This window comes from Chiloscyllium plagiosum, unplaced genomic scaffold (assembly GCF_037043375.1).
Source record: "Chiloscyllium plagiosum isolate Xiang-an unplaced genomic scaffold, Cpla_swu_hap1 HiC_scaffold_47, whole genome shotgun sequence".
NCBI lineage: Eukaryota > Metazoa > Chordata > Chondrichthyes > Orectolobiformes > Hemiscylliidae > Chiloscyllium > Chiloscyllium plagiosum.
The window spans coordinates 44,134,041-44,197,116 of NW_028270185.1; the positions used below are offsets into that span (position 1 = coordinate 44,134,041).

Genomic DNA, 63,076 nt, shown 5'->3' on the forward strand with positions numbered 1-63,076 from the left:
AAGGCAAATGTGATGTGGGGTTCATAGGAAGCTGTGAACCCATAAGGATAGCCCGGAAGTCTGAGTATCGCCCATGCAGAGCACGAGACCCGTTAAAACACGAGACTGCCAAAGGATACTACTTTGCATCCATTCTGAAAGCTTGAGTGATAATCGCCTGTGGATAATCACCGATGAGAGCCCCCATTTTTCTGGTGAAAAAGGCAAACATTCCAGGTGAATCGGGGAAACGGAGCTTTGTTCAAGACCTGCAGGTAGTCAATTATGCTGTTGTTCCGCCCGCCCCAAATGTTCCTAACCCTTGTACTATTTGAGTTCGAATTCCACCTGACAGTAAATGGTTCTCTGCTATGGAATTATCAAATATCTTCTTTAGTGCACCGGTACACCCAGAAAGTCAATTCTGGTTCACTTTTCCACTCAAAGGAAAATCATATGCACTCAAGCGACTTTGTCAAGGTGACTGTGAGTCCCCCACCATAATTAATGAGGCTCGATGCTGGAGTCGGGAGATTTTTGTTTTAACCAAGGGGTCAGGGCTTCTGCAGTATGTAGACGAATGCGTAATAGCAGCACCAATAGAGGAACAATGTGAGAAAGATATGCTTGTGTCGCTCTGCCATCTCGCCAGGAATGGGCACAAAGCTTGTGTCGCAAATCTACAATTTGTGCAACAACAGGTGAAGTTCTTTGGTCATTTCTTGTCTGAACCAGGGAAGGGCATTGGTCAAGACAAAGTTCAAGCAATTTGCAAATTCCAAAGCCTCACACGAAGTAACAAGTGCTATTCTTTTGGGTCTTGCACTCCTACTGTCGATTTTTTATCCCACATTACACAACCCTTGAGGCGCCTCTAAATGAAATTTCCAATGGCTTAGAGTTTCAGAACCAGAGATCGTTGCAGTTGAATTAAACAGGCGCTCCAAACCACACCTACACTGGGGGTCCGAATCGAAACAAGCCTTTTGTACAAACGGTAGATGCATGACATCTCAGCTGATGCAGGAGAATGTGGGTAAATTGAGGCCGGTAGCTTACATTTTGGCTAAACCTAGACCCCGTAGCGGCAGGATTGCCTATATGCCTGCAAGCCGTGTTTGCAGCTTCAAAAGTTTGTTGTAGCGTCCAGGGACACAGTCGGATTTGGAGAATTCACCCTCCTGGTCCCACATGCATCCTTACTATTTTCCGAGCAAAACACAGCACACATGTCTGCAGCACGTTGGCTCAGAAACAATACTGTACTATTGGAGATGCCTAACATTACAATAACGAGATGTAACGTCCGTAATACTGATAGCCTTCTCGCCACAACAGGAGACAGAGACCCACATGACTGTGTCACTGTAACTCACCAAGACCAGGCGTGCAGGCTTCACAAACCCAGTATCAGGATATTGCCTTTTTTTGTGAATGGGTCCGCATTCAGGGGCAAACGGACAGGCCAGAACTGTGTTTGGTACGCTGTAGTAACTACCCACGAGGTAGTCAAAGCGAAATCACTCACTTGTCATCTGTCAGCTCAAGCAGCAGAGCTGATTGCCTTGACTGAGGCATGTCAATTGGCTGAGTGAATGATAGTAAATATTTACACAGACGGCAGATATGCATTTGGGGTTGTACACAATTGTGGAACTCTGTGGAACCACAGGGGCTTCTTGACATTCACTGGAAAGCCCAAAATACACCGTGGACTGACTTCTGACCTCCTGGAAGCGGTCCTACCGCCTAACTCATTCGTTGTCTGTAAATGTGAAACACACACGAAAAAGTACGATTCCCTTTCTCAAGGCAATGCGAATGCAAACTCTTCACGAATGACAGCAGCCCAGCAGCCGCCAAGTGATCAGTTGACATGTGTATGTCAATTATTTGTAATCTAAAGCAGACTTACGGTTGGTCGAGTCGCAGGCCACGCCAAAGGACAAGCGTGAATGGACAATGGCAGGGTGCAGAATGAGGGAATGGGTGTGGTCTGGCCCCATTGGTAAACCCTGTCAACGCGATCATTATTCCCATTCCATGCCAATTAACACACAGTGAGGAGCATGTGTCAAAAGGGGGGATGTAGCAAATAACGGGTTATGATTTGATCTTGATATTTAATTTGGTTTCCGTGGTCGAATCTGTAAGTCCTCTTCGGATATTGTGCAAAATAATTTTCCAAAGGTCATCTTAGTCAGTCCGGGACTGAGGTTCAGAAAAGAACAAATGTTTCTGTTTTTTTTTTGGAGCTGGCTGTGTTTACATTCTCCCCACCTCAAGTTTATAAGGACTTATAAACTTCATTTCTGTCAGTCCAGGTGAGACACTTTGTGATGCGGATACTTTCATTGGCAAAGAAAATACATTTATCCCCATGAAGCTTCCTTTCATCCTCTGTCTCCCCTTTCATTCAATTTGATCACTGCTGTTCTGATAAATTTCACCTCTGCTGTCCTGTTGTTCATCCGTAATTCGAGGGAACGTCGAAACGAATCCCAAAATAATATTAATGTTCGGTTGTTCATGTTACATTAATGACCAGACCAGAACAAGCTAGCAGGAAATTGAATAACAGAAAAAATATTTTTAAAATTCCTTCCAGAAAATTAACCGACTGCAAAGTGAGAATATGAGAAATGTCAGAGTGCACTGATATTTAGCTCATTTCCCAATGCACAAATACACCTAGATGAGTTCACTCTTTGCTAAATGTTTATTTATAATTGTGACAATTTTCTGGGGCAGATCCTCCCTCAATCCACAAAAATGTATGCTGTCAAAACCTATTTCAGTTCAGATTAAAATGGCTCAAGATACTTTCCATCAATCCAAGGTTACTGCGCCATGTCAATTGAAGTGTATCCAGATAAGGTTAGAACTCCCAGCCTTTTCTCCCACAGCTCTCTATTCCAGTTGCTCCAGCCTCGTTTGGAGCTCCCATCTTGGGCGTTTCACGCGCATCTCTGCCTTCATAGAAGAACTGCATGCTCACGGACTTGGTCACTGGCAGAAAGAGTAAAGATTCACGCGTTCATTCCGCTCTCAAATTCCGATCGGATCTTCACCACTGCGTCGCTAAATTTCTGTTATTCTAGACCTGGAAGCCAGTGTGATTGAAGTGTGTAACCGTAGTTACAACCTTGGTAATGATGAGAAACTTCGTTGTTATTTAAACCAACATTTCAACAATTTGTTTGCTAAGCCTGTAAATTTCATCTTTTCTCGAAATCTATCGAAATCAGTCTTCAACATTCTCAATGATGGACTCTCCACAGCCACTGAGGACATCGAAGATGACAATACAACCCAATCTCAGTAGGTTATCCTCTTGTGAATGTGGTTCCTCGTCAATCTCAGTCATTGCATTTTTGCGTTTACTGTTGGTTATTTTTTCATGTGATTGTATAGTGGCTCATCCTCTGCATTGTGGCCGAAGCAACCTACATTCAAATCCGAGTATCAGTAATGCGCATTTTTTCCATGTTACTCCACATAACCCTTGCAAAACAAACGCAGAAAGGAAGAAATCAATTTTTTAGGGTAAAATGCTCTCGAAGGCGATGATTTTCTGGCTTCAAACTTTATCTGTACCTAATCTCGGAGAAGTTTCTCCCTTTCCCAATCACCATTCTTCCATTCTATCCTTCCTCACATGCCACTGGGACATTGCACAAAGTAGCATTCACTTTCACATTGACACCGTTAAGTTAGTGCTGCAGCTGTCACTCTTGTTAGGTGAACTTTCACCAATACCACCATGAGGAGCTTTAAGCCACTTAATGCAATCAGATAATGTGGTTGGGTTATTAATCCTCATGTAAAGTGTTTGATTTGCATGGACCAGATATCATTGGAGCACTGGATTCATGAAAAGGACGCAGAACAGTATCGAGGAAAAGGGAATTTATTGGAAAAGACCAATGTTTGCGAATTCCCCACATTTATTTCTAGTCTTTATTCGTCTCTCGCTAAAGTGTTATGTATAATTCTGCAATTCACATAAAAGAAGCGATATGACAGCTGTGGAAATGGTGCAGAAGTGATTTGCCAATATATTGTCTGGTCTGAAGAACTTCAGCTATGAAAAGAGTTTCGACAGACTGGCTTTGCTTTTGTGAGAGCAGGAGAGATTGAGAGGAGACAGTATTGAGATGTAGGAAATAATAAGGGGCATGGATAGGGTACAACTAACGAAATATTTCTCGATGATGGATGGATCAATCAATCATAGATTTAAGATAAGAGTCATAAACGTTCGAGTAGCTCTACATTAAAAAAATCTTTATCAGCTTGCGAGTCATTGGAATCTGGACATCATTGTCCCTATGAGTCAGAGCGGCAGAAATTCTAATAATCTTCAGAGATACTTAACTGTGATTTTGTAATGCTTAAGGCATACAACGGTAAATGATGGAAAATGGGATGAGGATAATCAAGCAGGTTGTTATTGACAAGGGCATGCACAAGTAGCGTGCAGCCTCAGTTAGTTCTGACATCCAACTGGTGGCGTTTCGTAACCTCAGTTGTCACGTTGGATGCCAGTTTTCATTTTCCCGCTGGGGCGGCTCTGACTGTTTCAGGGTTTCAAGGTTTGTGTAAAAATCTGTTGTTCAGGTGAAGGATGCAGATGGTGTGAGAAAGTTCGATGGTTTTGGGAAGTTGGTTTGCGACCGTTTCCTCCCCTTTCTCGGTGATATCTTCAAGGCAGAAGAAACTCATGTGAAGCTCTGCTGTCCTGCAGCGTTTCGAATTAATTTGATTTATTTCCCACTGCATTCAATTGCTGTTTCTTGTCGTTAATTTGCATGTCCCAATATGTTGGGTCCAGATCAACTTGTTTTTTTAATGGAGTAATTGGATGAGTCTCGTCATTCCAGAAATTCTCTGGCTTCACTCTATTTAGCTGGCCCCAATGTATTTGTGTTGTCACAGTCGAATTTGTTGTCCTCGTCATCGCTATGCATTGCTACTTGGAACAGCAGGTTGTGTTGTTCAGTGGATCTTCCAGAAATATTTTGCAACAATAAATATTCCCGCAGATTCTTGTCAAAACCAACGTCAGGAGGACATGCCATTACCCAACAAACCAAGCTCTCTAAATTATAGATAAAAGTATGTCTCAGCACGTACATCCAGACTCCTCTGACCACTCAGAGTTATGAGACAGCATAGACCGAAAGACATATTTGAAACAATTCACCAAAAAATGGACCAAATACCCATCATATGCAAGACAAATTTGGAAAAAAAATATTGCATGTCGTGACTGCAGGAAACATTATACAGGACAGGCAACTCACGATCCGCATTTTTGAAGAGCAACTTGACATGAAACACCACTGGCAGGTGTCCGCAGTAGGTTGACTCATGACACTGAGTGTCGCTGATTCAGTGCCTGGAATCTCGGATTGTGTGATAGTCTGCAGCAATGGAGAATGTGTTGCTGGAAAAGTACAGCAGGTTATGCAGCATCCAAGAAGCAGGAGAATGGATGTTTCTGACATGAATACTTCATCAGCCATTCGGCCAAAACGTCGATTCTGCTACTCCTCAGATGCTGCCTGATCTGCTGTGTTTTCCAGCACCACACTCTTGACTCTGATCTCCAGTATCTACAGTCCACACTTTATCCTCCGTCTGCAGCATTAGGTAGTTCCTTGTGTGAGGGAACTGTTGACATTACCAATATAAAATTCGATTGCTGATTGAGAAAGAGCCCAAAAGAGTGTTTCTGTTGTTTTGAGTTTCCTGGCTGTACAATGTCTGCTTCTGTGATCGCACAGTTTGCAGTACTCTGGGGAGCGGCTGCAGTTATCTGCGTTTACATCCTAGATGCTATTGGTGCTGTTTGATTTGTTCTTGATTTGTGCAACAGTAACACAGTGACAAATCAATTAATATTTCAAGAAGGCAGACCGACGTGGAAAATGTCGATGTGCTGGTAACATTTGATCAGAGATTACCGAGATTCAGGAGAAACGAATGTTGATTTCTTTCGGGTTGTGATGAAGAACAACCAGGGAAATAAGTCACCAGCGTGTACAGTTTACAAGGGCACTCATAGGAAGCAAAATGCGAAATAAAACGTACAAAATGACGAAGACAGATGAAGGATGAGAGTAATCATGGATAATCTGACTTCAACTCCGCAGCTCCCCTAATTCCTACACCGAGCCCCTTTGTAAACAGATGTTAGAGAACCATAAACATTACCATCGTCCATTGGAACAATACAGTATTTTCTAAATTTTCGATTCAGATATTAGTTTCAGTTATTTTTTTCTTTCTTTCCTGGGAAATCATCTCTTACATTGTTAGCAATCGTAAAGGGAGCCATCCTTTTTGTCAAGGAAATAATATGATACTAAACTTTTTTTGTGGCGTGTATAACAGTCCACTGTGTCACACGTTTCTTCTACTTTCTCTCGATTTTAATTGTACTCTGTATTTTTAATCTTCCAACCAACGTGCATGACCTCCTAATCCTGACATGCAACTGCATCTGACAAGTTTTTGCCCAATCACCCAATCTATCTATATGCGTATTCATATTGCCACGATCTCATCATAATATGCTCTCCCACGCGTGTGTATTGTCAGCAAATTTGGACACATTTCACACTGACCCTTTCTCCATGCTATTAACAGACAGATAATTGAAGCCTTGAATACACCCAGACTTGAAAGGCCTCTGCTGTAAATGTTTCTACATACTTGCTACCCTGTGAATGTGAGAACATCCTCCTCATTTATTTCTTATGTGGGTAACCCCTTCCCCTGAGATTGGGATCTCTGGTCCTTACTATTCTGGATATAAAGTAGGACAGAACAGACTTTTAAAGTAAAACACAATCTCACTGCTGTCTCCAGTGCCAGTTCTGAGTTTTCTTTTTTAACCTCTGAACAAACTGCCCTGATTGGCACATTATTACTGACAATGACACATCTGCTTCACAGGTGCTTCAGTGCCTGTGATTGGAGAGGAGATGAAAGGCGCAATAAAAGTGCATCTTTTTTTTCACTCGACCATTGCCATATTATTAATCTCTCTGCACATGAAAATGGATCATTTATATGCATTCAATCTTTCATGATTACCGAGCATGTTTCACTCACAGTTGATTGTAAATGATTGCTTGTTGGATGAATTACCTCTGCAACTCCAGAAAAACCGTCTCAACAACTCGATATGTTCTCAGGTCTGCTCATTTCTTGACATACAGGAAACTTGCTCCAAAGAAAACATTTCCAGAGTCGTGAATCTCTCCACAAAATGAGTTTTATTTATCTCTCTACATGGTGCAAAGCAGAGGATTGTGAAAAGATTCTGGGAAAATGTTGCCAATTGTCAAATGGGAAACCTTTCAGCAAGCAAAACACAAATCCCAGCGTCGGGCTTTGTGAATCTTTAGATATTCCTTGGGGCGCGGATTCAGTGGAAAATGAAGGGTGAACTGGCCGGCTGGGTAGAGACAGTTTAGAAATCGTTCTGTTCTTTCGGAGGCCGGTGTTTTGACTCTGGTGTACTCCGGACTTGAATTGATTTGTGACATTGAAGGATTCTGTACTTGCACTTCAGGAAGTCAAAGCTCATCTCAGCTCCTGGGCAATTAGAAAATGCGGGAACAGATAGGACACTGAAAGGCTGGAAATGAGGAGATCTCTGTAGGAGGATAACTGATTTCCGGTGTCATGCATGTGACTGTAAAGGGTGGGATCAACCTATTCCCATGTCTTCACCGTGAATTGCCCAGGATTTTCACTGACAGGTTGTTGTTCTCCCACGACCCAGGAACAGAGCGACAGCTGTTCTCACACAATCTGTTTTTTTTTTGTCCGCATAGTTCCGGGATTTTACCGAGTTCAGAAAAATATTCCTCAAAAGGCTCGATGGGGGAAGGTTCCGCTTTTAGGAGAGCTGGTTCCCGGTGACATGTATGTATCTGCAAAGTGTGAGATCAAACTTTTCCCATTGTCCACAATGAATGCTCCAGGATTCATTTTGGAAACGTCAGACCAATTGAAGACAATTTTCATTCTGCGAAGGACAGGCAAAAGCTTGAATTCACTAACAGTCTGCTTTAGGAGATCCTGCAAGGGGCCTGCTACAAGGGTCTCGCCAGCCTCTGTGGAGCAATTAGTCCTCTCGTTTGGCTGTTAACCGAGAGGGTGTGCCCATGTAGCCAAACGTAAACCAAATCAGTGAGGAAATACAAATGCGTGTCTGTATTGTTGAATGGCTCGTGAAGGGTTGTGGACACTCGGACTCTCAAACAAGAACCGAAACTGCTCAAGGAACTCGGCAGGTATGACATTACCTGTGAGAGAAAATGAAGTTCTGAAAAACTCCTGGAGAAGCTCCGAATTGTTGTCTCTGTTTATCTATCCACAGATGCAGACAGATCTGTTTGGGGTTTCCTGCAATTTCTCCCTTTCTTTTTAAATGAATGACCATTTCAACCATAGAGATTGTTTACACAGTCCAAACATGTCCTGACATTTAACCCTATCGAAACTGTGGTGATTCAATTCAAACAAATAAACTTGAAACAAGTTTAGTAGCGCGCTTCTGCAGTTGTGGCCAAGTGGTTGACGCGATGGGCGTTAATTCCACTGTGGATTCCTCATTGCAGTTAAGTATTTTCTAACTGTAATTTAGAGCTGAGAGTGAACTTGAAGAGTGCTTGTTCTCTGCTTTCTTGTTTCAAATTCAAATCGCAGGATAAGGTGAATTGCGTATAACTCAGGCAAGGATCGTTAGTAATCTGCAACCAACCGCCTGTCAGGATGGAAAAGGAAGAAAACACCAAAGCAGGTAAGATCCATTTAGTTGTACACTTCCATTACTGAATACGTTTGCCCCTCAGACAAAAGTGACGCCAAATGGGATAAGAACCGTTCAAGGGATTGTGTTGGACTGGCGCAGACTTAGTGGGCCAAAGGGCATTTTTGTGCTAGACACTTCCATGGCCAGCTGCGAGGTGGTCAGTTTGTGAAGTAACAGGACATCCTTTGCAAAATGACCCTCGGAGAGGAAGAGGTCGAAGCTACTCTCCCCAATAGTTCTGACAGTCACGGTATTCATTGGCACATTTCAATTGGTAATAACTATTACGGTGCATATTTGTGGAATCAGTCTATCTGATAATCAGGACGATGAGACCGTAATTAATCAGCCGAGAGCAAGCCCTTGCAGCTTACATTCCCTGGCTCTGCTTTTGAGATAAAGAATACTTTCTCGATGTGCCTGTGTTTATATCAAACAGCTCATTGACATCGGGACTGGACGTTCAGGAGTAAGTGGAGGTGTGACAGAAGCAGAAATAGAACAAGATGAGACCTGCAAGTGTTTAGATTTTGCCGTGGGTCCGTTGTTTATTTCGGAGGAATGTCTGCTGGGCGCTATCCTGTCAGGCCCCAGGAGCCAGACGGCTTGTTTTGCTGGGATTTGTGTTATTGAAAGTTACACATGAGAACCGTGTTCGATTATTTCAGCTCAGTCTCCATTTTATATCGCGGCTCACCACAACGGTGCACATTTTCTGGTGAAGTGCCTTGTATTCCATTTGAAGCAGCTTTTATTTGGAGAAACTTACAGACGTAAAGCACATGGAGTGTGGAGAATCCTGAGGACACTGTGACTGTCGGGGAATGTGTGTGTGTGACTGCCTCTGTATGTGAACATGAGAATACGCTTTCAAAGGGGTTATAACAGTGTGACCGGGTCAACCTTCAGTACCATTGTTATGTCATTTAAGATCACAGGGAGAATGTAACTGCTGCAAACCGGGACGAGAATAGATGTATGCCTGATATCGTACGCTTCACGATGGACGAATGACACTTCTCCACTCCTCTCCCACGCGCTTTTTAAACTCGAGGCCAGAGAGAAACTGACCTGACGAGAAAATCGCTTCACAACCTTCTACTACCAATTTTGCAAATTTATTTCTATCTTGCCACCTAAAACATTTATTTAAATGTAAAGAAAATGAATGTGTGCTCAGCCAATGGGACACCTTTGGTAACAGTCCTTCAGCCTGAAAACGACCCTGCACCACCATTCTGAGCATACTGCTGTTAAACTAATTTTATACCTAAATGAAAGACTTACATTTAACTCCATGCGATCTAACTTTATGAATTAGTCAACCATGTGGAACCGTGTAAAATATTTTATTAAAGTCCAAGTAATCAAAGTCTATTATTTTGTCCTCATTGATCTCCTTGGTTACGCCCTTAAAAAACTCAATCAATTCTGTGCAAAACCATGCTGATTATCCCGATTCATTCCTTGTATCTAAAAATTCATATAAATCTTATCATTTAGAATTGCACCAAACAACTTACCCACGACCATAACCAGACACAATCACCTATCGCTCCCAGGCTTCTCCGTGAATTCCTTTCTAAACAAAGGCACAATAGCCATCCCCTGCTCATTCAGCGCCCCACTCGTCATAATAGATGATAAAAGTATTTCTACGAAAATTCCAAATGTTTCTTTCCCGAACTTCCCCACAAGTTTCTGAGATAAAGGAGATCAGATCACAGAGAAATATCCAACTTTATATTTTCCAGGTCCTCCAGCCCTTCCCCTTTTCAATGTGAACGACTTTCAAAACATCAATGTTTAATTGTACCCGTTATGTCGTTGTCCATGGTGTAAACTGATGCGAAGTGAACATTATATGTTTCTCCATCTGCTGAGATTCAAGACAAAGTTGAGCTCTTTCATCTTAAAGTCATATTTGGTCTCTCATTCTTAATTATTATAGATTCTCTTTAGACTATACTTAGCTTTATGTTCTGATAACATCTCATATCCTCGATTGACCTTTATAATATCCTCCTTAAGAATGCCCCTCCACTCCTTATATCGTTCAAGAGATTCACTTGAAACCATGTGTTTATATGGAAGCTGTCCCCTTTTTTTAAAAAAAGTCTTATGACAAGGCGTAAATCTCAGCAACCAACATTGTTCTAACGGAATACAAACAGTGTGGAACCCGGCCATTCGGATAAAGAAACCCCCACTAATCCTGCGAAGGGAATCACACCCAAACTTACACCTCTACTCAATTCCTGAAACTCTGCATTTCCCATGACCAAAGAACGTCCGCCGCACATCTTTGGTCTGGGGAGGAATGTGCAAACTCCAAATACACAGTCATCCAAAGTAGATATTGAACCAACATCGCTGAGCCAGCAAGACATGGTACTCACCACTGAGGCAGCCATTATAAACCTCCGATCCACCACTCAAAACATATCATCACCAATACCTACTCTTAATGTTCCAAATGCATCTGCCCAGAGCCTCCTATTGATTGAGGTTTAAACCTCTGCCCGTGCTTTCCTATTCGCTTGAACTGAACGCCTGATTTGTATTTGCCTTCCTAAACCCCAACTGAAACTGCATGTGAAACATAAGTGAAAATTGAACTTTGGATTCTTTCTACTTTCATAAAATTGTTTGTGCCTCTACACTTACCACCAAACATATGGCCGCACACTTTTCTACAAAGTACCGCAACTGCAACAATTTTTTCAAAACACTCAGTTTGTTCAAGTCATTCTGCCGCATGCCAGCTTCAACAATAAGATCTGACCTTACGCCGATCATTTTGTCCTCTTCAAGTGGAGCAACAACACCCTCAATTCCTTTGAATGGATCCTTCATACATAATGTGAATAGATGTGTTGCCAACACTGACTCCTGCAGAATTCCACTAGTCACGGGCTGCCATCCTGGAGAAGACCCATTTACCCAACTGTCTGCCTTCTTCCAATCAGCCAAGCCTCAATCCATGTCCTCTTCTTAAGCAGGAGAAAGTGAGGTCTGCAGATGCTGGAGATCAGAGATGGAAATGTGTTGCTGGAAGAAGGGCTAATGCCCGAAACGTCGATTCTCCTGCTCCCTAGATGCTGCCTCACCTGCTGCGCTTTTCCAGCAACACATTTCCACCTCTTCTTGAGCAGGTTGCCGTACTGCACTTTGACATATGCCTGGGGAAATTCAAGCTGGTCACCTCCACCGGCTTGACTCCGTCTAACTTGCTCATTACCGACTCAAATCATTTAACACAAAGATGATTTATTTGATTGTTATTTAGAATATTCCAACTTTGATTCCATGCCTGCATATGAAGAACAACAATGTTCAATTGCTGCTGCGATATGTAAACACTACGCTGCCTTAGTAGTGTCGATGAGTGAGTGAATTCCTTCCCTCGGTGGATTCTCTATTCTCTCAACAGGGTCGACGAGTGACCTAACTGTTTTGCTCACATGGAGAAGTTAAATGCTTGCGGCCAAATGCAAACCAGATGGTGTACTGAGAGTTGAGATGATCGCTTAAACCTATTCCCGGAATAGGTTCCTTGAAACGTCTCTCACAATTCGAAAATATCGATGGGAAATCAGTTCTACAGAGACGAGAGAACACATTCCACAGGCTACATATTTGATGACGTTCATGATGAACTGTCCCCAGGAACATTGATAATGATTAATGTCTTTATTCAGTGTGAACACGTTGAACACACGCAAGTATTTAGCACCTTCTGCAGCACTTCTCGTAGTCATGGCATTTAGAAAGACCTGTTAATATGGCGAGAAAGGTGATGATCTATCCGGTCGCTCGGACTTTGCAGCAGGGTCCCACAGATTTGGAATTGGAAAGGTCTCTATTCCGGGTGAGCACGTGGGTCAGACGTCAGGTCTCCATTAATCTTAATGGACTCTTATTTATGTGGACATATTTCTCAGAGACGAAACACATAGAGGTCTGATAACATTTTCCAAAGGTCGGAGAGAGCAAAGGTTTCTCATTAGTTTGAACATCATGTTCAGTTCTACAATCGCTGAACGTTTTAAAGCATTTTCCGCAGTTCAGACACTGAAAATGTTTCTCATCATTTTGAACGAGTAGGTGTCGCAGCACGTCAGAGACAGAGTGAATCCCTTCCCACACTCTGAGCAGGTGAATGGCTTGTTCCTGGTATCATTGCGTCCATGGGAATTCAGCTCAGACAAGGAAATGAGTCCCTACATTTCCTCAGTCATTCCTCACTATGACTGCAATTGAGGTTTGTAAGTCTGATGACAGGTACAAACCTGGTCCACACGCACAATAAGTGAACGACTTATCTCACACTATTACCAGAGCTTTTTCCTTTCATGTTCGAAATCTGATCAAGTTGTATTTGGGATACGATTCGTGGCTTCATCAGATTATGGTGGAGAGGTTGACTTCTAAATCTTCCCCTTCTAATATCCTGCGAAATTGATGTGATCCCAAAATAAAAGTGCGAAATCGTCTTTCAAAAGACTCTAGAATCTGACTGAAGATATTGGCTGAAGGTAAGGGATTTTCGACACTAAGATTTGACCAGAATTTTGTCAGAATCTTTCATGCACACAACATCCACCACAGAGAACGAGCAGGTAAGCAAGTGGATAGGAACACAATCGCCTCCGTGTTCCCTCCAGGTCAAACATTGTCCTGACATGTCTGACATACAGTCCTGTTGGAACAGACATTTCGTACAATTCAATCATTGCAAAATTGTGGCCTCTGACCTCAGTCCCAAACTCAAAATTCATTGCCTCGCCACTGAGTCGAACGTGTGATGCTGGAAAAGCGCAGCAGGGCAGGCAGCAACGAATGAGCTGGAGAATCGATATTTTGGACACGAGACTTCATCAGGAAAGAGGCTTGTGAACCGAGGGGGTACAGAGACAAATAGAAGCGGGTAGGGTGGGACAAGGTAGCGGAGAGTGTGATAGATTGATGGAGGTGTGGACAATGATGGAAGGTCGCAACGCAGGCTGGAGCAGATAGGTGGGAAAAAGATGTACAGATCGGACAGTTCGTGAGAGCGGCGGAGGCTCTGGACCTGAATGAACTTGGCTGTGTGGGAGGGAGAGTTGACTGTTCAGCCAGAGGCCAGTGGTGTTGTTTGGTGCGGGTGTCCCGGGGTTTGTTTTCCGAAGTGGTCTGTAATTAGGCATCCAATTTCCTCAATGTCGAGGAGACAGCAAAGGGAACAATTGTTACAGTAAATGACATGCGTGGAAATGCAGGTAAAAATCTGATGGACATGCAAGTGTCTTTTGGGCCTTTTACAGAGTGGAGGACGGATGTGTGGGTGGATGTTTTGCAAATCCCGTGTAGGAATGAGAAGGTGTTGGGAGGGGAGGGTGGTTTTGTTGAAGTGTGCACTTTGTAAGGATGTGGAAGAGGGAATGAACTTTATCGAAAATGGATAGGGGTGGGGAGGGAAGCACATCTTAATTGTTGGGGTTCATTTGCAGCTGACGAAAATACCGGAGGATGACATGATGTCTACAGAGGCTGCTAGATTTTAAAGTATTGAAGAAGGAAGTTCTGTCCTCGTCATATTTGGGGGGATAGGTTTTGGGAGTGGGGTTGGGGAAAGTGGATGAGATGAGCTGGAACGCATCATCGACGACGTGACAAGAGAAGATGCCTCGCCACTGATTCAAATTTCTCCCTGGCATTGGTTTGAGTCTGAACAGACACGTCATTACCATGGTGACACCCTTCAACTCATGATGTGTTTTTAACCACATATCCCAATCATCACCATGTCGGCCGACTTGCACCTCATTAACATCATTAACTCTTCCACGTCTCTGCCCTTCTGCAGGTCAAACGCTAAACCATTCGTTTGGACGACACGGTCATAATGCACTTCGATCCGTTCTTTCAAATTCTCTCCCTGCTCTGGTGCTCGTGGAGCAATGGATATAGAGAGAGAGGAGTTGAGCACGTGGCTAAATGGATGGTGCAGGAGGGAGGGTTTTGGATTCTTGGATAATTGGGGCTCGTTCTGGGGTCGGTGGGACCTGTACAAGCAGGATGATCTTCATCTGAACCAGAGGGGTACCAATAGCTTTGGGTGGGAGCGGGTAATTCGCTAAGGCTATTGGGGTAGGTTTAAACTAATCCAGCAGGGGGATGTGAACCAAAATTGCAGTTCAAGTGTAGAAAGTTTTGAGAGTAGGGAGGTCCAGAATCAAGCTTCAGGGGCGCAAGATGGCACCAGCAAGCAGGAATAAGGTTTGGAGTGTGGCTGCTTCAATGTCAGGAGCATCCAGAATAAGGTGGATGAACTTGCAGCTTGCATTGGTACTTGGGAATTCGATGTTGTGGCCATTTCGTAGACATGAACAGAGCAGGGACAGGAATGGTTGTTGCAGATTCCAGGACTACAATAAGCACAGAGAAGAAGGTAAAAGAGGGAGACGTGTGGCTGTGTTGTTCAAGTACAGTATTACAGTTACAGAAAGGATGCTTGGGTCTCGTCAACTGACGTAATATGGGCTGAGGTTAGAAACAGGAAAGGAGAGGTTACGCTTTTGGGAGTTTTCTACAGGCCTCCGCATAGTTCCAGAGATGTAGACGAAAGGATAGTAAATATGATTTTCGATAGGAGTGAGGGTGAGAGGTGTGTTGTCATGGGGGACTACAACTTTCCAAATATTGGCAGAAAACACTATAGTAGGATTACTATAGATGGATCAGTTTTTATCCACTGTGTGCAGGAGGGGTTCCTGACACATCATGTAGACAGGCCAACAAGGAGCGTTGTCACATTAGATTTGGTAATGGATAATGAGCCCGATCAAGTGTTAGACTGGGAAGTAGGTGAGCACTTTGGTGATAGAGATCACCGTTCTGTTGAGTTTACTATTGTGATAGATATAGATAGGTGTATATCACTGGGCAAGAGTTACAGCTGGGGGAACGTCATATTTCATGCGATTAGGCAGAATTTAGGAAGCACAGGATGGAGAAGGAAACTGCAGTGTAGGCACGTTAGAAATGTGGAGCTAATTCAAGGAAATGCTACTGTGTGTACATGATAAGTATGAATCTGTCAGGCAGGGAGAAAGCTGTAGAGCCTGGGAGCCGTCGTTTACGAAGGGAGTAGATCTCTGGTCAAGAGGAAGAAGAAGGCTTATGTTAGGATGAGATGCAAAGGCTCATTTAGGGCGCTTAATGGTTACAAGGTAGCCAGGAAAGACCTAAAGAGAGAGTTCAGATGAGCCAAGAGGCGACGTGAGAAGTTGTTGGGCGATAGGATCAGGGTTAAACCGAAGGCTTTCGATAAATATTTAAGTAATAAAAGAATGACGAGAGTAAGAATAGTGCCAATCTGGGACATTAGTGGGAAGTTGTGTGCAGAGTCAGTGGAGTTAGGGGAAGCACCAACTGAATACGTTCCAACTGGACGAGGTGTGATTGAGGTTCACAAGGAGGAGGTATTAGAAATCCTGAAGAGTGTGAAAGTAGATATGTCCCCTTGGCCGGATAGAATTTATCCTAGGATCCTTTGGGAAGCCATTAGAGTGATGCCGAGCCTTTGGCATTGATCTTTAAGTCGTCATTGTCTACACGAATAGTTCCAGAAGACTGGAGGATAGCAAATGTGGTTCCCATGTTCAAGAATGGGGGTAGAGACAATCCTGTTTATTATAGACCAGTGAGCTTCAGTTCAGTTGTTGGTAAAGTGTTGGAAAAGGTTATAAAAGATAGGATTTATAATCATCTAGAAAAGAATATTTTGATTAGGGATAGTCAGAATAGTTTTGTGAAGGTTAGGTCGTGCCACAAAAATCTTATGGAGTTCTTTGAGAAGGTGACCAAGCAGGTAGATGAGATGATGTTGTGTATATGGATTTCAGCAAGGCGTTCGATAAGGTTCCCCACAGTAGGCTATTGTAAAAAGTCCGCAGGAATGGGATTGTTGGAGATAAAGAGGTTTGTGTCGGTAATTGGCTTGCTGAAAGAAGACACAGGGTGATAGTTGTTGGGAAATGTTGCTCCTGGAGTCCACTTAACAGTGCTGAGCCGCAAGGATCGCTTTTGGTCCACTGCTGTTCGTTTTATAAACGACGGGGATGAGGTTGTAGAAGGGTGTGTTAGTATGTTTGCAGAAGACACTTGGTGGAGTTGTGGATAGTGACGAGTTACGTAGAAGGTTGCAGCGAGATATAGATAAGCTGCAGAGCTGGGCTGAGAGGTGGAAAATGGAATTTAATGCGGACAAGTGTGAGGTGATTCACTTTGGCCAGAGTAAGAGGAATGCAAAGTACTAGATTAATGGTAAGATTCCTGGTAGTGTAGATGAGCAGAAAGATCTCGGTGTCCAGGTACACAGATCCTTGAAAGTTGCCAGCCAGATTGACAGAATTGTTAAGAAGGCACACAGTGTTTTAGCTTTCATTAATAGAGGAATCGTGTTCTGGAACCATGAGGTTATGATACAGATGCACAGAATTCTAGTGCGGTCGCACTTGGAGTATTGTGTACAGTTCTGGTCACTGCATTATAAGAAGGATATGGAAGCTTTGGAAAGGGTGCAGAGGAGATTTACTCGGATAGCTTGGTATGGAGGGAAAGTCTTACGAAGAAAGGCTGCGGGACTTGTAATTATCTTGATAGAGAGAAGAAGGTTGAGAAGTGACTTAACAGAGACATATAATATCCTCAGAGGGTGAGGCAGGGTGGATAGGGAGAGCCTTCTTCCAAGAATGGCGACAACCAACACGAGGGAGAATAGCTTTAAATTGAGGAATGATAGTTAGAGGACAGGTGTGAGAGGTAGTTTATTTACTCAGTGAGTAGTAAGGGTATGAAACGCTTTGCCTGCAGCGATAGTAGATTCCCGAACTTTAAGTACATTTAAGTCGTCATTGGACAAGCATATGGACGTACATGGAATAATGTAGGTAAGGTGGGCTTCAGATTGGTACAAAGGTGGGCGCAACATCGAGGACCGAAGGGACGGTACTGCACTGTAATGCTCTATGTTCTATGTTCTATGCTCTAACTCCCTCAGCTTCTATTCAAGGGTGCACTTGCGTTCTGTTCACTGTTTCATTGTTCATTATCTGAATGACATTTTTACCAACGCCCATCTTCCCAAACGTGCTATGCGGCCTTCGCAGCTTTATCTTTCCACACGGGCTCCCTCATGGTGGAAGGGAAAGACTTGCAAGTTATTGACCCAATGATGTAATCCTGATGTCTTCCAATACCTCCTCTGCATGTCGGTGTACTCATAACAAGGGTTGCTCAGCCATTACTGGGCAGCTAAATTTCAAAGGTTGCATCATTTTCTACACATCTCTTGACTGTCTTCCCTCTATGTGTCACTGTCATGTAATCCAGCCCACTCAAGAGTAAATAGAGCTGGCCAATAGTATGCCAACCCAGCCAGCGGACACGACACCCGAGATTATGTTTGAAAGTGCTCTCTCAGATATGTGCATTCCCTCGAATTCCAACCTCCAGAGCATGTTCGATTTGAACTGTTTCACGTTTGGTGCCTAAACGTCATCTGCCAATGCCAGAAATTATGAAATCCCATCGCTATGTAAATCGCACAGGGCTATAGGAAAGGAATTACTCACCAAGTGATGAAGAAAAACTGTAATACATGCTGAAATCAAGAACAATTAATTGATATTAAAACTACAACGTGCCTTTTTCACAATAGAAACTTCAAAACTTTTCCTCTGTGTGAGTTTAAACAAATGTTGATCCCTGTCACATTATGAGATATTGGGAAGCTGACAAAGTGTTATAACAAACAAATGATCAAAGATGTGGGTTTCAAGTCGTATTTTACCGCACAAAACGAAGCTTGTATCACAAAATTGATTTGCCAGTATTTGTTCTGCTCGAGGTCATCATCTTTTGTTAGTCTCAAGATGTTAGTGCTTCCTTAACTCAATGGTTTGAGTCCTGGTTTTGTAAACCAGGAGTTGTATCCTCCATTCTCACGGCAGTCTTGCTGAATTTTCTTACAACTATTGCAGCAAGCATCCGAAGGTTCTGTATGTCATTAGGAAATATTTTTGAAGGAACAGCTGGAAGTCATTTTTTTATCCAGACCAGGCCTCATCTGTTTCAGTTTGGAAGTCCACATCCGTGTTTTTCTTTCGAGGAATATGAGAACGACAAGCTTCTGTTGCGAAGAATGCCTTTGTTTGGCAGGAAGAACAACGTGTCTCAGTAGAAGCAGTAAAGTAATGGTGAAACAGTGCAGGACGAAAGCGAACAGGGATGCGGCTGTGTGCTTCCGTTCCTTATGTAGAAACAGGAATGTGCTGGAATCCAACTTAAACATATAGGAGGCTGGAAGAGCATAGCTAGCTAGGCTGCCCCAAAGGTGGAGAAATCAAAATTTAGCAGGTTCCAAATATTCACGATTGGGGCAGTCTTAGAAGGACAGTCTCCTGCCAGTTCACTTCTGTAAACAGAACCGGTTTTTAAAGCTAATAGAACATAGAATATAGAAGAATACAGCGCAGTACAGACCCTTCGGCCCTCGATGTTGCGCCGGTCCAGGCCCACCTAACCTATACTAGCCCACTATCCTCCATATGCATATCCAATTCCCGCTTAAATGCCCATAATGAGGGAGAGTCCACCACTGCTACTGGAAGGGCATTCCATGAACGCACGACTCGCTGAGTAAAGAACCTACCCCTAACATCTGTCCTATACCTACCCCCCCCCCCAATTTAAAGCTATGCCCCCTTGTAATAGCTGACTCCATATGCGGGAAAAGGTTCTCACTGTCGATCCTATCTAAACCCCTAATCATTTTATACACCTCTATCAAGTCACCCGTCAACCTTCTTTTCTCCAATGAAAACAACTCCAAGTGCCTCAGCCTTTCCTCATATGATCTTTCTACCTACCAGGCAACATCCTGGTAAATCTCCTCTGCACCCGTTCCAGTGCCTCCAAATCCTTCCTATAGTATGGCGACTAAAGCTGCACACAATACTCCAGATGCGGCCGCACCAGAGTCTTATACAACTGCAACATGACCTCAGTACTCCGGAACTCAATTCCTCTACCAATAAAAGCCAGTACGCCATATGCCTTCTTCACCGCACTATTTACCTGGGTGGCAACTTCGAAAGATTTGTGTACATGGACACCAAGATTCCTCTGCTCATCCACACTACCAAGTATCCGACCGTTAGCCCAGTACCCCATCTTTTTATTACTCTTACCAAAGCGAATCACTTCACACTTAGTTACATTGAACAATAGTGAACGAAGAAGAGGCCAGACTCTTCAATTCTTCATTTTATGGAAATTGGGCTCTCCTTAGTTGTTCGTCGCTATCAAAAGATGTGTCTGTATAGTTCTCTCTATGCGTCAAAATGAGGTTCAGTTCTCCCGCAGTTCATGAACGAATGTGATAGTATCTGACTTCAGTCTCTATCGCTGGTTCATTTGAGATTAAAACTTTGCATGGAAAGTCTCATTGAAATGAACACTTCAGATGTCAGGCTGTGGGCCAAGTAGTGGTAACTGGAAAGGAGAATGGATGGATGTTTAATGACTGGCACTGACATAATGTATTATTTTGTGCTGTAAAAGAACGGTGTTACGAACATTCTTTTTTGATAGAAATTTCTCATCGCTGGAAAAGAAGCTGCGCTGCTGAGAGAAGATACAATGGCACATGCCATCCTTCCTGGTCGACTAATGGTTACGATGCCACGTTTTCACCGCTGTGGTTTGGATTCATGTCTTGGTCAGGGAATCAGGATTTATTGTTCCTAATAAGGGCAACAACAAAAGTAGAGCATCTTTGACAGGAATCACATTTCAGACGCGTCCGCATGCGCCTTGCAATATTGTACACGGCCGCAAGTTGCCTCACTGGTTATCCCTGCTGCCTCACAGCGCCAGAGATATGATTTACCTACAACTGGGTCGACTGTCAGTAAGGTGCCTTATTCAGGAGCAAATGAAGAGAAAAAGTGTAAAGAATTGCTCTGTGAGGGTTAATCCCTGGAGGATAGGTGTGCATTTCTTGCAGCAAAGAGTCAGTTTCTGAACTTTAGGCATTCTATGTTCCCTTACTGTGTTGCTTTAGCAAACGTTCAGAAAGGAGAGAATAGTGAGGAAACACTGTCACTTCCCAGTCAGGGATTGATACATAATGCGACAACTAACGGATTCACTTTTGAAAGAATTGGCTTCCATTTTCCCTACGTTGGTCAGGGCAGTATACAGCATTAGAGCGGGCTTTAATTTGTTGTATTGGACCCAGCATCCTTTCTCAACATGAACAATACTGGAAATGAAGAGATAATAAAAGACATGGATAGCGATGACTGGAATGAAAAGTCGTCAGGAAGAATGGACAGTGTTTACTTGGAAAGAATAAAATGGAAAGGAATCCATCGATGTGGTGAGGGATAACGACATTTGAAAAGACAAGGCGGGGTTTCATGGCGTGGTGGAAAAGACGAATAGATCATGTGGTGTGAAACCAGGTAAAACTGAGTTGTGTCCATATGGAAGGGTTCCAGGCGATGTGAGTTTGGTGGGAGTTAACAGGAGGGAAATTCCCTCATTCGTATGGATCTATATCTAGAGTTTAGAACTTCAAAACCAGAGATGAATGACAAAGGGAAGTTTGGAGCACGTTTTATTTTTCCTTCTACAGCTATTGCATTTGACAGACAGACAAGTTCGGGAATTCGTGGTGCGATGTGACACCAGATCATCAGCTTCTTCGATGTATTGAGCCGAGCCGCCTGCACAAAGAATGCAAATGCGGCCCTTCTTTTCGTGGAAGGATAAGAACGCGCTAACTACACTCTCAAACAGAATGGCATATGATCAGAACCAGGTTGGAGAAAAACTTTACAATGATTTGCACAGTAATTAAATGGCATTGCATTACATTTCACTACGAGAGCAGATTTATTCAAGCAAATTCGATGGCAGGTTTGCAGATGGGAAAGCAAGTATGAAAGATACGTACTTGCCCATATGAAAGGCTGCAGTTGAAGAACAAAGCAGTTTCGGTCCAGTTACGAACTGGGGACTTTTCACGGATGAGACGAACGTGATGACCTCTACTCTACCGAAACATGCCCCTACCACCGCGGCGGCGTCTCTATGGCATCCAGCACTGAAAGTTGAAGTGCTTCTTCGTTTCACCTTTCTATTTCCAAGCGCTCATTATTGCCCAGCGAAATTGACATCTTGAAAACCTTAAAAAGAAGAAACGTGAAATTGATAACAAAATGCAGACAAGGATGTCGTCAATGTTTGGACCGTAGGGCGAGGTGGAATAGGCTGGGACGACTTTTCCTGCAGATAACGGCTGCGACATGATCTTGTGGAATGGACGTAAACTGAGTATTTACGTGTTTTACCCAAGTTGGGGTGAGTTGAAATCTCAACAACAGAGGTTTAAGGTGAGTGGGCTGAAATTGACAAAAAACCAGAGGCACATTTTCCACACAGAAGGTTGTGCGTGTTTCGAATGAGCTACCAGATGAAGTGGAGGAGGCGGATACACTCAGAAAATTGCAAAGGTAATCGGATGAGTTTATGAATAGGATGGGTTTCGAGGGATTGGGGCCAAATGCTGGGGAACGGGGCTTGTTTAATTTTGGCTATGTGGTGAGCATGGACGAGATACCCCAAAGTACCTGTTTTCACGCGATGTACCCCAATAAATTTGTATTGCTTACACCGGCTTTAAAGGATTACTTTTTAGCGGAGCTTGCCGTCCCAGTCTGTGGCACAATCATTTAGTCTGTTCGACTGCTCACGGAAAAGGTAGCATTGTGAAACACTGCAGAAACGAACGACTTCCTTACTTTTGCTCCGACTGACCATACTCTGTGAAATTTTCCCAGATCCTCAGCTGAGGATTTTTGCTGCTGGAAGTTACCTCAGAAACCCTGTTAAATCGAAATGTATTGAGCGAATCGCAAAACAGAAAGCATTTAACACGGAACACAAACAAAACTGGCATACCAAATGTATTTTCAGACACTAACCACGCACCATGAATGCTAACTGTGAAACAGTCCGAGTGCATGATTTGTTAAGTAACCTCACAACTAACAACAGGGCGATTCCAAACTACTCTTTCAAACATACTGCAGTCTTAGTGCAATACCACTTCCCAGACAATGCTGTAAAGAGAGAAAGAAAGAACATAATAAGAATTGGCCATAAAAAGTGAATTTCACCAATCACAGTCTGGATGAGATTACCTTTCCCTTCCGATGTCTCCAGGACGGAAATGAAGGAAATGGGAGAAATTCAATAACATATGACATCAAAATTCATTGGAACGATTTTCCCATTAGCCAGAATACCAAATAACGACGAGTTCAGACACCGCAGGACTTTGTTTCACAACAGCGATGAAATAACAGTCTCCATTCGGTTCCAGTTAACCTTGCCTGGAATAGCAGAGCTTATTGCGATTTTCCGCGCGGGAGGCGAACACTATCATAACTGCAGAGACACTTTGAAATATTTGGCTCTACCCCACACCACATTTAATTCCCTGGGAAGCAAGCCCATTTTTCTTTTGTTTTCAACAACACCGAAACAGCTGCATCGTTGGAGTTGATCAGCAGAGATGGCAGTGCTGAGATTGAAACCCATGCCCCTTTCGAGAGTGGAACCTGGATCGAGCGCCATCGACCACTCGCCCACCCTACCATCCGGCCGCGCGCACCATTTTCTTGCATTTCCAATTGTGCTCCTGCATATCGACGGAAGCAAAGTCACATGAAAAGGGTTCCATGATTCCTCTCGGACTCGCACAGCTGCTGGGATGTGCCCGGCTACAATGTCAATTTCGCAGCAGATATTGATAGCCCATCAATCCGGACAAAAATCAATGGTAGGCTGAGTCTATCTTCTCAGACTCTTTTCAGCTACAAATGTATCTGTGAGTGCGTGAGAATATATGTTCGGTGATGATTTGGTCAAATAACCATGAGCTGCTTGACCTTGCTGCAATTTCGATTCTTGCTTTGCTAAATTATTTCACCCATTGCTCGAAACGGGGCGACTTTCACTTTTACACGGAACACGAGACACACCGGACTTAGCAAAAATGCACAAAGCTGAGCAGGCCGTGTTGCACATCATATCGGGCAGCATAGTTTCAGTCACTGTGTCTGTTTTGCAGAATATGAGTCCCAAAGAATATTCTCCACCCTAAAATCAGAGGTAGCATTACAATCCGAGAACGACAGATCACATTGTGAGGATGCTCTGACCTCGAAGCCAGTTCGAGATGCAACTTTCCTTGTCTTTTACCTTAACCGTGCAATTTGCTGCTGAGATGTTCACTCCTGGACATGAGCCACATGGATACCAACTGAGTTGGAAACCTGTGTGGGAATGGATCAGAAGGCAGAAACTACACTCTCAAACAGAATGGCATATGATCAGAACCAGGTTGGAGAAAAACTTTACAATGCTTTGCACAGTAACTAAATGTAATTGCATTACATTTCACTACGAGGGCAGATTTGTTCAAGCAAATTCGAAGGCAGGTTTGCAGATCGGAAAGCAACCAAGAAAGCTCAGTTCTTGTCCATGGAAAAGGCAACAGCTGAAGAACCAAGCAGTTTCTGAGTAGTTTTGAACTGGGGATTTTTCGCGTCCGAGGCGAACGTGATGACCACTATAATTCAGAATGAAATCGCAGCTCAGTGGCATCCAGCACTGAAAGTTGAAGCCATTCCACGTTTCACCTTTCTGTTTCCAATAGTTCGTTGTTGTCCAGCGGAATTAACATCTTGAAAACGTTAAAAAAAAGCCACGTGAAATTGATGATAAAATATAGACAAAGATGTCATCAATGTTTGGACCGTAGGGCGAGTTGGAATAGTTTGGGACAACTTTCCTTGCAGCGGAACGGCTGCGACATGATCTGATGGAGGGGGTGTAAACTGAGTATTTACGTGTTTTACCCAAGTTGGGGTGTATTGAAAACTCGAGAACATAGGTTTAAGGTGAGTGGGCTGAAAGTGACAAAGGACCTGAGGCACATTTCCCACACTGAAGGTTGTGCGTGTTTGGAATGAGCTACCAGAGGAAGTGGAGGAAGCGGATACACTCAGAAAATTGCAAAGGTAATCGGATGGGTTTCTGGATAGGATGGATTTAGAAGGATTGGGGCCAAATGCTGGGGCACGGAACTTGTTTAATTTTAGCTATGTGGAGAGCATTGACGAGATACACCGAAGTATCTGTTTCCAAGCGGTGTTCCCCAATAACGTCATATTGAATTGATTTAATTATGTTTAACTTCAATGTTAACATTTACTGTATTTATAAACGCGATACAAGTTAATCACTTTTCATGGAACAAAATCATTTAAAATGTTTGTGACTGCTTGAAAGACAACAGAAGGAACTAACATCTCTTTATTGTTTCATGAAATAGTCACAGTACATTTTGGGAACTTTGGGACGTTGAACATTTCTGGAAATAAGGGAAGTTGTCTTCAGATGAGTAACCGCATTGAGTGACTAATTTATTTTCCTAATCATTTATGTTGCAAATGCATATTAATGTTCTTTTCATTCTGTGACAAACTGCATTTAACATATGGAACTAATTGGTAGATTGAGTTTCGTTCATTAGTGTATACTGATCAAATGATTAGGTTTTTTTCTTATCATAAATAATCACGAGATTCATATTTAATTAAAGTCATTATCGCTTTGTTACATCATTACTGTAAATTACTAATTCGTCTTGTCAGTTAATTACACACAGGAAATACACAATTAATTCTCATTCAAATAATTACAAGGAACATCTGATTAATATTCATTTGAGTTGCCGCCATAAGCATGTGACTATACACCTGCCCTTCCCGAATGGTAACGTTATGACGGGTCCTTGTGGAGCTCCGACAGTGTCTCTACAACAAGATCAGGAGGAATGCTTTCAATTTCCATCTTCAGCGGAGATGTGTCAGAGCAGGTCGGAAATTTCATTAGAAAATATCTGCGTATAGATTGAACTGCTTTTCAAAACAACATTAGATATTCTTCAATCTGTTCTGCATTTCAATCATCACCATATCTCCTATTTATTTTCTTCAGTTCACTAACAAAATGATGCATCTAATTCTGCTAGTTCTACATTCCTTGGAAAAGTAGTTGACGATGTTGCAACCTTTAAGTTGGAAGAGTGGTAACCTTTAAGTTGGACATGGTAATCATGATTTGTTTTACTGTTCAAAGGAACCTAGTTCAAACATTTCAAGCAGATAAATCCTTATACTCCGGTATTATAAAGATGAAAATATTAACAGTCGAAATTCCTCTTTAGCAAAATAACCAAATGCAACTTCATGTTGTTCATTGATCAGCTGATCACCTACATTTGTAACTAAATATTTCAATTCATCTAAATAATGGTATGTTCTTTGATCAAATTTACCTTCTAATTATTACTTATTCATTAATGGTCAGGAATTTATTTTTATTTTCCATTCAACTATTCATATTGAATGTAAGATTGATATGCTGTGAAACTATTGGCATGTTTTCATTTGAACATTTAATTTGTCTCTCTCTCACACACACACACTTATCTCACTTCATGCATGATGGCTTCAATGTACCTTGCTAAACTTAAAAGATTTTGTTGACTTTAAGTAGTGTATTTAGCGCTCACTTATCAATTTAATCCAAAATCATAGAATCATAGTGTCATAGAATCCCTACAATGTTGAAACAGGCTATTTGTCCCAACAGTCCACACTGACCATCCAAAGAGTAACCCACCCAGACACTCCCTTGCTCTATTACTCGACATTTCCCCTGACTAATGCACCTAACCTAGGTACAAACAATGACTGCAGATACTGGAAACCAGAGTTTAGATTAGAGTGGTGCTGGAAAAACACAGCAGTTTTGCCAGCATCCGCCGAGCAGTAAAATCAACGTTTCGGGCAAAAGCCCTTCATCAGGAATGCAGGCTATATTCCTAATGAAGTGTTTTTGCCTGAAACGTCGATTTCACTGCTCGTCGGATGCTACCTCAGCTGCTGTGCTTTTCCAGCACTACTCTAACAAAATCGAAAGCACCTCACCCGAAACATCCATGCATCATGGGCTATTTAGCATGGCCAACTCACCTCAGCTGCACACTTGTATACTATCACAATGTTATGGCAATCAATACTCACACAATCATAAAGCCACACAATGGTCTTCATGACCATCTAATTACTGTTCAAGAAATAATCATAGTAATTGTCTTGTTGTTCCTGAAATTAATCACCACAGTAAGCATCTGGTCCTCATTTCCTCCAATAAATACAATGGGTGTCCTCTGAAATTTCTGTTCAGTAATTATCCATGATACTTGTTGCTCAAAGCAGTGTTTATTCATCATTACGAATGGCCAATGATTCTAACAGCCATTGATCTTGGTCTTATTATTACTGAGTGCAGTAACCACAGTAACCATCTGGTCATCATTCTTGTCAATAAATGCAAGAGCTATCCTCTTACTTTTCAGTTCAGTAATTACACACGATACTTGTTGCTGAAAGTGGTATTTATTCTTTATGACAATTGGCCGAGGACACTGACAGCAAGACATGTTGATAGTCCTGATTTCTTCATGTTTTCAAACAGGTTTTCAGGCCATGTATTTCAAAAAGAAGTAAGTTGAGCTCGTTCAAAATTAAATGTAAACATTTTCAGATTTTTCCATTCAAAATGTTGATTTGCTTATTCAGATAAAGTTTGCATCTTGCTTCTGTAAAGTGAATTCATTGTGCTTTCCATTCATGGAAGTACTCATTAACTGGTCCTCATTTTCATCTTAGATCCGATGGAAATTTTAATTACAAATTACAGTGAAAATTGTATGAATTATACATGAGTGGTCTCTAAAAGAAAATCACGGAAGGCTAGATAGAATTCTTGAACACCCTGTATATTTGAATAAAAGAAAACATTCCTTCCAAAACAAAGTTAAAAATCACACGACACCAGGCTATAGTCCAACATGTTTATTTGGAAGCACTGGCTTTTGGAGCGCTGCTCCTTCAACCACCTGAAGAACGAGCAGCACTCTGAAAGCTAGTTCTTCAAAATAAACATGTTGGTTAATAACCTGGTGGTGTTCGATTTATAACGTTGTACAGCCCAGTCCAACACTGGCGCCTTCAAATCATTCCAAAAATACTCTGAAGTCTGTGATTTAACAATTCAACAATCCTGCAACTAGATTATAATTCTCTGTTTATCTATATTAATAAATATCTAATCAATGTCAGTATAAATTTCTGGAAAACATCAAATCGTTTTGTTTGTTAAAACACAAACTTTAATTGAAAATTCATTGTTATCACAATATGTGAAATATATTTTAACTCTACAGTGATGTGAAGTGACCCTTGGACAGAAATTGAACGTTCTCAATTCATGTACAGGCAGAGAAATCGGGGCAAATACAAAATTAATCAAACTAAGTCCAACAGCAGATGGAATCAATCAGCTCCAGGATGAATCAAATTTTCATGCACCTTGACTTCCAGCCAGACCCTGAGCATTATACACCTTGCTGCAAATGTCAATAATGAAGGATTTTCACACCAATACATTGGATTTTTTAAATCCAGCTCATGACCACATGTGGACGTTTGTCACAAAATTATTAATCATTTTACAAATCATGTAAAATATCTCAAAGATCTTGTAATAAAAGTAATCACTGCGCATAAAGCCACACAATGATATTCAAGGTCACCTAATTACTGTTCAGTGCAAAACCTTTTAGCAGTATTGTATTGTTCTCAAGATGAATAACCACAGCAAACATCACGCATTCACACCATCCCAAATATATGAAAGAGATATCTACTTATAATTTACACACTACATCTTTCCAACACCAATAATCATACTTCATTATTTATGACTAAGGATGCTGATAGTAACATGTTTTGAGACAAATGAATTTATAACGATAGGCGAGTTTTCTGATAGCTTCCCCCAGTCATGATGATAAAAATGTCATTGCGGCTCAGTCCATTCTAACAGTTCCCCATTAAACTTTTTCATGTATCTATTCAGAGATAATGTTTAATTTTTTCCTCTGTAAATGCTGTTGACTGTTTTTTGCTATGGTGCCCATGTTCCTGGTCGATTTATTTTCATTGTAATGCTGACACAAATGTCTGAATATTCATGACATGAAAAGTTGCATGGATAATATATTGTATTTCTACAGAAGAAAAGCTGAGACAGCAAGTACAGATTGCAGGAGTATCTGAGAATGTTAAATGATCAATAATGACTGCATATCAAATGTATTTTCCAAAACATCATGCCAGCATTCTAATGCTCAGGCACTGATACTAATTATGATGTAATCTATGTCACAGCAAATCCGTTTGAAATATTGAATCACTTAATGTGTCAGTGCTCTAAAATAGATTACCAATTCATTGTTAGTCCAACAATCACACAGTAATTCAAGTTTAGGTTTTTTAACAAATATCATGAGATTCACATTTCAATTTAAATCATTATTCCTTAGTGCCAATTTCACAAAGAAAAATTGATTTTATATTCCATGTCAACGCAAACACAAACCAAGCAATGATTCCTCATTCAACACTGACAGGAAATACCTGATATCTTCTCATTCGAATGTTCACAGAAATAATTGAATTAATATTCGGCCATACAAATGAAGATACGTCTGATTGTTTTAGACTCCAATAATTAATGTTCAACTCTACATGTTACGGATAGTAATATGACGTTTCTAGTCATTTTAAGTTTACAGTGACCAGTTTTAACACTAATTGTTACTTATATCTAATACATAATCACTGATCAAATACAATATAGTCGGCTTTAAGTGTGGAATTATGTCTCAGTGACGTAAGCATATTGCATCGTACTGTTTCCTAATGGTAGCGAATGCTGATTTTTATTTTAGTGCTGAAATCCTGATTGATTTGCTGCTCTAGGGATGCCCCGATCAGCCTGGCTTGGAATTAAAACACAAATGGTTGAAGGGAGATAAATAAGACTAACAGTCTGTGTCAGTCTTAAGTAAAAAGAGAACATTTTGTGCAATCCTACTCCAAGTCCATAAGTATGCCATTCCAAACAGTCATATTCCAGGTAGTGATAAGACAATACCAGCATACAGAAAAATGACCTACTCTGACTTTCATTAATGAAAGAATAATTGTCCCAGTGAATGAATAAACACCAGCTGTAGGATAGAGCCCAGCTAACTTCCACAGCTGCAATCACGGAAACAGACAGCGTTTGATTGTCAGCAATAGTTACTATTTTAATGTTGCTCAGAACATTTAAAACGTTTCTAATTACATATTCTCGAGAATCTTAAATAAGGCTGAGTGAGAGGCCAAAAGGACTGCAGCAATTAATTTTGTAATCTGAGGAAATAAAATGCACAGAGAGATCCCAAGGCCTGATTATATCACCTGTAAAATACCTTGAAACAATAGGAAGCTGGGGCGATCCATAGCAATGTCCATCTGAGATTAGGTGTTCTACTGGATCGGGTGTCTGTATAAGGAGGAAAGGACTGTAACCATATTGCATGTGGCCATTATAATATAGAACGTGTATACAAATACTGCTTTTTACTGTACATGTTACAGTGTGTCATGGATCGCCCTTCCGAGATTGACCTCGGGGGGTGGTCCCTGCATTAACGAATTGCAGCATGAGTAGCCATCTTCCACTTGCCTGAGTTCTGCCGATCTCCTCAGTCTTCATCCCTGTCATGGGAAATCACTCCAAGAGCTATGGTGACATTTAAATTCAGTACAAACAATTATTATTTGTGCAATGATTACTTACAGAGCGATATCATTTCTATGTTATTTTATTTTTAGTTTTTTTGTGTGCAAGATAACAATGTAGGTACATCCATTTGTCATTTAGTTTAACTAATACTAAATTTTAAATTATTGAGAAGACTACGGGGTGGGGGGGGGGGGAAGAACGATTCTTCATCTCAAATGTCACATGAAGTGACAATTTCCGTTTTTCAAATCATGTGACCTCCAAAATGATATTTATTTTAATTTCATTTTGAGATAGCTTTATTTTCTTCCAACATTAGTTGCCAATGAGCAATAATCACACAAAAATTAGTCATTTCCTACAAAATGACTTCCTGTAACAAATGTCATTAACTCGATGTTTTGTTCATAATAATACTCACTTTCCCGGCCCAATTATTTTCTTCATAGTTCTGATACTTGTCTAACCATTTATCATGATTAAAGTTACATTAATAAAATAGACATGAACCGACAAAAAAAATATTGATCTGCGTGCAATTGTTGCTGAGTTTTTTTCATTATTAAAGTAACGTTCTATATTTTAACTTTCACTTTATTAATCTTAATGAATATACAATCGTCATCAGAGCAAAGCACATATAAAATATTAAGTCAATTTATTTATCAGGATTTTAAAAACAATTATCAGTTACAATAATTATGCAATACTTCAACATAGGCTTTCTCACAAGCACAATGTACATTTTATATCTTCCATGTTTCTTATTGTTTGCTACAATATTAAAACTTGTTTCATAAGGCCAATACACACACAAAAGATCAATAATTGCCATTGCGGCATCATTTGTAAATATCTGACTTTTGCTCATTTGAAAAATCACAGTCATTTCAGCCTCTGAAATTCAGACAATACCAGTTAATTTACACTGCAATATTTCTCTTCATTTTTGAACATTATTCAGTTGAATAGTAAGAGGAGATACCTCATTATTCTTAAATTCATTAATAAAAGTTTTCAGATCGATTTCTTGCCAATACCTAATAATTGTTCAATTCGGTAAGGTGTGTACATGTGAAACTATGTTTTGTTATAATAACTAATGAAAGGACATTGCAATGTACAATCTCTAAATCAGTCTGAATATTGCTTTTCATTTTAAACCTGGAAACAGTTTTGAATTGGTCTGATTGGAAATCACTTCAATGTTATCATTTATTGTGTTTTTTATCACAACAACAATTGAATATTTTTCATGTGCAAAATCATTTAAATCCCCATGAATTTTTGAAGCACACAAACAAGGGCTGGCATGTCTCTTATTTCATTAAACAACCACAGGAAATGGTGACTTCTTAGAAATCGTACATTTTCAGAAGGAATGAAAGTTGTCCTTAGCTGAATAGGCACAATGACTGACCAATTCATCATTTTGTTTCAATTTCCGTGTAGATCAAAAACATTTTAATTTGCATTTCAGGAAACGAGAAACTTATGAACGTATAGAATAATTGTATTCATTTTTATTTATAATGCACAGTAATCACACAATTCTGTCAATTTGTCGTTCCACAAGTGATCGTAAAAATCATGTTTAATTAAGACATTTGTTAACTCCCGTCATTATTGTAAATTGCTACTGAATTTTCAGTAGCATACACACAGTATCTAACCATTTAATTTCAATCCAATCATCATAATAAACATTTGATTAGTTTTCAGCCCTGCCCAGCTTTGTTGGTAATGTTATGAATGAATCTTTTGCAACAATGGTAGTGTCTCTGTTCCCAGATCAGCGGGTACAATTTCTATTCCCACCTTGCATAGGGCTGTGCCAGAGCAGCTCTGAATGTTGATTAGAAAATATCTAAGAATCGAAAGAGTTGCCTTTCTATCCAACATTAGATATGCTTCCATTTGTCGTTCATTCCAATAATCACAGTATCTCCTATATATTTTCTTCGGTTCGCTAATAAAAGAATGTATCTAATTCCACACAATCAATATTCTTTCCAAAATATTTGATAATGTTGCACTCACAAAGATGAAATATGCAAAGTAAATATATTCCTTGATTTTCTTTTGTTCTGAAGAGCTGAGTTCAGATTGCACACTGAACTTGATGCTTCAAAGGTATAAATATGAGGAAAAAAATCAAGTTCTTCTTCAGTAAAATAAACAAATGCTAATTCTTACTAAATATCAATTTTTTGTTATTGATCTGTTTATGAACTGTTTGAAATTTGTTTTTAGTTTTCCACTCACCTATTTATATTGAATTTAAGATTGAAATGCTGTGAAATTATCCGAGTGCATTCATTTGAAAATTGAATTTGCATATTTCTCTCTAATCTCATTTATTGCATGATGTCTTAAGTGTGTTTTGTTCAGCAAATCTAGCGAAGACTAAAAATTACCTAATCTTAAATAAGATCTTTCATACCCAGTTATCAGTCTGTTCCTAATTCATGTAAATATCTAAATTTATTGAAATCAATGTTCACACAAAGCAGTGCACATAAAGCGACACAAAGATATTCATCATCAGCGGATTACTATTCAGTAGAATAACCTGAGGAAGTATCTTATTGTTCCTAGGACAAATGACAACAGTAAACATTTACTTACTATTCTATGCAGTTAATGCAATTGATGTGCTATATTTCAGTTCAGTCGTTAATTTTGATTTATATTGTTTAAACCAATAATTCTACTTTATCACGGATATTGACGTACTACAATAGCATTGTGTAGCAACTTTTTGTCATTCTAACAATCTTTAAGCTCCTTTTTGTTGTATGTGTACAAGAGATAATTCAAATTATAACCATTTTCATTACAAATTGAACAAACACTGCATTTTCAATTTGCGAAATACCTACATTTTTGCAAAAAGGTTAATCTCACTGTATATGTCACATTGAAAAACTGCTATTTCAAATCATGCGTGCTGCAAAATGATTATTGTTTTCATTTCATTGTAAGAAAAGAACTGCTTTGACGGTGTTGATTGTTTGTCATTTCTATTCCAACATTATTCATCAATGTACAATAATGACAATATTATTAAAATCGCTTATATACCACATGTCATTGACTACATGGTTTGTTTAGTTTCAGGCTCACTTTCATGATCTACTAATTCTCTTTCTAAATCTGGCACAACTCTTTAAACATTGATCATAATATTAATCATAAAATCGATGTAACATACCTCTACAAGGAATCCAGTGGATGGAAATTCACAATTCTGCATTACGTACATTTTTGACTTTAAAAAGAAGAAGCATTTCACTCAAAAGTCACTGAATGGCTCATTTTTCTTCAATCCATAGAGCTAGGTACGATGTTTTATTCCTAACTTTACTAATCTTAATAAATATCCAATCAACATCACAGCAAAGTGCTTTTGAAATATTGAATCATTTTAATTCTTCAAAAGACAGCATTACTTATCAAGTCATTGCCATTACAATAATGGCACAATTATTTAAGAAAGTCTTTTGAACAAGTCGAGTGAGATTCACATTTATATTTAATCCATTATTTCCAAGTACTAATAGTACAGTATGAAAATGCATTTATTTTTCATGTCAACTAACCCACATTGACTTCCCATCCAACGTCATTGTAAGTATCTGATGTTTTGCTCATTTGAATGATCACGGTAATCTCAGTCTTAAAATTCAGGAAAATGTAATTACTTTTCACTGAATTAATTCCAGTTCATTTCCAGATATTACTCAATCACTTGGAAAAATAGATTTTTCATTCTTCCTTAATGCATTGACAGATTTTGATTAAAAAAATTGTTGCTGTTTTATAATAAAAAATAATAATTATGCAATCTAATAGGTTGCGCAAATCTGGAATTATGGGACAGTACATGAACCATTGTATAGATATTGCAGTGCACAATCTCTCAATCATTGTAAATATCAATTTGTACTTTACCGTTGAAATATAGTTGAATTCAATTAATTATTTGACTTCAATGCTCATATTTAATGTGTTTGTAATCAAAATTCAACTTACGGATGTTCCATGCAAGAAAATCAAATGAAAAAGAATTAGCACCTTGTTATTCTTTCATTCAATAATGGCAATAAATTTTGATTTTTAAAAGTTTGAACATTTTTGGAAAGAAGGGATGTTGTCTTCAGATTAATGCTTGAACTGACTCACTAATTCTCTGTGTCTGCTACTTACTCTCTTTGGGTTCCGATGAAAAGAAATGATCTTGTTGTTCTGGTTGTAAATTCCTGTAAAATGTTTGAGAATGTTGTGGTCGTAAAGGTGACAATGCTAAGTGACCGTAAGTCATTAGTTATTTTGTTAGAAAGAGCTTGATTCAAACATTTCGAAAATACACATACACACATTGTTATTCTGCTGTGTAACAAGTGAAAATCAAGTCGCTTTCTTCAGCGTTAAGTAAATATATGCCACTTCCAATTATTCATTCGTCAGCTGATTACCTACATTTGTTATTAAAAGTTGCAATTCGTCGAAATATTGTTATGACCTTTGATGAAATTAAATTTTTAATTATTGTTCATTCATGAATTGGCGGGATTTGTTTTTTTTGTTTTCCATACACCTATTCGTATTGAATGCAAGATTTACATGCTTTGACAATATCGGAGAGTGTTAATTTGAAACTTTTTTTTTTGGAATCTTTCACTGATTTTACTTACTGCATACCTCAGTGGTTAGCAATGCTTCCTCTCAGCACCAGGGACATCGGTTTGATTTCCTCATTGGGTCACTGTGCCGAGTTTGCACGTTCTCCCCAATTCTATGCGACTTTGCTGTGGTGTCCTCCACAATTCAAAGATATGCAGGTTGGGTGAGCTGGCAATGCTAAATTTCACCTTGTGTTCAGGAAAATGCGTATTAGTCAGTAGTAAATGTGAAGAAATATGATCGGGAAAAATGTTTGCGTGAGTTACTCTTTAGAGGGTCATTTTTTTTTCAAACAAGTGGCCTGTTACCACACTGAGGTAACAGGGGTGCTTTCACAGCGTCGCTAGTATTAAGGTGCGCTCCGTGATCGACACCATGTTGGATCTGAAACGGAGGAATCAACAGAGAGTCTACAGAATTACATCGCATCCATTTGGTTTTCTTTAAATCACTGACGAGCAGGAAAATGTAAACAGGGAGGGCGAGTGGGTAACTGAGGCAGTTGTAGCTCTGGTGAAAATTCCAAAGGTAATTGGATGAGTTTCTGGATAGGATGCGTTCAGTGGGTTTGGGGTCAAATGCTGGGGAACGGGACTTGTTTAATTTTGGCTATGTGGTGAGCATGGACGAGGTCCACCGAAGTATCTTTTCCCACGGTTTACCCCAATAACGTCATGTTGCTTCCACCGGCTTTAAAGGATTACTTTTTAGCGGAGTTTGCCATCGCAGTCTGTGGCACAATCATTTCGTCTGTTCGACTGCTCACGGGAAAGGTAGTATTGTGAAACACTGCAAAAAAGGAACGACTTCCTTACATTAGCGCCGAATGAACATACTCTGTGAAATTTTCCCAGATCCTCAGCTGAGGATTTTTGCTGCTGGAAGTTACCTCAGAAACCCTGGTAAATCGAAATGCGCTGAGCGAATCGCAAAACAAGAAGCATTTAACAGGGAACACAAACAAAATTGGCATACCTCATGCATTTTCAGACATAGAGATGTATGAATGCTAAATGCGATACAGTCCGAGGGCATGAGTCATAAAGTAATCTCACAACTAACAACAGGGCATTTCCAAACGACTCTTTCAAACATACTGCAGCCTTAGTGCACCACCACTTTCCATACAATGCTGAAAAGAGAGAAAGGAAGAACATAATAAGAATTGCCGTAAAAAGTGAATTTCACCCAATACAGTCTCGATTAGATTACTTTTCCCTTCCGATGTTTCCAGGACGGAAATGAAGGAAATGGGAGAAATTCAACAAGGTATGACATCGAAATTCATTGGAACGATTTTCCCATTAGCTAGAAACCCAAATAACAACGAGTCGAGTCACCGTTGGACTTCGTTTCACAACAACGATGAAATAACAGTCTCCATTCGGTTCCAGTAAAAGCTCAACTTGCCTGGGACGGCAGAAATGTTTGCGAATTTCCGTGCGGGAGGCGAACACGATCATGACAGTAGAGACATTTTGAAATATTTGGCAGTATCGCACACTACAGTTAATTCCCTGGGAAGCAAACCCATTTTACTTTTGTTTTCAATATCAATATACAGTGGGCACCAAAACAGCATTTTAACATGGTTCAGCGTTGGAGTTAATCAGCAGAAATGGCAGAGTTGTGATTCGAACCAAAGCCCTTTTTTGGCTACTGGAACCGGGATCCGGCGCCTTAGACCGCTCGGCCACACTACCAGCCGGCCGCCGCACCGCATTTACTTGTATCTCCAATTGTGCTCCTGCATATCAACAGAAGCAAAGTCACATGAAAAGGGTTTCATGGTTCCTCTCGGACTCGCACAGCTGCTGGGATGTGCTCGGCTACAATGTCAATTTCGCAGCAGATATTGATAGCCCTTCAATCCAGACAAAAATCAATGGTAAGCTGAGTCTATCTTCTCAGACTCTTTTCAGCTACAAATGTATCTGTGAGTGCGTGAGAATATGGGTTCGCTTATGATTTGGTCAAATAACCATGAGCTGCTTGATATTACTGGAATTCCCATTCTTGCTTTGCTAAATGATTTCACCCATTGCTCGAAACAGGACGACTTTCACGTTTACACGGAACACGAAGCGCACGGGACTACAGGGAAAATGCACAAAGCTGAGCAAGCCGTGGTCCACATCATACCGTGCAGCATAGTTTCAGTCACTGTGTCTGTTTTTTTTTCAGCATAAGAGTCCAAAAGAATGTTCTCCACCCTAAAACCGGAGGTAGCATTACAATCCGAGAACGACAGATCACATTGTGAGAATGCTCTGAGCTCGGAGTCAGTTCGTGATGTCACTTTCCTTGCATTTTACCTTAACCGTGCAATTTGTTGCTGAGATGTTCACTCCTGGATATGAGCCACATGGATACCAACTGAGTTGGAAACCTGTGTGGGAATCGAGGAGAAGCGACTCAAAAAATTTGAGCAGAACTGACAGCGGTGGGATTCGAACCCACGCCTCTGTCGAGACTGGAGCCTAAATCCAGCGCCTTAGACCGCTCGGCCACACTACCACCCAACCGCGGCCCACATTTTCTTGCACTTCCAATTGAGATGCTGCATAACAACAGATGCAAAGTCACGTGAAAAGGGTTCGATGATCCCTCTCCGACACGCACAACTGCTGGGATGTGCCCGTCTACAATATCAATTTCGCAGCAGATAATGATAGCCCATCAATCCAGATAAATAAGCTGAGTCTATCTTCTCAGACTCTTTTCAGCTACAAATGTACCTGTGAGTGCGGGAGAACATACGATCGGTTATGATTTGGTCAAATTACCATCAGCTGCTTGACATTACTGCAATTTCGATTCTTGCTTTGCTAAATGATTTCACCCTTTGATCGAAACAGGACAGCTTTCACGTTTACACGGAACATGAAACACACAGGGAAAATGCACAAAGCTGAGCAGGCCGTGTTCCACATCATACCCGCGCAGCATCGTTTCAGTCACTGTGTCTGTTTTGCAGAATAAGAGTCCCAAAGAATGTTCTCCACCCTAAAACCGGAGATAGCATTACAATCCGAGAACGACAGATCACATTGTGAGGATGCTCTGACCTCGGAGCCGGTTCGAGGTGCCACTTTCCTTGCCTTTTTGCCTTAACCGTGAAATTCGCTGCAGAGATGTTCACACCTGGATATGAGCCACATGGATACCAACTGAGTCGACGAGAAGCGACTCAATAAATTTTGCTAAACTCCACGGTGCTTATTAGAAAGGCAGTTTCTGTTCACATCAATCTAAAAGACAGTTTCTGAACATAGTAACAGAAGACAAAAGGTAATTAGCTCACCCCACCCCCACTCCGGAAGAGGTGCTAACTGCCCTTGAGTGCTTTTTGTTCTCGATGTGAAGAGCTCTCACGTCTGAGTCACATTCACACGTCTCTGGTTGCTGAGTGAATCACAAAGAAGGAATTTCACCAGAGCTGCAACTGCCTCACTTCCCCACTCGCCCTCCCCGTTTACATTTTCCTGCTCGTCAGTGATTTAAAGAAAACCAAATGGATGCGATGTCATTCTGTAGCCTCGCTGTCGATTCCTCCGATTCAGTTCCAACGTGGCTTACATCTCAGGGCGCACCTTAATACTAGCGACGCTATGAAAGCACAGGTGCAGAGGTTCCCCTGAGAGTGTCATTTCTTTCATTGCTGTTGCTGATTGAATGAGCCACTAACGTGCGAACTGCTCCAAAACATGATTCAGGACTTCTGGTGACAACTCTTGCCACGTTGAATAACGACAGACAGCTTCCAAATGATGTCTTTCATAGACGACTTTGGGGGTACATTTGACAGACCGATTAGTTTAGGAATCCGTGGTGCGCTGTGACACCAGCGCATCAGCTTCTTCCCTGTCTTGGAAACGGGCCGCCTGCGCAAGGAATGCCAATGCGGTACTGCTTTTCGTGGAAGGACCAGAAGGCGGTAACTACACTCTCAAACAGAATGGCATATGATCACAACCAAGTTAGAGAAACATTTACAATACTTTGCACAGTAATTAAATGGAGTTGCATTACATTGCACTCCGAGAGCAGATTTGTTCAAGCAAATTCGAAGGCAGTTTGCAGATGGGAAAGCAAGCAAGAAGGCTCCGTTCTTGTCCATGTTAAATTCTCCAGTTGAAGAATAAAGCCGTTTCTGCCCAGTTTCGAACTGGGGACCTTTCGCGCGTAAGGCGAACGTGATGACCACTACACTACAGAAACAAGCCGCAGACGCCTCTGCGGAGCTTCAGTGTCATCCAGCACTGAACGTTGAAGTCATTTTACATTTCACCTTTCTGTTTCCAATAGCTCCTTGTTTAATGGGACTTGTTTAATCATGGCTATGTGGTGAGCATGGACGAGATACACCGAAGTATCTGTTTCCATGCGGTGTACCGCAATAACGTTGTGTTGCTTACACCGGCTGTAAAGGATTACTTTTTAGCGGAGCTTGCCGTCGCAGTCTGTGGCAGTATCATTTAGTCTGTTCGACTGCGCACGGGACAAATAGCATTGTGAAACACTGCAGAAACGAACGACTTCCTTACTTTTACTCCGACAGACCATATTGCGGGAAATTTTCCCAGATTCTAAGTTGAGGATTTTTGCAGCAGGAGGTTACCTCAGAAACCCTGTTAATTCGTAATGTATTGAGCGAATCGCAAATCAGAAGGCATTTAACATGGAACACAAACAAAACTGGCAAACCAAATGCGTTTTCAGACACAGCGAGCATGAATGCTAAATGCGAGACAGGCCGGGGGCATGAACCATAAAGTAATCTCACAACTAACAACAGGGCAATTCCAAACTGCTCTTTCAAACATACTGGAGCCTGAGTGCACCACCACTTCCCAGACAATGCTGAAAAGAGAGAAAGAAAGAACACAATAAGAATGGGCTGTAAAAAGTGAATTTCACCAATCACAGTCTCGATTACATTACCTTTCCCTTCCGGTGTCTCCAGGACGGAAATGAAGGAAATGGGAGAAATTCAATAACATGTGACATCGCAATTCATTGGAACGATTTTCCCATTGGCAGAAAACAAAATAACGACGAGTCGAGCGACCGCAGGACTTTGTTTCACAGCAGCAATGAAATAACAGCCTCCATTCGGTTCCAGTAAACGCACAACTTGTCTGGGACAGCAGAGCTGTTTGCGATTTTCCGCGCGGGAGGCGAGCACGATCATGACAGCACAGACACCGGAAAAGTCGGCACTTTCCCACACCACAGTTAATTGCCCGGGAAGCACACACATCTTTCTTCGGTTTTAAACAGAAATGCAGCAGGAGTCGAAACAGGATCTTAACCAGCTGCGTCGTTGGAAACGATCAGCAGAACTGGCAGCGGTGGGATTCGAACCCACGCCTCTGTCGAGACTGGAGCCTAAATCCAGCGCCTTAGACCGCTCGGCCACACTACCACCCAACCGCGGCCCACATTTTCTTGCACTTCCAATTGAGATGCTGCATAACAACAGATGCAAAGTCACGTGAAAAGGGTTCGATGATCCCTCTCCGACACGCACAACTGCTGGGATGTGCCCGTCTACAATATCAATTTCGCAGCAGATAATGATAGCCCATCAATCCAGATAAATAAGCTGAGTCTATCTTCTCAGACTCTTTTCAGCTACAAATGTACCTGTGAGTGCGGGAGAACATACGATCGGTTATGATTTGGTCAAATTACCATCAGCTGCTTGACATTACTGCAATTTCGATTCTTGCTTTGCTAAATGATTTCACCCTTTGATCGAAACAGGACAGCTTTCACGTTTACACGGAACATGAAACACACAGGGAAAATGCACAAAGCTGAGCAGGCCGTGTTCCACATCATACCCGCGCAGCATCGTTTCAGTCACTGTGTCTGTTTTGCAGAATAAGAGTCCCAAAGAATGTTCTCCACCCTAAAACCGGAGATAGCATTACAATCCGAGAACGACAGATCACATTGTGAGGATGCTCTGACCTCGGAGCCGGTTCGAGGTGCCACTTTCCTTGCCTTTTTGCCTTAACCGTGAAATTCGCTGCAGAGATGTTCACACCTGGATATGAGCCACATGGATACCAACTGAGTCGACGAGAAGCGACTCAATAAATTTTGCTAAACTCCACGGTGCTTATTAGAAAGGCAGTTTCTGTTCACATCAATCTAAAAGACAGTTTCTGAACATAGTAACAGAAGACAAAAGGTAATTAGCTCACCCCACCCCCACTCCGGAAGAGGTGCTAACTGCCCTTGAGTGCTTTTTGTTCTCGATGTGAAGAGCTCTCACGTCTGAGTCACATTCACACGTCTCTGGTTGCTGAGTGAATCACAAAGAAGGAATTTCACCAGAGCTGCAACTGCCTCACTTCCCCACTCGCCCTCCCCGTTTACATTTTCCTGCTCGTCAGTGATTTAAAGAAAACCAAATGGATGCGATGTCATTCTGTAGCCTCGCTGTCGATTCCTCCGATTCAGTTCCAACGTGGCTTACATCTCAGGGCGCACCTTAATACTAGCGACGCTATGAAAGCACAGGTGCAGAGGTTCCCCTGAGAGTGTCATTTCTTTCATTGCTGTTGCTGATTGAATGAGCCACTAACGTGCGAACTGCTCCAAAACATGATTCAGGACTTCTGGTGACAACTCTTGCCACGTTGAATAACGACAGACAGCTTCCAAATGATGTCTTTCATAGACGACTTTGGGGGTACATTTGACAGACCGATTAGTTTAGGAATCCGTGGTGCGCTGTGACACCAGCGCATCAGCTTCTTCCCTGTCTTGGAAACGGGCCGCCTGCGCAAGGAATGCCAATGCGGTACTGCTTTTCGTGGAAGGACCAGAAGGCGGTAACTACACTCTCAAACAGAATGGCATATGATCACAACCAAGTTAGAGAAACATTTACAATACTTTGCACAGTAATTAAATGGAGTTGCATTACATTGCACTCCGAGAGCAGATTTGTTCAAGCAAATTCGAAGGCAGTTTGCAGATGGGAAAGCAAGCAAGAAGGCTCCGTTCTTGTCCATGTTAAATTCTCCAGTTGAAGAATAAAGCCGTTTCTGCCCAGTTTCGAACTGGGGACCTTTCGCGCGTAAGGCGAACGTGATGACCACTACACTACAGAAACAAGCCGCAGACGCCTCTGCGGAGCTTCAGTGTCATCCAGCACTGAACGTTGAAGTCATTTTACATTTCACCTTTCTGTTTCCAATAGCTCCTTGTTTAATGGGACTTGTTTAATCATGGCTATGTGGTGAGCATGGACGAGATACACCGAAGTATCTGTTTCCATGCGGTGTACCGCAATAACGTTGTGTTGCTTACACCGGCTGTAAAGGATTACTTTTTAGCGGAGCTTGCCGTCGCAGTCTGTGGCAGTATCATTTAGTCTGTTCGACTGCGCACGGGACAAATAGCATTGTGAAACACTGCAGAAACGAACGACTTCCTTACTTTTGCTCCGACAGACCATATTGCGGGAAATTTTCCCAGATTCTAAGTTGAGGATTTTTGCAGCAGGAGGTTACCTCAGAAACCCTGTTAATTCGTAATGTATTGAGCGAATCGCAAATCAGAAGGCATTTAACATGGAACACAAACAAAACTGGCAAACCAAATGCGTTTTCAGACACAGCGAGCATGAATGCTAAATGCGAGACAGGTCGGGGGCATGAACCATAAAGTAATCTCACAACTAACAACAGGGCAATTCCAAACTGCTCTTTCAAACATACTGGAGCCTGAGTGCACCACCACTTCCCAGACAATGCTGAAAAGAGAGAAAGAAAGAACACAATAAGAATGGGCTGTAAAAAGTGAATTTCACCAATCACAGTCTCGATTACATTACCTTTCCCTTCCGGTGTCTCCAGGACGGAAATGAAGGAAATGGGAGAAATTCAATAACATGTGACATCGCAATTCATTGGAACGATTTTCCCATTGGCAGAAAACAAAATAACGACGAGTCGAGCCACCGCAGGACTTTGTTTCACAGCAGCAATGAAATAACAGCCTCCATTCGGTTCCAGTAAACGCTCAACTTGTCTGGGACAGCAGAGCTGTTTGCGATGTTCCACGCGGGAGGCGAGCACGATCATGACAGCACAGACACCGGAAAAGTCGGCACTTTCCCACACCACAGTTAATTGCCCGGGAAGCACACACATCTTTCTTCGGTTTTAAACAGAAATGCAGCAGGAGTCGAAACAGGATCTTAACCAGCTGCGTCGTTGGAAACGATCAGCAGAACTGGCAGCGGTGGGATTCGAACCCACGCCTCTGTCGAGACTGGAGCCTAAATCCAGCGCCTTAGACCGCTCGGCCACACTACCACCCAACCGCGGCCCACATTTTCTTGCACTTCCAATTGAGATGCTGCATAACAACAGATGCAAAGTCACGTGAAAAGGGTTCGATGATCCCTCTCCGACACGCACAACTGCTGGGATGTGCCCGTCTACAATATCAATTTCGCAGCAGATAATGATAGCCCATCAATCCAGATAAATAAGCTGAGTCTATCTTCTCAGACTCTTTTCAGCTACAAATGTACCTGTGAGTGCGGGAGAACATACGATCGGTTATGATTTGGTCAAATTACCATCAGCTGCTTGACATTACTGCAATTTCGATTCTTGCTTTGCTAAATGATTTCACCCTTTGATCGAAACAGGACAGCTTTCACGTTTACACGGAACATGAAACACACAGGGAAAATGCACAAAGCTGAGCAGGCCGTGTTCCACATCATACCCGCGCAGCATCGTTTCAGTCACTGTGTCTGTTTTGCAGAATAAGAGTCCCAAAGAATGTTCTCCACCCTAAAACCGGAGATAGCATTACAATCCGAGAACGACAGATCACATTGTGAGGATGCTCTGACCTCGGAGCCGGTTCGAGGTGCCACTTTCCTTGCCTTTTTGCCTTAACCGTGAAATTCGCTGCAGAGATGTTCACACCTGGATATGAGCCACATGGATACCAACTGAGTCGACGAGAAGCGACTCAATAAATTTTGCTAAACTCCACGGTGCTTATTAGAAAGGCAGTTTCTGTTCACATCAATCTAAAAGACAGTTTCTGAACATAGTAACAGAAGACAAAAGGTAATTAGCTCACCCCACCCCCACTCCGGAAGAGGTGCTAACTGCCCTTGAGTGCTTTTTGTTCTCGATGTGAAGAGCTCTCACGTCTGAGTCACATTCACACGTCTCTGGTTGCTGAGTGAATCACAAAGAAGGAATTTCACCAGAGCTGCAACTGCCTCACTTCCCCACTCGCCCTCCCCGTTTACATTTTCCTGCTCGTCAGTGATTTAAAGAAAACCAAATGGATGCGATGTCATTCTGTAGCCTCGCTGTCGATTCCTCCGATTCAGTTCCAACGTGGCTTACATCTCAGGGCGCACCTTAATACTAGCGACGCTATGAAAGCACAGGTGCAGAGGTTCCCCTGAGAGTGTCATTTCTTTCATTGCTGTTGCTGATTGAATGAGCCACTAACGTGCGAACTGCTCCAAAACATGATTCAGGACTTCTGGTGACAACTCTTGCCACGTTGAATAACGACAGACAGCTTCCAAATGATGTCTTTCATAGACGACTTTGGGGGTACATTTGACAGACCGATTAGTTTAGGAATCCGTGGTGCGCTGTGACACCAGCGCATCAGCTTCTTCCCTGTCTTGGAAACGGGCCGCCTGCGCAAGGAATGCCAATGCGGTACTGCTTTTCGTGGAAGGACCAGAAGGCGGTAACTACACTCTCAAACAGAATGGCATATGATCACAACCAAGTTAGAGAAACATTTACAATACTTTGCACAGTAATTAAATGGAGTTGCATTACATTGCACTCCGAGAGCAGATTTGTTCAAGCAAATTCGAAGGCAGTTTGCAGATGGGAAAGCAAGCAAGAAGGCTCCGTTCTTGTCCATGTTAAATTCTCCAGTTGAAGAATAAAGCCGTTTCTGCCCAGTTTCGAACTGGGGACCTTTCGCGCGTAAGGCGAACGTGATGACCACTACACTACAGAAACAAGCCGCAGACGCCTCTGCGGAGCTTCAGTGTCATCCAGCACTGAACGTTGAAGTCATTTTACATTTCACCTTTCTGTTTCCAATAGCTCCTTGTTTAATGGGACTTGTTTAATCATGGCTATGTGGTGAGCATGGACGAGATACACCGAAGTATCTGTTTCCATGCGGTGTACCGCAATAACGTTGTGTTGCTTACACCGGCTGTAAAGGATTACTTTTTAGCGGAGCTTGCCGTCGCAGTCTGTGGCAGTATCATTTAGTCTGTTCGACTGCGCACGGGACAAATAGCATTGTGAAACACTGCAGAAACGAACGACTTCCTTACTTTTGCTCCGACAGACCATATTGCGGGAAATTTTCCCAGATTCTAAGTTGAGGATTTTTGCAGCAGGAGGTTACCTCAGAAACCCTGTTAATTCGTAATGTATTGAGCGAATCGCAAATCAGAAGGCATTTAACACGGAACACAAACAAAACTGGCAAACCAAATGCGTTTTCAGACACAGCGAGCATGAATGCTAAATGCGAGACAGGCCGGGGGCATGAACCATAAAGTAATCTCACAACTAACAACAGGGCAATTCCAAACTGCTCTTTCAAACATACTGGAGCCTGAGTGCACCACCACTTCCCAGACAATGCTGAAAAGAGAGAAAGAAAGAACACAATAAGAATGGGCTGTAAAAAGTGAATTTCACCAATCACAGTCTCGATTACATTACCTTTCCCTTCCGGTGTCTCCAGGACGGAAATGAAGGAAATGGGAGAAATTCAATAACATGTGACATCGCAATTCATTGGAACGATTTTCCCATTGGCAGAAAACAAAATAACGACGAGTCGAGCGACCGCAGGACTTTGTTTCACAGCAGCAATGAAATAACAGCCTCCATTCGGTTCCAGTAAACGCACAACTTGTCTGGGACAGCAGAGCTGTTTGCGATTTTCCGCGCGGGAGGCGAGCACGATCATGACAGCACAGACACCGGAAAAGTCGGCACTTTCCCACACCACAGTTAATTGCCCGGGAAGCACACACATCTTTCTTCGGTTTTAAACAGAAATGCAGCAGGAGTCGAAACAGGATCTTAACCAGCTGCGTCGTTGGAAACGATCAGCAGAACTGGCAGCGGTGGGATTCGAACCCACGCCTCTGTCGAGACTGGAGCCTAAATCCAGCGCCTTAGACCGCTCGGCCACACTACCACCCAACCGCGGCCCACATTTTCTTGCACTTCCAATTGAGATGCTGCATAACAACAGATGCAAAGTCACGTGAAAAGGGTTCGATGATCCCTCTCCGACACGCACAACTGCTGGGATGTGCCCGTCTACAATATCAATTTCGCAGCAGATAATGATAGCCCATCAATCCAGATAAATAAGCTGAGTCTATCTTCTCAGACTCTTTTCAGCTACAAATGTACCTGTGAGTGCGGGAGAACATACGATCGGTTATGATTTGGTCAAATTACCATCAGCTGCTTGACATTACTGCAATTTCGATTCTTGCTTTGCTAAATGATTTCACCCTTTGATCGAAACAGGACAGCTTTCACGTTTACACGGAACATGAAACACACAGGGAAAATGCACAAAGCTGAGCAGGCCGTGTTCCACATCATACCCGCGCAGCATCGTTTCAGTCACTGTGTCTGTTTTGCAGAATAAGAGTCCCAAAGAATGTTCTCCACCCTAAAACCGGAGATAGCATTACAATCCGAGAACGACAGATCACATTGTGAGGATGCTCTGACCTCGGAGCCGGTTCGAGGTGCCACTTTCCTTGCCTTTTTGCCTTAACCGTGAAATTCGCTGCAGAGATGTTCACACCTGGATATGAGCCACATGGATACCAACTGAGTCGACGAGAAGCGACTCAATAAATTTTGCTAAACTCCACGGTGCTTATTAGAAAGGCAGTTTCTGTTCACATCAATCTAAAAGACAGTTTCTGAACATAGTAACAGAAGACAAAAGGTAATTAGCTCACCCCACCCCCACTCCGGAAGAGGTGCTAACTGCCCTTGAGTGCTTTTTGTTCTCGATGTGAAGAGCTCTCACGTCTGAGTCACATTCACACGTCTCTGGTTGCTGAGTGAATCACAAAGAAGGAATTTCACCAGAGCTGCAACTGCCTCACTTCCCCACTCGCCCTCCCCGTTTACATTTTCCTGCTCGTCAGTGATTTAAAGAAAACCAAATGGATGCGATGTCATTCTGTAGCCTCGCTGTCGATTCCTCCGATTCAGTTCCAACGTGGCTTACATCTCAGGGCGCACCTTAACACTAGCGACGCTATGAAAGCACAGGTGCAGAGGTTCCCCTGAGAGTGTCATTTCTTTCATTGCTGTTGCTGATTGAATGAGCCACTAACGTGCGAACTGCTCCAAAACATGATTCAGGACTTCTGGTGACAACTCTTGCCACGTTGAATAACGACAGACAGCTTCCAAATGATGTCTTTCATAGACGACTTTGGGGGTACATTTGACAGACCGATTAGTTTAGGAATCCGTGGTGCGCTGTGACACCAGCGCATCAGCTTCTTCCCTGTCTTGGAAACGGGCCGCCTGCGCAAGGAATGCCAATGCGGTACTGCTTTTCGTGGAAGGACCAGAAGGCGGTAACTACACTCTCAAACAGAATGGCATATGATCACAACCAAGTTAGAGAAAAATTTACAATACTTTGCACAGTAATTAAATGGAGTTGCATTACATTGCACTCCGAGAGCAGATTTGTTCAAGCAAATTCGAAGGCAGTTTGCAGATGGGAAAGCAAGCAAGAAGGCTCCGTTCTTGTCCATGTTAAATTCTCCAGTTGAAGAATAAAGCCGTTTCTGCCCAGTTTCGAACTGGGGACCTTTCGCGCGTAAGGCGAACGTGATGACCACTACACTACAGAAACAAGCCGCAGACGCCTCTGCGGAGCCTCAGTGGCATCCAGCACTGAACGTTGAAGTCATTTTACATTTCACCTTTCTGTTTCCAATAGCTCCTTGTTTAATGGGACTTGTTTAATCATGGCTATGTGGTGAGCACGGACGAGATACACCGAAGTATCTGTTTCCATGCGGTGTACCGCAATAACGTTGTGTTGCTTACACCGGCTGTAAAGGATTACTTTTTAGCGGAGCTTGCCGTCGCAGTCTGTGGCAGTATCATTTAGTCTGTTCGACTGCGCACGGGACAAATAGCATTGTGAAACACTGCAGAAACGAACGACTTCCTTACTTTTGCTCCGACAGACCATATTGCGGGAAATTTTCCCAGATTCTAAGTTGAGGATTTTTGCAGCAGGAGGTTACCTCAGAAACCCTGTTAATTCGTAATGTATTGAGCGAATCGCAAATCAGAAGGCATTTAACATGGAACACAAACAAAACTGGCAAACCAAATGCGTTTTCAGACACAGCGAGCATGAATGCTAAATGCGAGACAGGCCGGGGGCATGAACCATAAAGTAATCTCACAACTAACAACAGGGCAATTCCAAACTGCTCTTTCAAACATACTGGAGCCTGAGTGCACCACCACTTCCCAGACAATGCTGAAAAGAGAGAAAGAAAGAACACAATAAGAATGGGCCATAAAAAGTGAATTTCACCAATCACAGTCTCGATTACATTACCTTTCCCTTCCGGTGTCTCCAGGACGGAAATGAAGGAAATGGGAGAAATTCAATAACATGTGACATCGCAATTCATTGGAACGATTTTCCCATTGGCAGAAAACAAAATAACGACGAGTCGAGCCACCGCAGGACTTTGTTTCACAGCAGCAATGAAATAACAGCCTCCATTCGGTTCCAGTAAACGCACAACTTGTCTGGGACAGCAGAGCTGTTTGCGATTTTCCGCGCGGGAGGCGAGCACGATCATGACAGCACAGACACCGGAAAAGTCGGCACTTTCCCACACCACAGTTAATTGCCCGGGAAGCACACACATCTTTCTTCGGTTTTAAACAGAAATGCAGCAGGAGTCGAAACAGGATCTTAACCAGCTGCGTCGTTGGAAACGATCAGCAGAACTGGCAGCGGTGGGATTCGAACCCACGCCTCTGTCGAGACTGGAGCCTAAATCCAGCGCCTTAGACCGCTCGGCCACACTACCACCCAACCGCGGCCCACATTTTCTTGCACTTCCAATTGAGATGCTGCATAACAACAGATGCAAAGTCACGTGAAAAGGGTTCGATGATCCCTCTCCGACACGCACAACTGCTGGGATGTGCCCGTCTACAATATCAATTTCGCAGCAGATAATGATAGCCCATCAATCCAGATAAATAAGCTGAGTCTATCTTCTCAGACTCTTTTCAGCTACAAATGTACCTGTGAGTGCGGGAGAACATACGATCGGTTATGATTTGGTCAAATTACCATCAGCTGCTTGACATTACTGCAATTTCGATTCTTGCTTTGCTAAATGATTTCACCCTTTGATCGAAACAGGACAGCTTTCACGTTTACACGGAACATGAAACACACAGGGAAAATGCACAAAGCTGAGCAGGCCGTGTTCCACATCATACCCGCGCAGCATCGTTTCAGTCACTGTGTCTGTTTTGCAGAATAAGAGTCCCAAAGAATGTTCTCCACCCTAAAACCGGAGATAGCATTACAATCCGAGAACGACAGATCACATTGTGAGGATGCTCTGACCTCGGAGCCGGTTCGAGGTGCCACTTTCCTTGCCTTTTTGCCTTAACCGTGAAATTCGCTGCAGAGATGTTCACACCTGGATATGAGCCACATGGATACCAACTGAGTCGACGAGAAGCGACTCAATAAATTTTGCTAAACTCCACGGTGCTTATTAGAAAGGCAGTTTCTGTTCACATCAATCTAAAAGACAGTTTCTGAACATAGTAACAGAAGACAAAAGGTAATTAGCTCACCCCACCCCCACTCCGGAAGAGGTGCTAACTGCCCTTGAGTGCTTTTTGTTCTCGATGTGAAGAGCTCTCACGTCTGAGTCACATTCACACGTCTCTGGTTGCTGAGTGAATCACAAAGAAGGAATTTCACCAGAGCTGCAACTGCCTCACTTCCCCACTCGCCCTCCCCGTTTACATTTTCCTGCTCGTCAGTGATTTAAAGAAAACCAAATGGATGCGATGTCATTCTGTAGCCTCGCTGTCGATTCCTCCGATTCAGTTCCAACGTGGCTTACATCTCAGGGCGCACCTTAATACTAGCGACGCTATGAAAGCACAGGTGCAGAGGTTCCCCTGAGAGTGTCATTTCTTTCATTGCTGTTGCTGATTGAATGAGCCACTAACGTGCGAACTGCTCCAAAACATGATTCAGGACTTCTGGTGACAACTCTTGCCACGTTGAATAACGACAGACAGCTTCCAAATGATGTCTTTCATAGACGACTTTGGGGGTACATTTGACAGACCGATTAGTTTAGGAATCCGTGGTGCGCTGTGACACCAGCGCATCAGCTTCTTCCCTGTCTTGGAAACGGGCCGCCTGCGCAAGGAATGCCAATGCGGTACTGCTTTTCGTGGAAGGACCAGAAGGCGGTAACTACACTCTCAAACAGAATGGCATATGATCACAACCAAGTTAGAGAAACATTTACAATACTTTGCACAGTAATTAAATGGAGTTGCATTACATTGCACTCCGAGAGCAGATTTGTTCAAGCAAATTCGAAGGCAGTTTGCAGATGGGAAAGCAAGCAAGAAGGCTCCGTTCTTGTCCATGTTAAATTCTCCAGTTGAAGAATAAAGCCGTTTCTGCCCAGTTTCGAACTGGGGACCTTTCGCGCGTAAGGCGAACGTGATGACCACTACACTACAGAAACAAGCCGCAGACGCCTCTGCGGAGCCTCAGTGGCATCCAGCACTGAACGTTGAAGTCATTTTACATTTCACCTTTCTGTTTCCAATAGCTCCTTGTTTAATGGGACTTGTTTAATCATGGCTATGTGGTGAGCATGGACGAGATACACCGAAGTATCTGTTTCCATGCGGTGTACCGCAATAACGTTGTGTTGCTTACACCGGCTGTAAAGGATTACTTTTTAGCGGAGCTTGCCGTCGCAGTCTGTGGCAGTATCATTTAGTCTGTTCGACTGCGCACGGGACAAATAGCATTGTGAAACACTGCAGAAACGAACGACTTCCTTACTTTTGCTCCGACAGACCATATTGCGGGAAATTTTCCCAGATTCTAAGTTGAGGATTTTTGCAGCAGGAAGTTACATCAGAAACCCTGTTAATTCGTCATGTATTGAGCGAATCGCAAATCAGAAGGCATTTAACATGGAACACAAACAAAACTGGCAAACCAAATGCGTTTTCAGACACAGCGAGCATGAATGCTAAATGCGAGACAGGCCGGGGGCATGAACCATAAAGTAATCTCACAACTAACAACAGGGCAATTCCAAACTGCTCTTTCAAACATACTGGAGCCTGAGTGCACCACCACTTCCCAGACAATGCTGAAAAGAGAGAAAGAAAGAACACAATCAGAATGGGCTGTAAAAAGTGAATTTCACCAATCACAGTCGCGATTAGCAGAAATGGCCGCGGTAGGATTCGCACCCACGACTCTGTCGAGACGAGAGCCGAAATGCAGCGCCGTATACCGCTCGGCCACACTACCAGCCAGCCGCCGCCCTCATTTTCTTACACTTCCAATTGTGATGCTGCATAACAACAGATGCAAAGTCACGTGAAAAGTGTTCCATGAACCCTCTCCGACATGCACAACTGCTGGGATGTGCCCGTCTACAATATCAATTTCCAACACGACACTCTGGACTCTGAGCTCCAGCACCTGCAGCCCTCACTTTCGCTTATCTTCGCAGGGGGAATAGTCGAGCTCGTGCACCACCTTGGTAAATCTTCTCTGACCACCCTCCCGTGCAAACACACGTTGCCTGTGGCTGGCGATTAGAACAGAACAAAATTATCCAAAGAAAAGCAGAAATATCTGAACAAAACCAGCAGGTCTAGTGGATCTGGGGAGAGATTTTCGAGCCAAACGATCCGCCTGTGGAACGAATGATATGTGTAGGTGGAGCAGGAAGGTGAAAGAAGGTGCACAGGGTCTAAAATGATTGAACTTGATGTTGGATACGAAGATTGCATGGTCTCTCAGTAGGAAATGACGTGCCGCTCTTCCAACTTGCGCTTTGCCATGCGGGAGCTCTGCAGAAGACCAAACTGAAATGGAGGCATGGGAGCACAGTGGGATGTTGCAGTGACAGGGACCTTGAAGCTCAGTACCTTTTCTTGCTTGCAGAAAGAACGTATATTGTACTCACGTTTGTCACCCGCTCTGTTTTTCTCTCCCCAGTCTAGACGATATCACATTGTGAGCCGGAAATGCAGTCTGCTAAATTGAGTGATGGGAAGATAAATCACTGGAACATTACACAGTGAGGAGAACATCGTAATCGAGCAGCATTACACCTCCTGGGATTTCGTGGAATGGTGTCATATGGGAAAGTGCTGGAGAGTCAAGGAGGATTGGACGAGGGTGTACAGAGAGAAATTGTCCTGCATAGTGCCGGTATTCAGCTGTATGGGTTAGTGAAGAAAGGGCAGTAGAATGCATAACATCCCGAACTTCGTGTTATAAGAAAACACCTCACAATGGAGCAAAACTGCCAAATGATTTTCATTCCAACGCCGACACTAGGTACAGCTTTCAGAAGTCACGTGTTTGCATTGTCAGTCTGTCTCCCCGGGAGTAGTAGTACTCACCCACGTTGATTCAGATAGCACAGTTCTTCCTGTGACATTTCCCTTCGAGAATGGAAGGGCAGTTATTTATAACCCACACTTGGAACGGAATATCTGTATTGCCCAAAAAGAATTGCTTAACTCCTTTTTAAAATCACATGACCCATAAACTTGTATGTCTCCAGTTTGTCCAATCCCTCTTCTTCAGCCCGTATAATATCCTGGCAAATCTCCCCTGCATTGTTTTCAGTGCTGTCGCATCCCTGCTATAATGTGAATTGCATAACTACACACAATAGTCTCGCTAGAGCCGAATGAACAAGTGAAATAAATGATGCGGAAGTCCACAGAAACTGGTGCTTTTTGAATAAAGTTTATTTTCCTCAATGTTGCCCTGTGCCTTTTTCCTGAGCCTGATGTTTTAATAATCGCAGGTCCATGTCAGTAAAAGCTGCAACCTGAGGATTGATCTCACAACCGCGGTATCGAAATGGATCAACTGGTTTGAAGGTCCCGATGGTGAGACTTACACATGGTCACCCAACAACAGTGAGCGCAGCAACACAGGCTGAACGGGGTCAATGTGAAAGTGATTGTAAGGGAAATGGGAGGGGGAACTTAAAGGTGGTAAGTGATTGCGGGAGGGAGGGAATTCTCTGAGAATGGGTGAGTCTGAATCCTTAAATATGAATCGCAGAGATGTGAGTGAGAGAGTGGGTTTGATGGGGGGAAATCGTAATCTCTGAGAATGCTTTCATGTAAAATCAACTAATTCCTTTCCGTGTTTCTTCAGCATGAATCACAAGGAGGAAAATGCAGTGACTCGGATTGTAACGAGCTTACTGCGGCCACAATGCAGAATATTTTAACAATTAAACAATCATTGAGTCATGAGGAGACACGCTTTTAAAACAGTGATAATCACAGTGACAGAGGATATGTTAGGAAGAGTAGCAGATGCACAACAGGAATATTAGGCGAGCGATAGCAGACATGTGGGAATTCAGAATTAGCTGAATCTTTAAATTCGATATCCCCAGACGCTGTGGTGGTTCCATCGAGGACAGCATGTTGATGACTGAGTTTGATAGATTTCTAGAAACAACAAGGTTCAGGGCGTAGTGCGGGATATTAGTGTAATGTATGTTTAAATAACAGTGTGTTAATAACTGTTTTTTCACCAACTTCCCCACACAAGGAGGTACCCATTGCTGTAGTCAGTCACATAACCCCAGATCTGAGAACCGGTATCAGACAAACCTCGTGGAGGAGCCACGAATACCAAACCGGAAGTGGGGGCGAAAATGAGCACGTGAAGCTATTCTATGACTGGTAAAGGTACAGTCATAGAGTCATAGAGATACAGAGATGTACAGCATTGAAACAGACTCTTTGGTCCAACCCGTCCATGCTGATCAGATATCCCAACCCAATCTTGTCCCACCGGCCAGCACCCGGCCGATATCTCTCCAACCCTTCTTATTCACATACCCATCGAAATGCCTTTGAAATGTTGCAATTGTACCAGCCTCCACCACTTCCTCTTGCCGCTCATTCCATACACGCATCACCCTCTGTGTGAAAAAAAAACTTTTAGGTTTCTTTTATATGTTTCCATTCTCAACCTAAATCTATGCCTTCTCGTTCTGGACTCCCCGAAACAGGTAAAAGACTTTGTCTATTTATCCAAGCGCGTGAAATGCTGAGGCTGGGAGTGCTTCTGGTCAAAGGCGAGGTGGAAGGGCATATTAGTCTCAATTTATTATGTTGTTAAAATTCAGCAGCAGCATTAACCCGCACGGAGGGTTGGCTCAGAGAAAGCGTGCTGCAGCCTTAAGAGAGAGGTCGATGTATTGAAAGCATTCTAAGAGATTTTCCTCAACAAAGCGTATTTTGTTACTTTTACAGGAAGAACTGCTTTTGCTAACATCGTCTCCACACCATTCTCTTGCTCCAGTAAACATTCTAATCCAGCTTACATTGCTTCCATTCCAACACAGAAACGCGTCCTATTCTCTCTCCATTTGGAATAACCTGATTTGACAATGTCATTGTTTGAATGGAGAAATCCAGCAGGGAGTTGTTAGTGCAGCGGCGATGTATTGGGCTAGTAATCTTTGGAGACTGGAATGCGGCAGCTGCTGTTACTTAAATTCGATGAGTAAAATCTGGAAAATACACCCAATCTCAGCAACAGAGACAATAACTTTGTATTGCTGAAAACATATTTATTCATGTTCCTTCGAAAGGGAAATCTGCCGACCATAACGAGTCCTGTCAACATGTGACACCAGACCCACAAAAATGTAGTCCACCCATGAATGCCCTCTGACTCAGTTCAAGGTGAATTAAGAATGAACAACAAATGCTCTTCAGACCAAGGATAACAACATTCCGTGGGAGAATAAGGAAGAATAAAAATACATGGACAACAGGGAAAATGGGAATCGTGTCTGTGTGAACTCGAATTCAACTGATTATCAAAATAAATAGACACAAGGATATCCACGGCGCCAAGAAGTTAGGGCCATGGGGTGACTGCAGGAAGGGATTCAATTACCTGCTTAGGTGTAAACTCACTTGCTCAGTCACAATGCGCACAGGTCGTTCACAACTTCCAAATGTGAGAACTGATCCCTCAGGAGAGCAATTGACAGAGTCAACAGTGAGTTTACAAATGACAGCAGGAGATCGAAACTGCTGTTATTGCAGCTGTTCATCCCAACCAGCAATGAACCCTGTTTGGATGTGTGTTTCAAGTGGAGTTCCATTGTTTTCTGATGTAGACTTAGTTGCAGGAGCCAAAATTCAGAAGTTTGCTGATGATGCAACAATTGGTCGTGCAGTTGACTATGACGACGAATGTCAGAGATTGCAAGGAAGTATCAATCTGGTGGAAAGGAAAATGGCGAATGGAATTTAATCCAGACCAAGGAGTGGTAACGAAATTAGGGAGAAGAAATAAAGCAGTGAGTATTCTGTGTGGTGCAGACAGACAAAGAGATCTTGGCGTGGACATTCATGATCGCTGAAGATCAATGGACAGGGGAATCAGTTGGATGGACGTGCGTACTGTCGATGCTGGAGATCAAGTCAAGATTAGAGTTGTGCTGAAGAAGCACAGCAGGTCAGGCAGCACACATGTAGCAGAAACAAAAGACGTTTTGGGCAAAAGGCTTTCATCAGGAATAAGGCTGGGAGTCTCGAGGTTGGAGAGATAAATGGGAGGGGTGGGGCTTGGGAGAATTTAGCTGAGAGTGCAATAGGAGGATGGACGTGGGGATAAGAGTGTTCGTTCGGAGAAGAGGGTGGAGCGGATCGGTATGAAGGAAGATAGACAGGTGGGGCAGGTCAGTAGTACAGTGCCAAGCTGGAAGGTTGGAGCGAGTGTAAGGTGTGTGGCGGGGTGGGGAATAAGGAAACTGGTGAAATCCACATTGATGCCATGGGGTTGAAGTGTCATGAGGCAGAAGATGAGACGTTCTTCCTCCAGGCGTTGGGTGGTGAGGAAGTGGCTGTGGAGGAGTCTGAAAACGTGCATGTCCTCGGGAAAGTGGCGGGGAGGAGTTGAAGTGTTCGGTCACGGGGCTTTGGGATTGATTGTTGCCAGTATCCTTGAGATGGCCTGTGAAGCGCTCTGTGAGAAGATGGCCGGTTGCCCCACTGTAGAGGAGACTGCATCGGGAACAATGGAGGCAATACATGACGTGTGTGGAAGTGCAGGTGAAACTTTGATGGATGTGAAAGGCTGCTTTCGGGCAACGGGCAGAGGTGGAGTGTGTATGGGCACAGGTTTTTCAATTCCTGTGGTGGCAGAGAAGGTGCCAGGAGGGGAGGGTGGATCATTGGAGGGCGGGGACTTGAGGAGGTAGTCGTGGAGAGACCGGTCTTTGCGGAAAGTGGATAGGGGTGGGAGGGAAAAAAATATCCCTGGAGGTCTGTGTTACTGATATTTTTAACAAACCCACTGACAACCACAGATATGTGGATTCCATCTCCTCCCACCCTACCTCCTGCACAAATGCTTTCCTGTGTTCCTACCTCCTCTGCCTCCACTGCATCTGCTCCCAGAGGACCAGTTCCACCACAGAACACACCAGAAGGCCTCCTTCATTTAAGATCGGAAATTCCCCTCCCATGTGTTTGAAGATGCTCTGTAATGTATGTCATCCATATCCCGCACTCCATCCATGAACCCCACATCTCCAAACACAACATGGACGGAACAAGGACAGAGCAAAGTCCACACCTTTCATTGCACCAACCTCTGCATAAATCACATCATCTGCCGACATTTTAACCACCTCTAAATTGACCCCAGCACCAGGGATATATTTCCTTCCCCAAGCCTATCCGATTTCCACAAACACCTTTCCCTCCGCGACTACTTAGTCATGTCCACGCCCTCAAATGACCCACCATTCGCTCCCTGCACCTTCCTCTGCCACCACAGGAATTGTAAATCCTGCATGAACATCTCCCCCTCACCTCTACCCAAGGCTCCAATGGAGCCTTCCACATCCATCAAAGGTTCACCCGCACTCCCACACGTGTTATTTGTTGTATCTGTTGCTCCAGATGCGGTCGCCTCTAAATTGGGGATGACAGAGCACTTCAGAAAACATCTCAGGACAACTGCAAGCTTCAACTCCACTGACGCATGGCCAAACATTTCGACTCCCTCTCCCACGGACATGTAGGCTCTGAGCCACCTTAATTACCACTCCCTCACCATCCGATGCCTGGAGGAAGAACGCCTCATCGTCTTTCTCGGGACCATTCAACCCCATGAAATCAATGTGGACTTCATCAGTTTCCTCATCCCCACTCCCTCATCTTCCGCCAGTTCTAAACTTCCCGTTAGAACAAAAGATGCGGAGGGGAACTGTATAATCATATAAAAACATTTATAAACCTTCATTATTCATAGGATCTTGACAGGGTAAGTACGGGCATGTGGTTCACCCTCTGGTATGAGGAAAGCACCAGAGTACATGAACTCAGAATTAGATATTACCTATTTAATTCAGAAATGAGGAGTCATTTCTTTGCTCAGGGACCAGTGAATCGGTGGAACAGTTTACTAAAACTGTTGTTGAGGCTGAGTTGTGTATTTTTAAACTGTGCCAGACTGATATTTAACCAGAAAGACGATGAAGCTCTGTCGAGGTAAGGTATGAGAATGGAGTTGAAGATTATCAGATCAGCCATGAGTTCGTTGAATGGTGGAGCAGTCTCGATGGGCTGAATATCCGACTTCCAATGCTATATCATTTGGTCTAACTCAATATTTTATTGATAAGTTTAGAATTCTGAGGGGATGGGATGATGTGATAGTAAAGTTTATCAAACTGAGCAGACAGATCAGGAACTCGGCTCATAAACTGATGAACAAGGAATGTGCTGTGGCCTGGAGACAACAAATGGCACTGGTCAGACCACAGACGGATATGTGCAGAAGGTGTGATTGCTAAAGAAAATTCGTGGATCAAACGTTGTTGGCAATTTGGTGTTCATGCTGGATGATAGATTGCGGTATGATTCACACAGCAGTAGTTTGTGAAAGAATGAAAGGTTCGTTTCATAGGAGAAGATTTCTGCAGTTCCAATTCCAATTGACTGTTTGAAATACTGATCAGATTTTTGTGTGGAGTGTTGCATTAAAATTGACAATCCCACTGGATAAACTATTGCACCCGATCTCTCAGTATTTGTTTTGCTTTCATTCGATATAAATTCATAGAACGTCAAGATGGAATGAAAGTAGGAAAGTAACGTTGCACTCCTTTTCATTATCCCAATTTAATTTACAACAAAAACAAATTGATGTATTTCTACTTTGATATGATATCGATTTATCACTAATCTCTGGTGCAACGAAGGGCATGGGCAAGAATCTCCATCCAGTGTATACTAAAGATGCGAGGCACAAAGGGAAACCACAGCTGCGTTTGATAGAAGCAACAGTCAGAGTAGGATTCAAATCCACACGTGCACAGTGACAGAGCCTTAACGTCCGGGCCGCGAAACCCATGGCAAAGGGTCTCACATGTGACCACATCAAGATTACATGTGGTTCACCTAGGGGATAAGACATTCCCTGAACTGAATCGAATCGAACCTTTATTTTTCTGCTTTCAGTGGAATAATATTACCAGCAAAATCGAAGGAGTTGACCTTGTCCTTGGAAGGAATACCTGTCATTGATTCATTCCGAGTCGGAACTGTCTCAGAATGAACCAGCTAACATGAAATTCCCGTCACATTCACACGCACATTTAGTCTTGACGCATAATTTCTTCAGACAGTTTCTCTCTCACGTGAAGACTTATATATGGAGAGAGAAGTGAAGGTGATGTTTTAGCTCGATGGTCTTTCTCACATGGCTGAATCTGAACTGGGTAAAATTCCCGGAAATGCAGTTTTGTTTGTTTAATTTTATTAATTTTGCTGCAACTTCACTCTGTTCGTTGCAATGATCGGAAGTGAATTTAATTTATGTGATTGGAACGTTAAGTGTTGCATTCAATTTTGCTCCTAATTTATTTCAGCTTAAAGAAAATACTGATGAGAGAAACAGAAGGTTAAACTACAAAGCAAGATGCCAGTTTTGATGTTCAGTTACTTTAGCAGATTTCAGTGGTTGTCAAGTGAACCCAACATCATGGCGACTGTCCTCCCACCTTTAAGCCATGGGATGAAAGCAAGAAATCGATCTCCAAGAGACGGGTCACTTCCTGTACATTAGGGAATATCTTTCCTTGACAATATACACAATCTGGTCAGTTCCATTTATAATGCTTCATGTGGAATATTAATAGAAATCTTTCAAAACTCTGAGGGTTTTTTTTTGCTGAATCTTACTCAGCTGCATACGTTTCCGATATTTCTTTGCATCTGAAGTCGTCCAAATTAGACATTGTTTCCTCGCACCTTTACCCCCCAGACCCCACTTTTACACTTTTACCTGGCCACAGGGTGATCCTCTCCTGGTGAAACTCACTACTTGTGCGTCTCTAAATGTGCCTTTCCAAATATTTTGGAAACGGATTCTCTGAGTGACAGAAATTCTGCTCCCATCATTTCTTTGTTCTACATCGATGGTTTTGAAAGCCGGTCGTTCAGAAATATACGAACTTTAAAGAGTGAATTTACCACCTATTTACTCTCTCCAAACCTAAAATACTCAGGAAAACTTCCATTCGGTTTTCCTTGGTTCAGTGTCAAATTTTTCAACACAAATAAATAAAATTCCATCCCCAATAAATGCCGTCAGCATCGTCTCTAATGTCTTAGCACCCCAGTAAATGCTGGCAGTGTCCTCTCTGATAGAATCACAGATTCCCTACAAGGCAGAAAGTACAGTTCAGCCAATCGAGTCTGTAGGGACACTCTGAACAACATCTCAACCAGATCTAGCTCCCGTCTCTATCCCGGAAGGCCCCTGGCTTGTGATTTCAAATAAACCTGCTGGAATAAAACCTGACATCTGTGACTAATGACCTTATCGCTGTGTTACCCATGGCTCACTCACTTAACTTGCTGAATTCACTCTCTGGAAACATCAGCACAATTTAACATGGCCAATCTACCTAAGCTACAGAATTAACAGCAGTTCGAACCACTGAGCAAATGTACAATCACATTGAACACTATCTGTATCATTTACACACTGGTTACTCAGCCGAGTGAAAGCAAGCTGCACCCATCAACCGGACTTCAATGCCCTCAAACGCAGTTCTGCGCTGTACAACTCATTCGTTCTGCTGGAAACGTTTCTGCACTCAGATCTGAATGGGTTTACTCTGTTTTCTGCCTCAGAGTCCCGCTGTAAATAAACACATTAGTCAGGAACAATTCTATATAGTGGTGTTCATTGCAACACAAACACAATGTGCAGTTTGCTGAAGTGACGTGTTTGCACTTTCACTGACACTCTCTCTCCCCCCAGGAGCTGCAGTCCTTCCCCAGTTGATTTAGACAGCACTGTCTTTCCTGTGACATATCCAATCGAGAATGGAAGGCCAAGCATTAGGGGCACTAACCACGATACTATGGAGGACAACATCGAAGGAGGCCCTTCAGCCTGTTTTTGCTGCACTTGTCCAACGCAACTGCTTAACGACCTGAATCAAGTTTTCCATTGTTTATCCCATAGTCTTATATGTTTTGGCATCGCAAATTAACATCTCATTTTTTTTTCCTGCCTGACCCTTTCCGCACATCTACTCAAAACTTTCTGCCTTTTCCCGAAACCTCTTGGCCCCAGTGTTCGATCCCTCCATCAATAACAAACGCTTCTTTCAGTCTACCCTATCCATATCCCTCATTATTTTGTACATTTCAGTCGTGTCTTCTCCAATCTCCTCTGCTCGGTGACAAACTACTCCAGTCTGTCCAATCTCTCCTCATAACTGAAACTCTTCAGCCCAGACAATATCCCATTGAATCTGTCCTGCAATGTTTCCATTGCGATCACATCATTGCTATACTGTGAATTGTAGAACTGCACACATAATCTAGCTAGAGCCGAATTAACTCTTTTTCTTCCCTATTCTGTTACAGTATGAGGGCGTCGCTGGCTCGGCAGTATTGATTGTGATCCCTAATTGCACAACGGGCAGTTGAGACTCAACCGTATTGCAGTGGGTCTGGAGTCACCTGGAGGCCCGAACAGGTAAGAATAGCATTTTCCTTCCTCAAAGGACGTCAGTAAACTCGATGGTTTTGTTTGTTCAACAATTGACCATGGATATATAGGTGTTATTAGATTCGTAATTCCAGATATTTATTGAATCTCAATTCAAACACCTGTCGTGGAGTCAAACCCGTTTCCCTACTCCATTTGCATGGTGTCTGAGTTAACAGTCCAGTGGTAATATAGCTCAGCCATTGCAGAAAACCCGTGTAACAAATCTTTCTCAATGACTTCGCTTTTCCTCGATATCGTAATGTGTCATTTTCCTGAGCTTGACCCCCAATAATCGCAAGTCCATATCAGTAAAAGCTGCTACATGAGGATTGGTCTCACAACAGCGGTAATCAAATGGATCAACAGGTCTGCAGGTCCCGATGGTGGGGTTGGGGCACGTTCACCCAGCCACATTGACCACAGCAGCACAGAGTGAACAGTATCAATGTCTGAGTCAGTGTTAGATTCTGCAGTGCCTTAATGAAATAGGAAATGACTCCACAACCACGTGATGAAAGAGCAGCGCTCCGAAACCTAGTGCTCAGTTAAACCTGTTCGACTGTAAACTGGTGTTGTGTGATTTTTAACTTTATACACCATAGTGCAACACCGGCATCTCTAAATTAATGAAATGGGGATGTGGGATGGAAAGTTCGGTTAGCGATCGAAGAATGGAGAGAAGTCTCTGAGAACGGGTGGATTTGAATTCTGACATATAAAACACAGAGATGTGAGCAAGCAGAATATGAAGGGAAAAGATTATTACCTTGGAGAAAATTACCATGTTAAACAACTGATTTCTTTGTGTTTCACAAAAACTGGGGCAAATAGAGCGATTACTGCCGTGACTCGGATTCGAACCGAAGTTGCTGCGGCCACAACGCAGAGTACTAACCACTATACGACCACGGCGTCCCACAGACGCGCACACTGACTGCGTGCAATAAGTACAGTATTATAGGAAATGTTAGGTGGCGTAGCAAATGCACAATATCAGTGCTTCGTGAACAGTGGCAGATCTGTGGGAACACAGAATGGGCTGACCGTTTAATATCGGTTCCCCCAGAGGCTGTGGTGTTTCCATCATTAATATGCTGAAGGCTGAGATAAATAGATTTCTCCAAAACATCAAAAACTCCGGGGACAGTGCAGGTGTGGCTGAAATGTTTGCTTCAATAGTAATGCAGATTAACATCGGCTACTTCACCAGTTTCCCCACACAAGGCAGCAACCACTGCTGCCACATAGTCCCAATTCCCCGCCCCAGCATCAGAGGAACTGAGTTGCGCAGTCGCG

The 63,076-nt window shown here is 42.6% G+C and overlaps 10 non-coding genes across 10 annotated transcripts; all 10 read right to left on the minus strand.

Annotated features, from left to right (window-relative positions):
• Nucleotides 1-37,767: 37,767 nt before the first annotated feature.
• trnal-uag (transfer RNA leucine (anticodon UAG)) lies at nucleotides 37,768-37,849 on the minus strand. Its single transcript has one exon. It is a non-coding gene; the product is annotated as a tRNA-Leu (tRNA).
• Nucleotides 37,850-39,480: 1,631 nt separating this feature from the next.
• trnav-uac (transfer RNA valine (anticodon UAC)) lies at nucleotides 39,481-39,553 on the minus strand. Its single transcript has one exon. It is a non-coding gene; the product is annotated as a tRNA-Val (tRNA).
• A 1,125-nt stretch (nucleotides 39,554-40,678) lies between these two features.
• Nucleotides 40,679-40,760, minus strand: trnal-uag (transfer RNA leucine (anticodon UAG)). The gene has a single exon. It is a non-coding gene; the product is annotated as a tRNA-Leu (tRNA).
• Nucleotides 40,761-42,391: 1,631 nt separating this feature from the next.
• trnav-uac (transfer RNA valine (anticodon UAC)) lies at nucleotides 42,392-42,464 on the minus strand. The gene has a single exon. It is a non-coding gene; the product is annotated as a tRNA-Val (tRNA).
• A 1,125-nt stretch (nucleotides 42,465-43,589) lies between these two features.
• On the minus strand, nucleotides 43,590-43,671 carry trnal-uag (transfer RNA leucine (anticodon UAG)). The gene has a single exon. It is a non-coding gene; the product is annotated as a tRNA-Leu (tRNA).
• A 1,631-nt stretch (nucleotides 43,672-45,302) lies between these two features.
• Nucleotides 45,303-45,375, minus strand: trnav-uac (transfer RNA valine (anticodon UAC)). The gene has a single exon. It is a non-coding gene; the product is annotated as a tRNA-Val (tRNA).
• Nucleotides 45,376-46,500: 1,125 nt separating this feature from the next.
• Nucleotides 46,501-46,582, minus strand: trnal-uag (transfer RNA leucine (anticodon UAG)). The gene has a single exon. It is a non-coding gene; the product is annotated as a tRNA-Leu (tRNA).
• Nucleotides 46,583-48,213: 1,631 nt separating this feature from the next.
• On the minus strand, nucleotides 48,214-48,286 carry trnav-uac (transfer RNA valine (anticodon UAC)). The gene has a single exon. It is a non-coding gene; the product is annotated as a tRNA-Val (tRNA).
• Nucleotides 48,287-49,411: 1,125 nt separating this feature from the next.
• Nucleotides 49,412-49,493, minus strand: trnal-uag (transfer RNA leucine (anticodon UAG)). The gene has a single exon. It is a non-coding gene; the product is annotated as a tRNA-Leu (tRNA).
• Nucleotides 49,494-51,124: 1,631 nt separating this feature from the next.
• On the minus strand, nucleotides 51,125-51,197 carry trnav-uac (transfer RNA valine (anticodon UAC)). The gene has a single exon. It is a non-coding gene; the product is annotated as a tRNA-Val (tRNA).
• Nucleotides 51,198-63,076: the final 11,879 nt, after the last annotated feature.